This window comes from Aulonocara sp. 'chitande type north' Nkhata Bay, linkage group LG11 (genome assembly GCF_057382095.1).
Source record: "Aulonocara sp. 'chitande type north' Nkhata Bay isolate Kocher_YH1m ecotype deep benthic linkage group LG11, A_spYH_male_GT1.1, whole genome shotgun sequence".
In the NCBI taxonomy this organism is placed as follows: domain Eukaryota; kingdom Metazoa; phylum Chordata; class Actinopteri; order Cichliformes; family Cichlidae; genus Aulonocara; species Aulonocara sp. 'chitande type north' Nkhata Bay.
In genome coordinates, this window is record NC_141354.1 from 16,335,017 (window position 1) to 16,407,105 (window position 72,089).

General features: G+C 39.9%; 1 protein-coding gene across 1 annotated transcript; it reads right to left on the reverse strand.

Annotated features, from left to right (window-relative positions):
• Positions 1-277: 277 nt before the first annotated feature.
• On the reverse strand, positions 278-53,463 carry adamts16 (ADAM metallopeptidase with thrombospondin type 1 motif, 16). The gene is made up of 24 exons (XM_086309912.1): positions 53,377-53,463; positions 53,178-53,268; positions 49,815-50,173; positions 39,445-39,802; positions 36,656-36,858; positions 35,155-35,238; positions 34,340-34,499; positions 28,423-28,528; positions 28,090-28,227; positions 24,142-24,295; positions 21,777-21,872; positions 19,212-19,360; positions 17,588-17,760; positions 17,354-17,484; positions 16,892-17,015; positions 16,428-16,672; positions 16,190-16,331; positions 14,966-15,092; positions 4,438-4,642; positions 3,298-3,492; positions 3,141-3,197; positions 2,725-2,931; positions 2,464-2,611; positions 278-2,381 (listed from the first exon to the last, which is right to left on the reverse strand). The coding sequence occupies exons 1-24, from the start codon at positions 53,461-53,463 to the stop codon at positions 2,266-2,268; spliced, it is 3,855 nt and encodes a 1,284-aa protein (XP_086166038.1). The 3' UTR covers positions 278-2,265.
• Positions 53,464-72,089: the final 18,626 nt, after the last annotated feature.

Consider the following 72,089-nt stretch of genomic DNA (forward strand, 5'->3'; position numbering starts at 1 on the left):
ACACATTACCTGCATGTTTTTCCTCACTCACAACACAGATGAAACCATCTCTTCTTTTAAGCGTCTCAGTGCAAACCTTTGTGGTTTCTATCTCTTCCACAGCTGTTCCGTCAAGTTATTATCTCCAAAAAACACTTGAGTTGTGTTTTGTATTATTTGAGTTTTTTTGTTTTGTTTTTCTTACTTGTTTTATTCAACTTCCATTGGGTATTGCGAGCTCTTACAGCATTTTTATATTTGCTGATGTTTTCTTGAGTCACAGTGTGTTTGACTTCTCAGGGCCACCATACTTTGGGCCAGGTTTCATCTTTGCTTTGTGTTGCCGGCTTTGTGTTCATAAATAAAAACTAAAACAAAGATGACATCGGGATATGGATAAAAATTAGGATAGGAATTTGAGTCATTGTGCGGGTCTGTAGCCTAAAGTTTTTATTTCTGACTGATAATTAAGTGACAATGTGTTTCAGATCATTTTGTGGAGTAAAGCAAAAGCAATACAATTGCTTTGTCCAAAAAGTAATTTAGTAGCTTAGTGCATTGAACTGAACTAACTGTACTGAAAAGACATTCCATCAAAGTTGAGTAGGTAGGTAAAGCAGTGAACTACCATGTAATCTTACTTATGTTGGAAGGAAAATAATAAATAGAAGCAAAGACTGGAGTTAAGATGTTTAAATGTACATATATACATTACAGCTGTTACAAGTAAAAGTTATAAATCTGTATTTTGAAGCCAGAGAAATGCAAAAGACGTACTAGCCCCCGCTATGGCAGAGTGGAACAATGATGACAGTGATGTCAGTGATTTGGTACAATCCTAATCCTCTGTAAAGGCATGATGACAGCGCCATGCCCAGTTGAAGACTGTAGCCAAAGTTGTATGAGTCAAGCGATCAAGTTTCCATCCTGAATATTTGTTTTTCTGCTTTTCTCCAGGAGTCCTTTTAGAGTTTCAAGTTTATCCCCCCCTGAAAGATACTCTGTCCAACTTAAAGCTAAAAATGATGAAATCGGGGCTCATGTTCCTGTAGTTACACATTTTGTTTATCTTATTTCATTACCACCGTAAAAAAAATCATATTGTAATAGTATTACCTATCATCCATCAGTGCTTTTAAAATGTAATTGATATGTAACGCATTTTTGTGCCATATAAATGCATGCTAATGTCATGTATAATAATGTAGGACACATTAAACAACACACTGATATGGCTTGTTAGTGATTTCACTTGACAGCTGCTTTCTTTTAAAAAATAAAATAAAGGTTTTGCATAAAAAGGTGCAGTTTGACAGCATGTAATGAAAATTAATAACACATATTAAGGTAATGGGCTTAGGGTAGAGTAATACAAGGACACATTTATAATGCTTAATCATACAGTTTTCCAGAAACACTGCATTGCAAAGCCAATAAATAAAACAAATAATACTGTACACGGGTCACACAATTCATTTGTTATTTCCTGAAGCTTGAACATTTCACACTGATTTCATGAATTCAATGTGACAAAGTTGTAGCACCACTTGGAAGGAAAGCCACATCGCGCAGACTTATCCTGTCACAGAAAACATATGCATCTGATGATGCAGTTGATTTGTGCTCTGTTCTTTTTTTACTTTTACATGACAACTTCCATGGCAACTGCCCAGCTATTAAAGAAATACACATTGATTAGCATGTCATTTTTGTTCTCTTTTTTTTAATTAAAAAAAATTAAGCTCAAGGCAAAATTTATTTATACCTTTATCGTCTCTTTGAAATGTCCCTTTTCATTAAGAAACCACAGATTGTCAATTCATCAGGGTCTGCAGCGCAGACCAGGGCATATCACATGTTGCGTGGCAGCGCTTGAAGACGTCTTTCTTTGTTGGTTTGCCATCGTTGGCCTTTGGTTGACTGAGAGATGCTGAGTGTCCTGAGTACAGATCTTTTCAGCTACAGTATATAAACAAAGCTGGGATTTTTCAGTTTCTTTTAGACATGTCCATCCTATTTGCTTTAATCACGATTACTATTTTGTTAGTTCCTCCACATAATTCTTGTCTTTATTTGTTTTTTCCCGATCACATTCCTGTGTAGTGCTGTCAACATCAAGTTCTTGTATCCAGATGTCCGGCATCGCAGAGAGAAAATGAAGAGCACTTCCAAAGAAAAGGCTTTGTATTTCAGTGCTCGCCACATGCTTAAAACCACAACCATGTTTTGCAGTCTTTTGACTAACTACCTATCTGCCTGTACAGCGGACTGAGTCACGTCCTAGGATTATAGGTTTGAATTTGAACATGACTGGCAGCACTGCTTGCCATAGAACTTGTGGTTGCAGACTCCATGTTGGGGCACCAGGTAACACCAGCTGAAGTAATCCTTACATGCAAGTTCTGTGTAAAAAGAAGAGAAAAAAAAAAGTGAAATTCTTTTTCTTTTTTGGGAGATCTTTTGAGAGAATAAGAGCACTGGTACCTTTCTTCTCAGGTTGTGGACAGAAGTTGGTATTGCAGGCCTGGGACACTGCAGGTTTGAGATGGACGGCACAGCCGGTGGAAGGTTTCTCTTCCGCCAGACACTGGACCGCCCTGGCCTGCACTCCTCCTCCACATGTCACCGTGCACTGCGGAGAGCGAAGCAACAAGGAACGGATTATAGATACTGTGAATCTCCTTTGTGCGACACATTCGCTCCCTCCTCTTGTTTATATTACCAAAGTGGAAATTCTGCTGATACCTGAGACCAAGGAGACGAGCGCCATTCTGGCCGAGGTGGAGGGTGGGCTGGATAGCTCCGATGATGCGTCTTCCATTGGTAGTGCACTGATTGTGTTGTGCGGACAGGGCATTCAGCCAGGATGCAGGGCTTCTGAAGCTCTACTATGGGTTTGGGAACATGGTGGCACTTCTTGGGAGCAAGCTCTCTGTATTTTCCTGCAGTGTCCTTTATTATGAAATAGAGAAATTCACTAAAGCTATAGATGCCATTATATAATAAAGAACCTCCAAAAAATCAATTTAGAAACACAAAAGCAAATAATTAAAATAATATTAACAAATTGGAATTTAAAGAGAATTTAAATGCAGCGAATTATTATGACACTGAAAAATGACCTTTTGCTGTGTCTGATCAAACACACACACAATACACACCTTCTCTGCACACTTGATGAAGCGTGCCTGATAGCCACGACCACATGTTACTGAACACTGGATGTGGAACAGAGCAGAGACAGAGAGCTTATTCACATTAGCTAAAAATACATTTAAATACTGCATAAGTGCTGTTTTATTCATTTTAATTTCATACCTCTTGCCATGTGGAGACAAACCACTGGACCTTGCGTTGTTTCTGGCAGCGTCTGATGAAGCAGGAATCCTGACCAGCAGGTTTTGGCAGGCCTGCGCACTTGCTGTTGGGCAGCGTGTGTGCCTGGGCACCCGGGTTAGAGCTCACACACAGCACAGTCCTCTTCTTCAAACCATTGCCACACTTACGCGAACACTGCCAAATAAAAACAAACATGATATCTGATTGCATTTAGGTATTGGAGCAAAGCTTTCTCTTAATTAATGGCTGATCAGTTGGTTTAAATGCTACAGTATTAACAATCTTTGTTATCATAGTTAGGTCCAAACTGTCATGTTATATTCCAGCATTGTCAAAGCCTTGTTATGTGTTACACACATTTTTATCATCCATTAACAAAGACATAAAAATGTAGACTAAACTGTTTTTTTGAGAATTTCTTTCCATTTTTTCCCCACCTTCTTTCAAGCAGAAGGAACAAATTTATCAAAATTAATTGAGGGTTTGACATATTTAATTTAGCTATTACCTGGCTGGAAATGTCACATGCTAAACATCTTAACAGGCCAGCTATGCACAAATAGCATTTCAGAAAAGCTGCTATACAGCATAGTCACCACACAATGGATTACTGTGCTTTACTGCCTTAATAATTCCTTTGAGGTACTCCAGCAATTCCCTCAATATCCTTTTTTTATTCTAGAAACAGCTAATGGGACAATCTAAATCTTGAAGTGATTCACTACAGCCAATAAACACGGGGCTGTGACGCACTACACTGTGCCACAAGCTACCAGGGGGAGAGCGAACTGGACACCACTTGTGCCATGTCGTTGACGATATTTGGTGTAAAACGGCAGTTAAAATGTTACACTGAGACAAGTCACCACACAGAATGTATAGGATTTGGACAGAGAACAAAACACTGGAGGTCTCAGCGGGCACATTCATAGTTTAAAGCCACTGAGATCACTGTCATAAAATGTGGTGAAGCCATTAAAGCCAGGGCGAACTTCACAACACAATGTGCAGAGCTCTTTAGGGCTTACTGGGCGAGCGTAAGGGGTTTTTCAAGCTGTGTTCTTCAGCAGCAACGTGCCAGCAGCGTAAACAAACAGCATTAAAGTTTCACACTCTCACCTGCGACCACGACCCAGTTGTCCAAACCGGTGGACAGCTGTGTGTGTTGCAGGTCTGCTTCCTGACCGGGGACGGCTGGGCACAACGAGAGTCAGCCAGGGTGTCCACGTCAGTCTGGCTGGTTCTCTGGACACACTGGACCTGCCGAGTCTGCTCCCCTCCTCCACAGCTTCGGCTGCACACCCCCCACTCTCCTACAGACCAGCTGGGACAACACAACGCAAACCCATAGAGTCAATACGCACAGTTTCTCGATCAGTTAGACAAGTGTACAGGAATTAATGATAATTATTGTTATTGTGGTATTGTTATTGTGATAATCACTGGTGTATTATGGAATCCATCTATGTTACCAGTATACAATCTGTGTGTTTGCCAGCAAAAAAGCAGTTGGGCAAAAAAACACAAGAACAGGCTCAGGAACAGGAACAGATTTACCCTTGAGTGGTGATTTCCACCACCCTAATTTCCACCATAGTCCACACTAGAGTGTAAACACGGCACAGAAATATTCACGCGTTTCAACACAAACACATACATATGGCAGGGAGGACATTTTAATTAGCTAACGATACTGAAACTGGCTAAATTGTGTATAATGCTGCTGTTTTCCTGCTCTGTCAGTGCTAAGTGTATTTTTATCTTTAATAACTTACCATTTTTTTTTATTATTTTATTTTTAAAATAATTTTTAGCTTAAGAGAAAGCCACACAGAATTTCACTGTGCTATGTATAATGACAATAAAGATCATCCATTCATATAATAGCATCTGCAGAAGATTGTCGAATCTAAGACATTGCAGACATGCAATGTTTCAAAATAAATCTAAACTAAATTTAAACTAAATCTGATATAAATTTTATATTGTGCACGTCATTATGGTTAATATGGCTTATTTGTCAATATTCTAAATATCATGTACAACCAGAACGGCCGGGGGCTTTAAGCTGTAAGTTAAACCTCTGCAATATTTTAACCCCCCTCGCCTGGCTAAGCTGAATCATGACTAAAACTAAACATCACCACCTATTTCTTTTGTACATAACACAGTTCAGTTTATACTATTTTAGTGCATTTTTCTTCCAAGACTGCGCCTCAGTAAAATGTGTTAAGTTGCCTAATCCTCAAGCCTTCGCACTTTCTTAAAGTTTTGTTGCATCGCTTCCAAATGACCCCAAACTAAGGGCACAGGCAGCTCAATCGCTCAACACACACTCTGTTATCCTTTCTCTAACTTCGCCCCAGTATACCCACCCAGCCTCCTACGATTTACCCCAAACAACCCAAAACATTGCTGTCAGCACACTGAGCTGTGTATATTAACAGTCTAAACTTTATTTGCAGTAATTTGGTGCATCACTTGCTTGGAATGCTGCAGAAGGTCAGTGAGAAAAGCTCCAGAGGGCATCATATGTGCACTATCAAATGTAAATAAAGGCAGAAGTAGAAAATCTATCTGGTGTTTTGACATGTCATGAGGAAGATACACACTGCGGTAATAGCAAATGGTGGTTCAGGGGGAGCGAAAGCGGCATGTAGAGATGAAAGTTTCAATTCGCTTGTTTATTTTAAAAAACCGACCAAGTAATCAACACATATATGTAATACATTTAACATGTTGACATAATATTTATTAACCTTTGGCAAAGAAATGTGAGCTGAACTTTGATGGCGTCATTAAACACATAAATAAATGCAAGCGGAACGCCAACCGAAGCCTAAGTGCAACACACCCTTCAAGAGCAGGGACTTTTTTGGGGTTTGTTTCATTTTTATTTTTAGTTTCACAAGGTACAAAATTCAGAATATTGTATTTTTTATAAATATATTTCCATAAATACTTCAATTCCTAATATGCACAAGATTCCTATGTCACAGCATGCTAATTTGTAGTATAGTAGCTGATGTCACTCATTTAACATTTAAGAAAAGTTATGATGACATAAAATCACTTATTATGACATATTATCTTGGCTCTCTTACCCCTTCTTAGATATCCCTTCCTGCACAGGAAAGTAAAATATAGCCATCTGGCATACAGTTGGCAAAATATTTGAATGTATATATATGATAAAGTGCAAATTAAAACTTTATTTCATACTCCAGGGTATTTACTTTTACCATGTAAATATCAACACAATCACTTCACAGGAACGGCCATCGAAATAATATACTGTTTAATGCTGGATCAAGTTATAGAACACCTTGTGATCTTTGCCTCGGCTGGTATGAGTAACTGTGGTTGAAGGATGAGTAAGCATCATGCTCCCTGGACAGAAGCACAAGAGCTCAGGTGTCCTGTGGTGTGTCAGATAGCCTTTGAGGTCTAAATGACGCTGTCTAAATACACACTAGTGCATTAAATAACCTCTGACCAGTGTTTATAGCTTTGCCACTGTGCGTGTCTGCTTGGACTTTTACATGTATATATCACTGTGTGGGTTTTTTTTTTCAGTGTACACCAGCAGTGTGAGACAGAGTGATATCATGCTCTAAATGTGAGTGGGCATCGGAAACCTTTTTCCATGATGTAATGCTTGTTCGGTCCAAATCACTGGTTGCAGACACAGCAAAATTAAATAACTGCACGGCCTTAGAATAGGATGACATGTAGAGATAGACTGGTGACCACAGCCTGCTGGTCTACACTTGCATCCAAGTTGTGCGTGTTTCGGTCGGTCCAGCATGTGTTCTGCTTCAGATTCAGTTCATGCATGGCGAGGGCCCACAAACTGTAAAAGACTCATGCACTTTGATAACTTGAATAAAAGAAGCACACGCACATTTACAATTTTTAACAAAAATGCTTAATACTAGACTGGATATTTGACAAAAGTATAACTGAAACTAGTTTAGCTTGAATAAAGCATGAAACAGAACTTTGATAAAGTACAACACATTAATCAGGCAACTATATCCTATACATGTTATGGATGTTTAACAGGAAATCTGAGCATTGTATGGACGGCAATGGCATAAGAAGGTCTATGGAGGATGTAAATGCACAGGAATGCAGAGCAGGTTACACCGTAACCAACAGGAAAAATACTGTAAAGCCTATCTAATCTTATTAAGTTGAAAATATTTTGCAGCCACAAGAGAGCTCTCATTTTTAGAGTCCTTATTGTTATCTGAAGTCGTTTATACATCAAGAAATGTTGGGTTTTGCTCAGAACACTGAAAATCTGTCAGATGTTGCTGTATGTGTCTTACCAACACATGGTTCCCATGCACACACATATAAACACGCATACACATGCAGACCAGAAGCTCCAGCTTTAGATAATGAACGAGATAATCCTAAGAGACGGGTGTAAACTGTTGTGAGATTACTTTACAGCCTTTATTATCACTGCTTCCTCAGCTCAGTGTACACAGGCAGGTCCATTAGTGGCTAAACAGTACAAAGCAAGCAAAGGAGAAATAGATTATGTCAGAGGAGCATGCACATCTACCACGAGTGAGTAAAGAAGTGCGAGAGAGAGAGGGCAAATGTGAATCTGAACATATTTATAAACGACTTTTAAAAGATACAGACGGCAGAGAGACAGAGGAGCAGACAGACAGCGTGGAGAGTGGTTGTCATGCAGTCACAGTCTCACAAATCCCCGTTGAGAGATTGGAAGTGCTGTGGCCTGAGCACAACTTTGACTGAATGACAGCTATCCTTGGCTGACTGCTTGGTTGTACCAGTGTGGGGTTATTTTTTTTTTTTTTTGGTGTGTATGTGTGGGCGATTGCTCGGATAGGATGGGAAAGGTGATGGAGAAAGGGAAAAAAGGTATCCATATTAACGTATCCAACCTATTAGCTTTACGGTTATGGCCAAGCCTGAAGAAACATAAGTGATGGACACTGCAGACAGCGTCTTAAAGCAGTCTTTGTATGTGGATGCATTAGAAGTGGAAGAGAGGTCTCAAAAGGGATTTATTTCCCCCTCTTTCCAGAAACATCTAGTTTCGTGATGCCATTATGACCTATTTACCAAGAGAAATATAATTAGATTTTCCACTTTAAGTATGGTATAGAAACATAATACCCTACCTGGATTTCCATCATGTCTATACAGTTATCAGAAATACTTCATTTCAGTTGTGTTATTTCTGTGCAAAGGGAATACAGGAAATCATTGGGGAACGTAATTTAGACCACTCAGTGATTATTGTATCAATATAAACTAGAAATAAATGAATTAGTCAAGCTTGGCATAACATTGTTATAGCAAATATTCCATATATTCATCAATTTCTACAGTCCCCAAAGTTTTACATAGATTGTTGCCATTTCACAGTGGATTCCACATATGTTGTGCTTTGGGTTGTAAATTGATTGTATATTTATCAAACCAACACGTCCACTTTGATTGAAATTTTTGTATTGAAAAAGAGGCATGTTTCTTTTTAGCACGTTTGTTATTGGTTTCAGTTGTGTGTACTAAATATAAACCTAACAAATTAATGTTGAAGTACTTTTTGTTTCCTTTTTCCTTTAAAAAAAACTGCTTAAAGTACTGTTTGAAAGCTTGCTGTAGTGTTGTGTGTCTGCATTCTGATATACAATGAGCTCGCAGACACAGCGGGATGCATTTGGAAAGGTGACCCAGAACAACTTGCAAGGTCTTATGTTTAAGCTACTTCACAAAAAGGAGTCGTTTCCATGACTGATAGTGTTCCTTTGTGTGTTTCTGTGCAGGTATCATTTTTGACAATGTGTGATCATTGTTATGCTGAAAAATGAAGCTGTTGCCAACGAGACGCTTTCCAGATGGTATCGCATGCTGATACCTATCATTTTCACATCCAAATTTCAAAGTTTGGATTAATACTCTGCAAGACATGTTGCCACTGATTTTCAGTCCAGTTCTTGTGTAATTTGGCATATCTCAGCCTTTTCTCCCTGTTTCCCTTCCCTAAAAATGGCTTCTTGACAGCCATCCCTCCACTGAGACCATTTCTTATGAGGCTTCAGTAAACAGCAATGGATCATCTGAAGCGCAAGATGCATCGCTCTTTTCTTTGATGGATTTTCCCCCCCCGTTTCTTAAAGACATAACTTTGAGATGCTGTTCATCTGGTGTAGATGCTTTTTAGACCTGATACTTCCTTCTTTTGTCCTCTACTTGTCCAGTTTCCTCAGATTTTATGAGGACACACTGCTCACCATGCTGAGATATGCCAGTTGTTGGCTGATTGCTCTTTGGGAATCGCCTTGTTGGTGCAAGAACTACCTTATTCCTGTCAATCTGTGTTATCTTTGACATTTTCTAATAGAATCAACTAAATGATTATGTGTTTTTGTGACAGGCTGCTACTAACCAAGTATCTAAAGATACAATTTAAAATTGTTCTTTGCTATGTTGTCTGTTATGTGTAGATACAACACCACTTTATCCTTTGAGTTAGGGGCCTTTTTTATGCTTGAGTCGTTCACAGGTCAGTGTTAAGTGGCTTGAGGCCTGCAAGAAAAATAAGTGAAAAAGCAGCTAAAAAAATGTGAAAGACCAACAAAATCAGGGAGAACTATGGCTCAAGACTACTTTAAAAAATTACAACAATGTTTGGCTCCTTGGAAGAATAATCAAAAGAAATGATTGGTGGCACATGGCTTTCAGATACTAGTGTCGGTGCTAAACAATGACAAATCTAAGAGATGAAGGATGTTGAAGGCTCTGGCAGACAGCAATGAGGTGACAAGATCAAAGAGTCAAAGCCGTGTAGCATAGGAAAGTGGCTTTAGACATTACTATGGTCCCACGTGGATTCAAACCCTCCACGAACAGTAAAGCCATGAATGCACTTCACAGACCTTTCTTTCCGAGCAGACATGAGCTGGAGCTGAGGAACATTAATAATGGCTTCAACCTACTATGTAATGCAATTCAATGCAGCATTAAAAATGTTATTGGTTCCACCTAACTGAGAGGTCATCGTGTCTGTTGTCAGCTAGGCCTGTTCAATGCATATGAAGTGAATCATTTATAAACAGCGCAAAAGCATAAAGACAGTTTTGGTACCGCCATCTGTGTTGCATTTAAATTGTCAAGCATGTCACAGTTTTAAGATTTTGACTGCTTTCACACAACAACGAATAAACCATCCCCACGAAAATGTGGCTCTCCCTCTTTAACGGAGGCCGTAAGATGTGGTTAAATGCTTTAAAGACTAACCAAGCTTGACCTCGTTGAGACTGTTTTTCTTACCATGCTGAGCTTAAAATGCACATAATTAAATAACAAAAACACATTTGTCAGGCATTAAAAAAATACTCGGTAACAGTAATGACAGAAAACTCCAGGTGGAGTACAGAGGTGGCCCTCCTATCTTAAATTTTGGTAAACCTTTATTTAAAACGCCCCGCGTGTCTATGAGTAAAGACATTTTTTATCCTGGCTGGGAATCGTCTGCACAGCTGGCAGCGGTGTGCTGTCATCATAGCACCATTTTTTCCCCTGAATAGTGAAAACAAAGTAAAAATGACTAAATAAAATACAGCACATTACTACACATGATGATACAATAAACCACAAAGATACTAAAAAAGGCTGAAATAACAAAGCTCTGGGGGGACATGTGTTCCTTTTCTGAAGACTTATACATATTGTCAGCGCCATCACTGCTTTATGCGAGTGAATACGAGACAGTTTTGTGGTCATCTTGTAGCATTTTCCCAGGTTACCTGTTCCAAAATGGAGACAAATACAAGCTGAGCGAGAGGAAAATATTCAGGCAATGACAGAGCTATGCAGAGGAAAAATCCCCTTTTGAACAGCTGCTGGTTACTATAAAACACGAGATAAACGCTAACATAATTGGGATTCCATGATTTCAGAGTGGATTACATAATATCGATGCGCTGTTTAATACTGTATCCACATTTTCTTCTGCCTTGATAATTTTTTAAGCATACTTGGTAAACGCCCGTGAAAATGCAGAATGAGAGTGATGACTTCACAAGCAAGACGGGTTCCAGTGAAAAGCACTGAGAAGACGGGAGATGGGGCTAGTAGAAAGAATATGAGCTAACAGACTGCTGCAGTTTAAGACTGCTGGCGGCTCTGATTTTGAGGTGGGGTTGGAGTAGGGACACTGAAATTTGTCTTAATGAGAGGGTGAGAAAGTGTGGGTGGAAAAGAGCTTCAGAAGTAACTGAAGTCACCACCTTCTGCTGCCCTGCCATGTCTTCTGTGCAAGCAAGCCAGGCAGCAGCTGATGGCCACTCATTCTGCTTTTGGCAAAAACAACAACAGCATCATGCAGCATGATTGCATGCAAGATGTTGCTGTATATGTTGCATCACATTTTAGGCACACAAGCGCAGACACACCGCCCCTTGAGAAACACATTGCAGGCAATGCATTAGCGGCAGCACCACGACAATTTTGTTGACTTTGCTTTTAAAACTTTCTATGAAATGTATTAACTTTGAGGCTCCTGTCACATTATATTACATTTCATAGAAATACTAAATATTATTACAGAAAGCAAGCATGACTGCAACAAGGCCTTATTGTGCCCAACTGACCTTCTAGTTCTTCTAGTTCAAGAACTTTATGGAGAGTTCTCGTAAGGTTTTTTTTGATGGTTTGGTTTGGCTACTGCATGACATTTTTATAAATGTGGCGGACAAAGTCACAATTGCACATACAACAAGAGAATTTTGCTGCACGTGCACATGCAACCCTGACCAAGATGAGGTCAGTGTCCCAGCTAAATCCCTCTCTGCTCATGAATCAATGCACAGCTTGTCAGCAGCGTCCCCTTCGTTTGCAAGAACTTGGCTGATATTTCAAGAGCTAAGAGTGTTCATGGAAATGCTCACAATAGGGGCACAGAGAAATGGATGCCTCAGCAAAAGCCTAACAAAGCCTCTAGGTAAATTCTTTCGGTATTGATTTTAAGACAGACATGCTTTTATCTCTGCTAGCTAAAATGATCTTTTCATTCACAAAAGGTTTGAGTGCCAGTTTTCAGTTTGCATGATACAGTGTAACAAAGTTCAGCATTCTGCCTTAATAGAAACAACATTTAGGCACGGAAAGCCTGTCTGCTTTTAATCGAAAATAAAGTTTTTACTATCTTATTTATTTATTTTTTGCAGACCTCATTAAAGTCTGACAATGCTTTTCACAATGAGCACTGGAAATAATATAATCAGTTGGTCCCTGCAGTTTTAGTGACATTTGGTGATATTTAGTGATATTTAAATGCTTTGCCCCACCCTGTATGTAAATATCCAGTCTTAAAAAACATATCTATATATTCGAAACCATTTTAAACCATCAACGCAATCGCAAATTCTCCTGTTATTTGAAACCACTGCTGTTCTAAGAATGCCTTACACTCACACATCTTCTGGCCAGGACTTTACACAACATGACACTGACCAGAGCAGTGCAGACAAGGGAGGGACATTTCCCCTGTGTGTGTTCATATATATCTTGCCTGTCAACGGGTGAACCACTTCCGATGATGTCCACAGCAGGCCATGTTGACTGATCTTTGTTCCTCTTTGTTGGCTCTTAGCATCAGGGATACAGACAGTGACCAAACCACCTAAACGTAGCCAAGATCCTACAGAACTACACCCTAAAACCACAAAATCAGGAGTGGGTCTCACTCCCACTTTCCCTCAATATGTTTGTGCCACTCAAGGTGACCCCGCTGACATTTTACAACAACTGGGAAAGCCTGCTTAACCACAGCAATCTGGAAGTGCATCTCAGCTTATGATAACATTTCCTACTTCCCAATTAGTCTTGGGCCAGCATCCTGGTATAGCCTTGTGGGAAAAATATGCTCTGATCAGCAGAGTTTGGAAGTGAACCAGCATGTCCCACCAAAGAAACTGGCAGTGCATTTTGCATACCCCAATGCGCTGGACATCTAAAAGAAAAAAAGTTCTAGGTAGATCCTGATATGGCCAAAGAGCTTAGGTCCCAAAGTGATGATCCATGTGAATAGGTTTACAAGTTCTTGGCCTGCTGCATTAAACAAACACAGAAGCTAACCATTCCTGACAGTTGGTGGGGTTTTCATGCTGAACTGGATAAAGACATGAACAGAATATCCAGTGGAACTTCTCCTTCTTCCCTGTATCTCACACGCATGTTCTGGCCAAAATGTAAGTTATTTTTCATTTTGAAGTGAGGATAATGTCATCATCACAAAGCAGGTGCTTTAACGGGTTGGAAAAGGGTAAAACATATAGTCAGTCCTGCCTGACACTCTTCATTGGCTTTACTATGAGGAGATAGTGTGGGAACTTTGGAAGAAATTACTCAAGTAATAAACAGCTCTTCTGACAGAAATTGCAGAACAGATGTGTAGGTGTTGCAGACCAGCAACACGTGGCAGTGAGAAAGAGTGAAGGAGAGAGAAGGTGAAAAGGAGAGAAGCTAGGAAGATAGCAGGATGGGAGAGAGTAAGAACACCAGAACAAAGTAGACAGAATACTATTCGCTGCCATGTTTTTACCTTCAATAACTAGATGTGAGTATACTTGGCTGGAGGCCCTAAAGCTGATCCTCTAGCTACCTAAGGTGCAAACATGAATTGCACGCATGTAGAAAATGTTCACCATTTACAACTGAACACATTTTGTCCCGTAGCCAGAAGTAGACGCTGGCCCTTCCAGGATATGTCAACTGAACAACTGAATAATTGACAAAGCCTGAAGTCTTGAAGGGCCAAACATTGTGCTGTTTTCCATCCAAAATATGTATCTGGAAAATATGAGGAAAGGTCTGCACAATTCAAATACCATTTTTAATAATGTCCAGACTGAGAGCCATCTAAAACCAGAGCGCCGATATATTGATGAGGTCATTCACAATTTTTTTTAAAAGTCACAAATTATTTCGTTTGACTTGCATGAGTTGTGATGTTGTAACTACATAAAGTCATCTTAACAACAGAAGTCTGCATATGACCATAGTTTTGTCTCAATCTAATGGTGGTGCCAGATGGAAAGTTAGGAAAATAAGAAAGCGACTGCATTTAAACATGAATGTCTGTAACCCATTTAATGACAATCAGAAGTCACTGGGATTTATTTCCTGGATGCAGTGACTGCCTGTACAGAGTTGCATGGCTACCTGTGATATATGGGTGAACATGAAATCAGAAAGGAGATGAACCAAGCTGATTTCTACGAGATATGAGCTAAAACAGAGAAAAAAAAACGGTCAATCACACTCACACTTATGTCCAATTTAGAATATTTTGCCAGTTAACTTAAAATTTATGCCCCAGTCACACCAGTACAACCACACCCTTCTTGCTGTGACATGACAGTGACGACCAATGGACCATTTAACCGCCCCATCCAGTCGTAACACAGATTTTTTATTTTAGATGAAAACGTTGGACCGGTAGACCAACAGATATGCAGTTAGCCAAACGAGAAAAAAAAAACTATACATGTTAGAAAACCTACTCAAATTAATTAACACAATTTATAATACATGATGACTAGTGGGGATGATCAGCAAACATAACAAATACACATGAAAATGCTGAGGGTCTGACCTGGGAGGACACGGTTGGGTGTTGCAGGGCATCAATCCAGTAGCTGGTCTTGATCTGGGATTGCAGTACGACACATTCACCTGCACTTTCAAGTCTTTGTAGCATGCTGACTTGGTGTTCATTTGGCCTGCATAGGGTATAGATCAGTAAACATAGAAATGTTTAAAGAATACAGTTGTCATTTTGCGTCAATCTGCTATTTAACTACTATAAAATCAACAAAACTGCATGATGGGAGATGGAACCACACGTTCACCACTTCTACATATGTTATTCAAATAAATGTTTTTGTCTCACATGTGTGCAAAAAACTTAATTTGATTCAATTAACTTTACTAGTTTATCACCAGATTGTCCTTTCATCTTTAATAAACTTAAACTAATATTCATGTTTGACTGAAGTGGCTTTAGCATCAGTGACTTCTTGCACAATTGCATATTGTGTTGATTAATCTAAGTAAACCTTAAATCAGGTTCTAAGACTACTTTGATTATTATTTTAACTTAGGCAGAGTCAGTCAGTACATCTGAGCTAATATAGGTCACTTAGTCAGTCATACTCTTTAATAAAGCAAAAGACTCTCAACTCATCACAACCTGCAATCAGTATTCATTGAGGTGGAGGTGGCTAGGGGGTACTGCAGCAGACCGGGGTGGACAACTTTAACCTCAAGGGTCAATCAATAGGAATTCTACACTAAGAGCTTTGTTCACAGTGATGACGCTAAGCAAGCGCACATGCACAAATATAGCCATGCCTACACAATGCACCCTTGTTCCTCAACCTCTGGCCACAAATTACCTGCCCAGGGGACAAAGGCCACTGGTCGCAGGCAGGCATGTGTGTGCTTGCAATGTGTGTGTGTGTTTGTAATAGCAAGTCTCCAGCTGAATAAGGAGAGGTCCCACCAGTTTGAACCAAGAGCCTCTAATGTCCCCTCAGTAATGATGGGAACACGCTCGTCTCCATTTAACCTGGAGCTAAAAGACTGATTAAAGGTCAGAGAGGCAAGAACTAAGCTTTAGGCTTAGTCTACTGATCTACAAATTGTCCTCCTCATTTACGGTTTTAGATCAAGATTAGAGGTGATGCGTGCTTTTTCATCAGTGCAACAGATTTTAAATTGCTTCTTAAAAAGTTGCATCTATGAAAAAACAAACATAAATCCAAAAAAATAAAAATTAAAAACAAAGACATTGCATTTTTTAAATGTTTGCTCGTACCTCCAGCACAAGTGGCTGAGCACTGGGAGCGTATGATAGCCCATGTATAATTGTGCTTGATGCGGTTCTTCATCAGTTTCTCATCAGCTTTCTTTAGAGTATATTCCCAATGCACACCAGGATTCCAGCCCTGCAACAGCACCTAAAGGAAAAAGTAATAAACAGGCAAGTAAGTCACAAAGAAAAAGGAGAAGGAAAGTAGGTCTTAATCATTTTACTGAGACCAATGACCTACTACCTCTATTACTAGAGTCTCATTGGTGGGACCGGCTGATATGAGACTCTCTGGTCTGTTATATGGTCTTTTGTACTCGAAAATTGCTCCAGCAACGGGGTGTCGGCCAGGCCAGTCCACGGTCCAGTGGCCATTAAGGTAGTAGCGTCTATGTGTGTCCCTGACAGCCAAGTAGGAGGTGGAGGAATTCAGTTCAATCACACGGATGCTCCGAGCTCCAGCTGGGACGGTTATCACTGCATAGTACTCTGAGAAATATTAGAAGATCTTAAATAAGCATTAAAAGTGACATAAAACTCCAGCAAACAAAACAAAATGTTAATAATATGATATTAGGCTACACAGATTTTATGGTGAGGACTGCACCATACAAAGTTTGTGGGACATGAAAACAAATATTAGGTTTTAAAGCATTTCCAATAAAATCGCTAAAAACCAATGAAGTGAATAATTCATTTGTGACGTACGGTTAGTAAAATGCTGTTTTGTGTACTGTCCTTTGTAAATCTTGCAGGTGGAGTTGTCTCCTTTACACACCCCACAAGCATCGGGCACAGCTGTGGAGCCTAAAACACGGTCACAGCCAACTCTCTGTGGAAGAAAACCATCAGCGCTTTTGATGACAGTGTAGCTCACACACATAAAAACACAAGACTGCGTCACAGTACGCATTCGATTACAACATTTACAAAATTCCAACATTTATTATGTACGTGGTGACAGGTCAATATTTTACTATTCATTACATCTAAAGTAGCAGACAGCAGGAGAAATAAAAGAGTCTATTGATGTTCTTTACTGCTTACATCCATTGTCAAACTTCATGAAGCCACTTTGAAAGACCTCACACGCCATATACATAAATGTAGCACTTTGACATCAATGTTTGGTCACATCATGTTACTTTCCAACTTAACATTTAACATTACCTCACACAGTCCATCAATGCAGACATTAGAGCTGTCTGGTGAGCAGAGTGTCCCATCCTTAACTTTGCTGGCCAAGGCAAAAAAGAAATCATAACCTTCAGCAAAGCAGTAGAGCTTGCATAGATCTTGATCTGGAAGAAAAAGAAAATGGCCATAAAAAAGGCCTCTTTTATCATTTCAAATAATCTTTAGTTACGAGTTTTTTTTTTAAATTTAAGAGGAAAGCTTTCTCACCATCCACTCTAGTGTATGGTCTCCAAGTGTAGTACCAGCCTCTGAACTGTTTGCCGTTGAACTCAGCACACTGTTGTGCTCTATAGTCAATGGTGTTCCTGGGACAGTCTTCAGTATTGCAAAGTTTGTATGACCTGGAGGAACCCTCGCAGAACTTCCCTCCGTATGCCGGTCTAAAGAGATGGATTTAAACGTGTAGAATTCAAGGTTTTTCTGCACGAAACACATAATAACATGCTTCCAGTATTTTATGGATCTTCTTTCTTCATCTTCTATCTGTGACTGTATGTTCGTGTTGAAACCCCAAACATGGGTGACAGTAGAGTGCAAAGTATTGAAATAATGTTAATGGTAATAAAACATTTAAGATAGTTTTTATCTGTAGAGTCTGTGAAATTCTGATTGTGTTGATCCATGAGCATGTTTCACTCCATATGTGTGTATAAGTGTGCCTTTGTGAAGGCTTGTGAAATCACAGGTGTATATCCTCGGGTTATGTTCCTAAAAATCTCTTGGATGGGACAAAAACAGCTGCAAACTCTCCAACCACTCTCTCTGTGTTGTGTTCTTTCGTTTGATATCTCTGCATTTCATCTTTCACCTTTTTAATCCCTTTTCTGTCATCCCCCCCTCCTCCTCCCACTTTATTCCACTTGCCTGTCTTTGTCCTTCTAACCCTTCACCACCAGCTTTCCTTTCCTTGTCTTTCTTTCTCCTCCTCACTCTCTGTCTAATTTAGCCCACCACTTGTCAGGATCTTGGCATGACATGATAAAAAGGAAGTCCCAGCATTTGGAATAGGGGCCCCTGACTGACTGACAGTGGCAATAATCATGAGTGACTGATGAGTTGGGGGCTAAATTAGCAGATAAGTGACAGACTTGTGTGACTTAATCACAATTCTTAATATACTGTTGGCCCTTAGTCAAACAATCAGAGGTACCACAGGCCATCCAAGTCTTCTGCATGTTATAGTAAGAAATTATACAACTAGAAAACTATACTTTGACAGATGATGACTTTTAGTAGACTTTTAACACCATTTAGTAGAACTGTTCGTAGTGTATTCAGTAGTAGTTCAAAGTAACACTTGCTGTGAGGACATGTGTTAGTGTGGTATTATCTGGCAGCAGTATGATAGTTAGCATATAGCTTAGCATAAAGACTGGATACGAGGATTAACAGCTAACAAGGTTTGTCCTGAGTCGGTCTAGAAACACATCTAAAGCTCAATAATCATTCAGTATATCATTATTCTTAATTCTTATCTTAATTGTTTAATTAGAACACAAACACTTATTTGTGATACTTAAAACAATATCAATGATAAGACTCCCATTCCAGGACGCTCCTAAGTTAATTTAAAATCCAAAAATTATTTTAGTCTGGCTTAAAAATCATTAAAAGTTTTTAAAAGGATACTAAGGACAAGTGGATGTGAGGACTTTTAAATATAGAGAAAACTAGGTGCCGCTTCAGTTTTTGTGTTAACTGTCAGCTAGCAATACAGACAGAAGAGGTTTTGAGTAAAGTTTGTAGTCACTTGTACATTTATGTTTTTCTAATGCTACGTAAGATTCTATGTAAATATAATGTCAGAGGCCATTGCTTTGTCTTTCCCTACCTGGGGTTGTTGCATTGCCTCTCACGATATGTAACGCCGCTCTCACAGCTTCTAGAGCATGTAGACCAGGTGGACCACTCTGACCAGTGGCCATGCTGAGGCCTTGGACCCTCATCACCCTGTTTCACACACTGGCCCCGACGACACCACTGAAGGGAACAAAAGAGCATTGATATATGGGAAAGAGAAAGATGCAGCAGAATGGGGGTTCAAATAGAAACTGTCAAAACTAGACCCGTTTTTATCTTAATCACGAGTGAACTCACACACAATCAGACTGCAGCATCGTCCATCTTTACCGTTTCTCATATGTAGCATGTGGCATGCATTTCTCATTATGGGGAACGCTCTGTTCTAGGTAGAGTGTGCTGTGGTCATTAATAGGATCACTGAACATGCTGGCTGCAAACTCACTGGCAAGTGCTATTCTAACATCCGTGCAAGTCTGTGGGACTGGACTTAACAGAGATTTTGTAGAGAAGAGCAGTGAGGTTAAAATCTGTTTAATACTTGATTTGATTGCACTGCAAATGTGCCTTATTATGTTCACCTCTGCCACGTCAAGACATGACTTACTGTGCTTACTGTACTGTTTTGTTTTGTGTTTTTTTTTAACTGTGGCCCAGTCCTGGTTACATGTTCACAGTCTACCAGTAAAACCTTTTCAAGGTCATCTCATGCTCTTTCAATTTTCAAAGACCAATTTCTCTTTCATTCTGATCTCTGGTGGACTGAAAAGCCATGTGCATATAGTGTTACTAGCTGCTTCTGACCAAGCAGCTTTCGAGCAGTGAACACTGCCAAATGTGTCCCTTAAGGCAGCAGGCAAAACCGAAGATTACACGATCGTGGATAAAAAAAAATAAAAATCTTTAAATATGTTTCTGCACTTCTTTGGACTGCATGCAATGATGGTTATCGTACAGGGAAAACTCAAAGCCACAATCGAGTACATACATCAAAGGCCGAATCATTAATCAGCTTCAGTGTACTTCTTCTCCCAGAATTCCACACACACTGGTATTGCATAAGCTGTGCTATGTCCATACATCGAACATATGCAGCTGTTCTTGTTCTCACTATGTGAACAATAACTACACAAGAGAGCACAGACCCACACGCCAGCATATGCAGACTCATGCACACCTTACCAACTAATCTCATGGTCCTTGACTAAGAACTAGAACAGCTGATTTCCCCTCAGTTTTCCCCCTGCGGCTGAGTGCCGCAGATTCCTATGTGAGGCAGTCAGTGTTTGTGCTCGGTTAATTTTCCCGTGGAGGGGGAGCGCGAGATTAAACCATCAAGTTTAATATATTGAGATGCAAACGTTGATGAGAAGCTGTCAGGGGAGTGAGGGTAAGAGAAAGAGCAAGCCTCGGGGGGGAATCATCTTGAAAAGAAGAATGAAAAAGAAAACAAAGAATAAATAAAGAGCGCAGATTGCTTTTTGGATCCAAGCCAATTGCATATTTCTGCCACATCAGCAACAAACGAACTGCAGCTGCTCCCTGAGGTAAAAGAAGGAAGGACAGAGTGGTACCTAGAGCAAAAGAAAAAAAAGGAGTTTTCATTTACACTACCCTCAAATGTACTAAATCAAAGTAAAGTTGCTGATTTGGCTTGAAAATAACTTAAATAGTCTGTGCTGGGATATGAGGCCATTGCTATGTAAGCAAAAAGCAGTTAAAAGAAGTGTAGTATCACTCAGTTCAAGCCATTTGCTTTCAAATAGCTGGACTTAACACTACATAACAATAAAACACTCAATAAATGTTACTTTTATAAGGCTATGCACATCATTGTTGCCTTTTCAGTGTATTCATAGCTATGGCTTATTGTCCTTTGCAGCTTACTGACTTAAAGGTCTGTGGTATCCCTAAGTCAAAGAATGTGTTTCCCATTTTTACAAGCTTTCCCCCGCTTATACTTTTACACGCTTGGTAATGTAAAGAAGCACACTGCCAAAACACTGCTAGGGCAACTGATATGCAGGAAGGAGAATTTGCCCTGAGAGTGAAGTCATTTTTCAATAGACGTGTTTAAATCCACTTTTCTTAAGTTAGCACACATAACAGAGTAAAACTCTCTTACTGAGTTGTGTTACTCTGTTGGATGGTATTTTTCTCACCAAAACTGAGAGGAAATGTGTGTGGGGCTCTTGTTTAGGCTGTCCTAAAGAATAAAGGCAATGTTTGCTAAATGCCATATCAATTGGAGGAACATTTTGGCTCCTTTGGCTATCAAGAAACAAAGGTTATCTTATTGGTGATATGACTAAAAGCTAACTCTATGCCCTGAATAGATTGTGGACTTTTTTTCCAGTGTACAAATGACATTTTGAAGAAGGTATCTTCATTTTCCTGCTAGCGGTTGGAACTGTCTTCCGCTTCAAATGCCTCTAAGGAAATGGATAAAAGATTCCAGTAGAAGTCAGCGGCTCCCATGCCACTCATGTGATGCCACTCTTGAGGTAAAAAAGCCTGTGAGTGTCAACCCCTTTAACCAAACACATCGCCATACCCACACATGCGCACACACGCACTACATCATGTGTTAAGTCACCATATCGGGGCCGCAAGCAGAGCCCTCAGCAGCTGGCATGAATTTGGTCTCACACTTCCTCCCAACACGGTGGCACCACAGAGCCTTGCAGATATCCTGGAACAACATAAGAGAGAGAAACATGGAAACCTTAACTTACTTCTTGCTCCAGATTCCAGAAACTGGATCATCACGATCCTCCTCACAATAGCTGTAAACAAAGCTTGCAGTGGGGAAAAATGATCACTTGTAATAGCATTTTGATTTTGCCTCTTGAGAGCTAATAAAACATGTTGAAGGAATCTTGCTGAATCTGCAACTGTCTGAATAATTATTTTCTGGAGAGCTTCCCGTGTGCAGCAAATGTGAATCTCCAAAATATTTATGCTTCAGTAGCTACGGTAAAGACATCAGCATCGATACATAAAATCTGGTCTAAGTGGTTCCAACATCATCTCTGTTGCGGATCGACGTAGCGATCTTCAGCTTTGAGGAAGTGAAACACCAAAGTGAAGAAGTAACACAGAACATGAAGATTAGGACAAAGTATTAACAGGGCACAACTGTTTTACCAAACTTACATGATGTAATGGCTGTGTTACTCAGTCATTAAAGATTCAGCTGGGAGCACCGGCCTGTTTCCCTGCTCGCATTGCCTGAGAAACACAGCCTGCTGCTTTTTAACATGTCTACTCTGTTGCTATTTGAATGACTATATCAGATTTTGACAACTTAGTGCAGATGCTGACAGACACCTCAGCCTCAGCTTGCTGCTGCCAAAAGCCACCATGGAATTCATCCCAAGGACTATTTGTCCATCTGTTTCGCTTGCTCGGGCCGTTTGTAGCAGTAAAATAATGGCAGAGAGCGGTTAGCGATGGGAGGAGAGACAGAGAGAAATGATGGATAGTGTGTCAGAGGCTGAGAAAGAAAGAAAAACGCCCATTAACATTATTCAATTTTTCCTATAGAATAGCCCATCCCTATCTAACCGCAGAGAGTATCATTTGTTCCCTCCAGTGGTACCTTATCTTGACAACAGCTGCCAAAAAGTTTAGTGAAAAAAGAATTCATTACACCATGAACTGCGCCGCTGAGGCCGATTCTTGTGGGCTGTTTTATTTTTTATGAGTAACAAGTGCTCAGAAAGACAGTGAGTGTAATGGCTGCTTGGAGATTTATCAGTCCAGAGCACCTTGCTGCTACCAGGTGCACAAGCGTATGTTATAAATGTAATAATCCACGGATATTCAGACGTTTATATAAGCACACAAAGAAGGACAGCATGTGCAGAAGACCTAGGATTCAAAGCCAGCTACTACTGGCACTGGCATTTCTTAGAGCATAAATTAAAAAAGTCACTTGCTTCAAGTCCCATACTGCAGACATAACATATTTGATACATACTGCAGTAACTTTATTACAAAGCATTAAATATCCATCTTGCTTTATCGTTGATCATTTTTGGTAATGATATCTTCCAGATGAAGAAAATTTGCTACACAGAAAATGATAAAGGAACAAGACAGGTTAAAATAAAATGTTAAAATAAATGAATACAAAGCACAAAATTGCAGTACATATATTATCAGATTTTTATACTGGTCCACTTGACTGCAACAAATAGAAACCTTTATCCTGTGTGTGACTAAATGCTATGGTGCTGCAAATATGTGCGCCATTGTAGTATACAAAAAAGGTCACAATAATCTGTTAGAGGGTCTGTGACAAAAATGAACTATTGGCTGCTAAGGGTCTGTGGGGTAGATGGATGGTTTAACCTTGTTTGTTTCTTCAGAGAGCTTTGTATTTCATCTAAACACTGAGAACATCCTTGCCTGAATGGTTCAAACAATACAGGTGCAGCTTTGGCTCAACTGAGGTTCAGGTGGGATACTATATTTTAAGACTGATTACATTTAACAAGTATTTAAAGCCCTATTCGGATTATCTGGGAGAGTATTTCTAACAGTAAGATCAGCAGCAATGAGACAATGGGAGAGCAACGAGCAGAGATTCCCACTGGCAATGCTCCAGTATATATTTAGTCATCTATCCCAGTGAGTACAGTATATCATGGGCAGTCTTCGAGTCTCAGTCTTTGTGTGTGGATGCATATGTGTGTACATGCACAAGGGCATGTAACCCGGATCAGTTTCTCTTTTCCTTCCTCTTTTTATTTGATTTTTCCTCTACCTCATTCATCCCATCCCACTCTTGCATTCTTTGACTTTTTTCCCCCTAACTAGCAACACATGATTGTTAAAAAAACGTATCAAATGCTCACGTTCCAGTAGATGTGGTGATAAAATCCCTGACTGGGATTATAAACCTGTTTTTAAATTAGCATTAGATGGCATAAGAGAGTCCAAATCAGTTTTATTACCTTCTTAAAATCAAGGGTGCAGAGTTTGGCCTTCTCCCCAAACTGCCATTTGCATTGTGTGTCTGCATCGTACAGCTCGCCAGGCAGCTTCTCAGGGTATTGATACTCTGTGATTGCTCTTGGTTCATCTGATAGGCACAAAGCCTGGGCAGAACTGGGGAATTTGATAGGGAGATAGCAAAGGAAAAGCACAAAAAAGAGTTAAGTAGCTGGCATATGAGACTGCCTGCTGTGCACATAGAAATTCCAAAAGCGAGCATCACTCCACGTGTTCCATTGTTCCCAGCACAGTGACAACTGTAAAGTGTAGCTATGGTAACATAACAAGTTGGCAAACTCAAAACCTGTGGGTAATGTTTTAATGCATCAGACACTCAATTATGACAGACATAAAAAGTCCTTGCCCATATCGCTCATATCCTAACACCAGCAGGGGGTTTCCAATGTTAACTGATATCACTGGTTACTATACAGCGATGTTTTACAGCTTAAACGCTGCAGTCGGGGAATATAATACAAGAATATGGTGGAAAGAGCATGAAAAGGCAAAATATGCTGGAATGGTTCATTGTGTTAGTGAGTGGTCCTGATTGCTTTAGCAGAGTGTATGAGTGTCTGTGTGTGTATATGTGAGATCTTCCATTGCTTTATGGGCCCTGTGTGTCTAAAGAGAACAATGTCTGTTCTACAAGTGCAATATTCTGGTATTCTACATTATTCACATAATATGGTTTCTGAAAAATACATTACATTTACAGTACTGTGTAATCACACATATCAGCAAGGACTCAAGTAAAGATTGGGAGGACTTAATGTAATTCACAAGTAAAATTACAAAATGATTTGTAGGATCTCTTGAGGGCAAGAGGCTTAAGACAAAATTTACCCCCTCCCTAAAAAATGTACACAAGATTCTCATCAGCTAAAGATAAAAAAAGCATCCTTTCTTTTCTATGATTCCCTCAGGATCTACAGGCTCACCCCATCCAGACCGAGGGCTATTTATATCTATCTATTTTTTTGTTGGCACATAAAACACAGACAGCAAACTGCTGAAAAAAAAATCATAAAAGGTTTAGATAAGACTGGTCACAAGCAGACTCATAGCTGAAGAACATTTATCTGCAAGACTTTTTGATTAACATTGCTGAGTGTCAACCAAACATATCAAACAAACCAGCGTCCAACAAACATACTGTAAACACATTTTATGTTTACAGTATGTTCGCTGCTTGCAAACTTCCTATTAGCTTAATTTTAAATTAAGTCCGTAAGTAACAAAGTCTCACTAACTGCATTTCTAAAACGGAAACATTTTGCATGCTGTTTGTCATTTGATTATTATGACTGACAAGATATAATGTAGTATATCTGTTTTACAGATGGAAATGATTGGTTTTATTACTTTAGCATAGCCGGCCAAGCAGTTTCCCTGTCCTAGTTTTTAGGCTGAGATATGCTATGCTAAATTAAGATAAGCTAACTAGAAATGGTCACAATCTGCAAACCATGTAGAGACTTTTTCTGCAACTCTGATGGAGCTTCTTCTTCATTCAGCTGCTCCCATTAGGGGTTGCTGCAGTGGCTTGCATCTCACCCTATCTTTAGTATCCTCCTCTGTCCTCTGTCTCCTCTGCATGTCCTCTCTTTGTCCAGAAATCTTTCCTGTGCTCTTCCTCTTTCCCTCCTGCATGGCAAGTCCATATTCAGCTCCCCCTGTTTAATGTACCAAGTTTCTCTTCTTTGCACATGCCCAAACCATTTCAGCCTTCCACTCTAAAACTTTCTTTCCAAACTGCAAATCCTGAGCAGTCCATCTAATATACTCATTTCTAATCTGGTCCATCCTCGTCACTCCTAGTGAAAATATTAGCATGTTCAACTCTACCACTTCTGGTTGGCTTCTCGTCTTTTTTTGTGCTACTGTCTCCAAACCAGACATCATAGCAGGTCTCACTACCGTCTTATAAACTTGTCCTTACACTTTTGCTATTATCCTTCTGTCGAAAATCACCCCTGATACTCCAGCCACTACACCCTGCCTGCACTCTATTCTTCACCTCTCTTGTGCACTGTCCGATGCTTTAGATGGCTGACTCGTCCACCTTCAGTACATGTCCTGCATCACCCTCACATACTTCACTGCTACTCCCAACATCCTCGTATAATACCACAACTCCTCTCTTGGCATTGTATCATATGGTTTCTCTAGATCTACAAAGACAGTGCAACTCAACTTTTCCATCAACACTCTCAAAGCAAACATCACATCTGTAGTGCACTTCTCTGCCATGCTGCTGCTCACTAATCATCACCTCTCTTCTCAGCCTAGCTTCAACAACTCTTTCCTAGAGCTTCATGGTATGCCTTATCAGCTTTATCCCACTGGACCTACTACAGCTTTGCACATCACCCTTGTTCCTGCAAACTGGCACAGTACACTTCTTCTCGATTCCTTACACATCCTCTCACTCCCCAGGCTTGTGCTAAACAATGTGGTTAAAAACTCCAAAGCCCTTTCTCCTAAACATCTCTATACCTCAACAGGTATGCCATTTGGACTACCTCTCCTTGTGCTCTTCATCCTCTTCATAGCTTCCCTCACTTAGTCCCTACTGCACTTCACTACCTGTGCTCCATCCATCCATTCCTGCCCTCTCATTTTCTTCACTCCTCAGCTCCTCAAAGTACTCTTTAGACCTGCTACACATCCTTTCCAGCTTGATTTCTCTGCCTAATCAGTTGCTACAAATGCTTCACTCCTTCCTTAAACTCTCAGCAAGGAGCTAAATAAGCACATTTCTCAGAGGAGTCTGAGAGAGAAGGGGATCTTGAAGCTTTCTGGTTGGTTTCACCAGCTTCAACAACAAAAACAACTTCAACTGGCTTTTAAGGAATTTGCTTTCACTGACGTGAAGATTATCCATCCATGTTAGGCATGGAGGGATAAAGCATCTGACCATGCGTACAGTCCGGCCTGTCTGTCATGGCTGACTGAAGAGAAGTAGATCTAGAGTGAGTGTAATATAAACTCTGCTGGCTGACATAACGCTTCTCTCCATAGCAGATGAAGGAGACACTGTGGAGTCTCATGATTGCAGCTAGGAAAACATACAACATTTCAGCAATAATATCATTCAGTAATAATGCAAGATGACGACTCCTTGATGGTTTAATGTTTCAGCGCTCTCCTCCATGTGACCTCAAGAGGTGATGGGAGTTTAATATAAAACTGACAGCTCTAACGAGGTTGAGGTCATCCCAGCTCTAATAACTCAGCGAGGAAATACACTGTCTGTCTCCGCCACTCTGAGAGGGGAGACCTGACAGTTCAGCTAACACACGGGTAAATTTAGTGGTGGGCACTGACTCTGAGCTATCTAGTTTCAAGTATACACGCACACAGACACACACACCTACATCCACAGACAAATAGAAACATGTCCAGACACATGGGCGCGTTGTCTGTGATGGCTGTTTTCCCGCTTGGGAGAGCAGGCTATAAGCAGAACAGTGCACAAACCAACTGCCATGCAAACTTACGGCTTTTACAAGCATGCATCTTGATGCACAATAAAAGTGCATTTTGTAAAAGAGCACTAAGAGAAATGTAGGACCATATTTCACTTAAATTAGCTGCTATGGTAACTACATTCTTTACTTAATTGCATGTAGCCTCTTGTTCATTCAAAGCTTTAAAATTGCTTTTGAAATATAAAATCTTTTACAGGTTTTATATAGGTAAAAGTACAATTTTTCACTTGACACATTAAAAATAAAAAACACAATGAATGCATGAATTAATTAAGTGGCCAGTTTGAAAAATGTAGTTGTTGTGTTTGTTGTGTGAACTCTAACAAAAAGGCAGACATGAAAATTCTTAAAAACACTAGTTTAATTTCTTTTAGTCAACACAATGAAAGTAAAAAAAAAACCCCAATTGCTTACTTGAGGAAGCGGCTGAGGTACTGACGGCTGCAAGCAGACCAGGAGAAGACACCGTTGTGACCAGCTAATGTGGGAGACATGATGTTGCCTTCTGACTTTTTACAAACATTCCCTTCACCATCATGGACCATTCCAAAACTGGAGAGTTAAAAAAAGAGATTTTTATCTACAAATTCAGGTGACATAATCATCTACTTCACATGTAACAAATGCAGAAGTTGTCATTCTAATAGATTATTTATTTTTACATGAATTAAAACAAATTTTGGTACATTTTTCATTTCATTGTCGAACAAGGTTGAACGAGGCTGAATGTACTTTGGAAACCCTTACTTGTGTCCTGATTCATGGGCGATGGTGAATGCCAAACCCAGGCCAGTGTCCTCATTAATGGTACAGCTGCGGTATTTGCTACACATCCCGCTAATTGGCGCAAACCCTGCAAAAGCAGTGATAGATTTTTGTTTTTGCAATCTTTAATACAAGTTTTATTCTTTATTAGTTTAAAAAAGCCATTCCAAAAATAACTGTAATTGGTTAGTTAAAATAACTGCTGTCAAGTTGCTTCTTCTCAGCTTTTTAACTCTACATTGCAAGAGAAATTTCTCAAACGATACGCACTGGTGTGAATTTGTGGAGGGCACATGTCGGAAATATCAAACAACATCAGTGAATTCAAATCCTTCCATATGATAACATATGGTGCTCTATATAGTCACATATGCTACCTTTTACTTCACTTTAAAACATTCTTTCCCTATCTTCACATATTTCTCATATCTCTCATTCTCAGTTAAACTCTTTTATAGTATTCAGCTCCCTTTATGCCTCTCTCTGTCCTCTCTCCTCCTGTCTCTCACATTTACAGCAACCTCTGGCTCTGAATCAAAAAGGCTAATCCACACGAGAGCCTCCCTTAACGTTTTTTCCTTAGAGTTTCATGGCGAATTTGGCCTTAAATGTTGTTTGATTTACATCTCTAAGTCTTTGCCACAGAGTGGCTCATGTATATAACTAATGTGAGCAATGATATTAAATATAACAAGGGAGATTAACTGTGAGAACTACCATTTATTTCTTTTTTGTGTTAGGAAAGAGGTAGGTCATTGATATTATATGACAGTTTTGAAATATGAATAAAAACATTGAAGAATAGGGCTCTAATAGTAATCCAAATAAACAGTGAATGGTTGTGCTAATGCCTATTTTACATCGTACTTCTGGGAATTAGAAAGCACTGATTCTTATTTTGACTAGACAGACACACAAACACACACACACACACACACACACACACACACACACACACACACACACACACACACACACACACACACACACACACACACACACACCTTTTATCTAAGCTTGCACAGCTGTATGGATGAGGTTAGTGCCTGTTTCGACACTTTATTGTAAAATCTTAGGTCTGGGGAAGTTACACTCTTGTGTTTTTCTGGTGCAAAAAAGGGGAGTTTTTTTCTCACAGTGTGGAAGATAAGAATGTGTTTGCACGGTCATTACCCCAAATAAGCTTCTGTTATTGTGCTAGGTGATGCACACTCACAGAGACAGCGTGTGTCTGAATGCTCAAGCCAGCTTAGTCTATGTAGAAAAACACTAAGCACTCTAAACTAAATGAAAACCTGATAATGTGTCCACTTTCTGAATTTCTATCTGGTTTTTCTCTTATCTCTGTTACAGTTTTTGCCCGTTGCTTGAACACTATAAACCCATGCTCAGACTAAAGTAACACAACGTGAAGCTTTTGTTACCATACCTCAAACACATGTACCCATACCTTAAACAAAAGCGCTGCTTTGCACCCCAGTACCAATTATGCAACACTCCTACTCCTTTATGCAACACACCTACCCCTTTATGCAACACACATGGTCCTGCATGCTACACTCTATTTCATACATAAGACACTTCGCTCACAAAATGAAATCTCAGGGTGCCATTCGGAAAACACATGTATCCAAAATACAAAACACATCGGATAATTGCAACCACTCAAATACACACCTGAAGGCACGTACTTGCAAAACCGAACACCAATTAGCCAACTACAAAAAGCCCTCAGCGTAGCCATTTCAAGAACTTTGCAAGCATGGATGGAGGGAGAGCAAGAGGAAGAGGAAGAGGTAGAGGAGGAGGAGGAAGAGGAGGAGAAGGCCGAAGAGGCCATGAACGGACCCATATTTCTGATGAAATACAGTTTTTTCTGAATGCTTAAACCCTAACTGTGATTCCTGTAGCACAATCTCTAAAACTATTCAGACTTATAGCAAAACCACTCACTGAGTTTGCAAAACTAAAAGCACAAAAACTGCTTTGCACTCAGTTTGCAATTTTGTAACACACACTTTGCAAAACTGTAGGCACAATTCACTGCACAACACTCAATTACCAAATTTCCAACACACTCCTAGCAAAAGTATACACATGTATGGCTATCATTAACACTAATTTGCCAACTGTCTGGCACACTTTCACATGTGAAAACTTTTTTAGATAATTAGTTCACTTTGCAATCAGCCTAAGCACTATAATACAGGTAAGCTGTGTGTGCGGAGTACAATGGAGGGAGCAGAAAGAGTGAGAAGTAGAGGAGGCCGAGGAAGAGGACGTGGAGGTGAAGAAGTAGGATGAAGAGGACGACAAGGACAAGGAGGAGCAAGAGGAAGACGAGGAGGGGGGAGAGGAAGATGAGGAGGGGGGAGAGGAAGGGTAGGAAGAGTAAGAAATAGAATTGCTGATGACATCAGAGCTACAATAGTGGACCATGTAATCAACCGTGGAATGACCCTGAGGGTAGCTGGCCAACGGGTCCAGCCTAACTCGAGCCGCTACACTGGAGCAAGTACCATAAGGACATCTTGAAATGAGAATCGGTTAGTACAGTCACTTCGCACAAAGATTTGTAGCACTGCCATATGCCAATGAGAAACACACCAATACCATTGATGTAAAAATACTGCAATTGTACTTTACAGAATTGCTAGATGACCAGATGCTGGGGGCAGAGGAAGCATGTTCACTGCAGACCAAGTAACCCATATAGTCATTATAGCGATTGCAAATAATCCTATACTTGGAAATAAACACTTGTGTTTGTTTTGATGTGTTTGAATAAACACCAGTACTTGAAGTTTGGATCCCTCTATGCTTATGGATCTATGACAGCAGTATGAGCTCAAACTGACATAGCCTACCTTGTGCACAGAGAAAGCAAAAGCCAGATGTGTTTTGTATTCATACCATCAGTGTGCAGTTGGCGCATTGTGTGCTTAGTAGATGATGGCTTGTGTGTACTGTTTGATACGGAAACACCATTTTTACGAAGGTGTGAAGAGTTAATCCAGCTGTGTTTGCTTTTGCAAGAGAACTACAATGTTTTGATTATTGGGTGACAGGTTTTCTTATTTGTGTGAAGAGTTTTGCAAAATTAGCCAATAGTTACAAAAAATGTGCTTAAGCAATCAGAAAAAACTGTAAGAGCAACTTTGGTGGACCATGTCATCAACCATGGCCTGACTATGAGGGAAGCTGGGCAGAGAGTCCACCCACATCTAAGCCGCTTCACAGTGGCATCTGTAATACGAACATTCTGACTAGAAAACAGGTATGTCTTCACCTCCATACCTTCTGCTCTACTCAGATGGTTTCATAGCACTGTTCTACAGTATATCACATTACCATATCAAGTGTACGGGGTGCTAATGCTCCTTTTGCAGCCAAAGTGGCTGATTCCTTATATTGAAGTACAGTGTTGTACAGTGGATGACACAGTACATACAGTAAAGTACTGTAAGAAAAATAAGCAAACCGATGACAATATGTGGTTGTATTCCTCCAGAATGACCCGAAGACCTTCTGGGGGAGGACGGCAACGCCTGTTCACACAACAGCAGGAACTTGCCGTTGTGGACCTAGTGAGGGCAGACAATGCCATCCGTCTCCACCAGCTACGACGGAAAATACTTGCAGACAGGCGAGTGTTCAGCAACATAAACCATGTGAGCATCACCACCATCAGACGCATCTTGGGTAAACTCAGCATCACCATGAAGCAGCTCTACAGAGTCCCATTCGAGAGGAACAGTGACAGGGTTTCGACATGCAAGAGGATATTTTCCCCGGTGCCCAGCGGGAGAGGACACTGCTTGCGATGTTGATGAGGTCCTGTGGCCAGACCCCAACAGACGGCGGGATCCATGAGCCCACTTATGCACAATTGTCATGGTTTTTTGTGTTTACAGTATAGTGTTTTTTCTATTGCAGTATTATTGTGTTGTGGTTTTTTTTTTTTTTTTGCTTTATCTGAATTCATGGTACTGCGATGTACACTATTGAGTAGGTCTATTTGCGTTTTTGGTTGTTTGGAAATGTGTCTCCTGTAAATGTGCCTTCTGAATACACAATGGAAATCAAGGACTGCAGTGTTTTATGTAAAGAAGACTAGTGTGTTCCCCCTGATCTGTAAGTGTTTGCATATGATGCAAGTATGTGTCATTTTGTCAACAGAGTTACATTTTGACAGAGGAATGTTAGGTTTTGACAGCAGAGTTTAGGTTTTGGGAGTGGAGTTTCATTTTGGCACAGATGTGTATGGTATATTTCCCAGTGTTGTGTCGTGTTTACTTGTGTTTAGAGTTTTGGCACAATGAGCGACGTTTTGCCAAATGTGTTCAAGCAACGGGCAAAAACTGTAAATACGGTTGGCAAAAAAAAAAAAAGTAAAAAAAAATTGCATCAGATGAACTGCGGCATGATATAGCACTGATATCAACAGTGTTATCTTTGTTTCACCTAGCTAACACACAACTTCACACAACATGCTGAAGGCATGTTGCTGCTTTACTAGCAGCTGAATATGGCGTTATTTTTGTGCCACTATTCTGAGTGCACGTAAAAAAAAATGCAGGTGCAAGTGTTGCATTTTGAGGAGAAATTTATTTTGAGCGAAGAAAAGCTAAATTTGAGTGAACAAAATTTGTTGCTGCGTGCAAAAAATGTATTTCAGTGTTTGTTATTATCCATACACACACACACACACACACACACACACAATAGCAGCCCCTCTCGCTCAGTTTTTGCATTTGCGCTTGCACGCAATGTGTTGCTGCGCTCTCAACATTTCTACCCGTGCGCGCTCAACTCTTTCTCTACACCGTTATATTTGTGCCACAAAACCAGCCAATCACAGACTTGGATGCAAAAAAATCTGACTGGCTGTTTTGGTCTCCAATCAGCTCGAAATGACGAAATGCAATATCCCAGAATCCATTTCGTCCAGAACTCAAACGAGGCAGTGGCGGAGGAACACAGAGTGGCGGAGTTTGAAATATTACTCTGGGTCACAAAATAAACTTTTAAGATATTTTCATGCGAGAATGGTGCTGTGTGAACTTCAAATATCTGCTCGATTTATCAAGACATCACATATTTGCATGAATTTTGTTCACTCAAATTTAGCTTTTCTTCGCTCAAAATAAATTTCTCCTCAAAATGCAACACTTGCACCTGCACCTGCGCTCAGAATAGTGGCACAAAAATAGCGCCACAGCAGTGAACAACACTTTATGAACAATTTCAAGAGGTGAGTAAAGCCCCCTTTTTCAACAATAATTAAGCTCTAAACAGGTAGCACAAATGTCAGCCTGGCCAGCACACACATTTAACTTATAGCCGCATTAGCTGTCTCTTAATGATCATTAAGGTAGCAGCTAGCAGCTATGGCTATTATTGGAGCTAGGCGGCAAAATCACTTGTGCCTGTATAACAGTGTTTATTTATTAATTTATGAGGATTTCGCAATTATTTGTTTCTTGTAAAGTCCCTAATTAAAGCTGTGAGAAGTCTAAAAGTAGACAGAAACAATGGCAGCGTACCTTACCAACAATATTTGATCAGTAATGAAAACATGGTACCAAATCACCAGAAATACAAAGTACCCCAAACAGCCTAAAATTGTTGTTATTGTTTTTTGATCGGATACTGATAACTGGTAATACATTTATAATAAATCTGGATTCAACATAAAGTTAAAAACTAAACATAAAAATAAAGAAGATGATAGATTTTTCTTTCCAGGTTAAGGTACGCTGAGCAAATATGATGGATCGGTGTATTGACAGGATTGTTTATTGCCTCAAATGAGGCCTTCTGGCATTTGGTTGTTGCAGAATCTGCTCTTTTGTGATTTACAAGCAATAGAGCAACAAAGAGGTTTTTAAAGTCATACCAAGAGTATCACAGGGTTCATTCTTCCAAGAGCAGATGTCGAGTCCCGTGAGGAGGATGGCGTGGTCATGGTGCCGGCCCTCTCTACCTCCCAGGGTGGACTGCCAGTGGCAAAAGCTGTTCAGTGTGTGGTCTGCATGGTGGTTGATTACTAAGCCATTCTGTGACATAAAACACATAAAAAGATATGATGACAGTATTAACTTCATTGAGGTAAAGCATTATTATCCATATATTTACTGCCAACTTACAGATTCTTTCTGGGTCTTTATAATCAATAACCAAGATCCCTTAGACATATAGCATGCATGTTGATAACAACATAAAGGCTTACAGATTTTCTTTTGTGTACAAAGGAAAACGTCTGTGAACATTTTTGTATTTTCACCATTCCTCCTGCTTATAAATACTTAATTTTAAAATCTATGAAGTGGCTGGCAAGTCTAAGCCATTGTTCTCAAGCTGCTTTACTTTTCCCAACTGTACCCCAACAGTTTGTCTCTCTCTGTCTGTGTCGCTCATTTACTCCTAGACTCCATGAGAATTTCCCCTGTGGCACAGATCCAGGGAAATACATGCTCTATTTAAACTGTAAAAGCCCCTAGTTGTTACAACAGCCCCAGGAAGACTTTGGAAGGACCAAAAAGATCTGGAACCTCAGGCAAAACAAACAAATAAACATACAAATGATCCTTTTTTGCATTTTTTTTTTGCACCTTGGTATGTACAGCTAAAGAACATGGTAACATATTGTTAGTGTATAGGGTTGAGTTGTCTGGGTGAATGATGATTCTGACTAAAAACTGACACGCTCACCTGTTCTTCATCCAGGAGGACGAGACCCACAATCACTATGTTGATATTTCCCCCTATTGTGCCATCTTTGAACAGACTTGAGACCTAAAAGGCAAACAGACAATCATTATGACGTATTACTAGAGCATCTGGCATTTGTCTAATCCATCTCAAGTAATGTTTCAAACTCATGTAATTTGAGACATAAACTACATGTGCATGAGTAATTTTACAAAGTTTAAAGTGGCTTGAACGTGACCATCAAAGTGACATCTGAAGTACTCGCCTGTTTATACAAATGCAGGATCTGTCATTAAAAACTGTTACTGGTACTCGAAGAGGATCTGATTAGTACAATCTAGGCTGATGTGTTAAAATGTCCTTAACTTATATTTATGCACCACTCCCATAATATGACTATGAGGGTTCGCTGTATGCCTTTCTCTAAGACCTCGCGAATACATCTTTAGGAAAACTCATTCATTTCCCTCTTTTCGTCCTGCTTTGCGCTGACTCACAGGAAGACACATGGCCGTGGTTTGTTGCAGAAAGGTCAGGGAGGTCATCAAAGAGCTCACTTAAACTAAGCTATGCTGAAAGCTGAGTGTTTGGCAGGCTGTCAGATTTCTGAATTGATTAGAGCAATGAATCCCTATATGTTTTTACATATAGGAATAATGTATCACACCTGTTTCCACAGATCTGTAGTGTTTTGTGATGCATAGTGCACTGCATGTTTTTTTAAATAAGTAACTATGATTTTTTTTGTCTTTCCACTGTCACTGTGAAAGCATAATTCTATACAAAGCTAAAGAGCTTATTAGATTTCCTTTCCAACAAATATTAAATGACTTTTGTAAGCCCCATGAGGGCTGGCAGGTGGTGTGAAGCGTTGGGTATTTTCTGTGAAACCCCATATAGTATTTAGGTGACTCCTATGAGGCCGGTGACTGCTCTGACTTTGTTTTTACTACAGGGAACTATGTTTTCAAAATAGATGGATTATCTTTGGATTTGTCAGTCAGTCATTAAGTAGCAAAACAAGTGTGACGGTATTCGCTTACAGATAAGCTGAGAGGAATGGAGGGGGACACTGCAAGCGTTGTGGAGATGATCTCACCCAGATATCAGTTTCCTGTTTTAAGATCTCTGATAAGTTAGTCTAGCAGACAGGATTGTCAAGTAACTAAATCCTTACTTCAAATAAATTGCATGGCTTCCTCTTTCATCAGCTGATGTTATGGTGTATAATAGCAAAAAAAGCACAGCATCCTAAAACTTCATTTGATGATGTGACTGCAAAGTTACACCAGGCTTTGTGGTTCTGCTGTTAAAGCCACTTGTAAAAATACAAGACAACTTTCCCATAAAGTTACAAGACATCATATTTGGTATTCTTAAAAAAACGAGTCAGCCTTAAGGTTGATTTATGTAACTCCTGTCTTGAATGTGTGCTGCGCCCATGCTAGCCTATAGGCAGAGTGCACATCAAACACAGTGGTAAAGACTAAATTTGTCTCACCATGTTAAGCACAGTAAGAACATATGTAGTTATGTTCTCATGGCCATGGTTGTCCATCATCTTTCTGTCCACTACCACAAGTGTCTCCACATTGAGTCCCTGGTTGGCCTTGTTCTTCATCAGCACTGCCCTTTTATTCCTGGGGATAAACTTGTATTCATCTGGAAGGATAAAAATATCCTCTTCTGGAGGTTTCGGCATGTCTGTGAAAACAGATGGAAAAAGATATAGAGTAAGAATTCATTAAGTAATAAACTGGTCTGAAGCAAAATGATGTAGTAACAGCTGAACAACCTGAATGGAGCATTACTCAGTGATCTATGGCTGCACAGTTAACATGATGAACTACTGTATGGAAGCTTCCGAGTGACTGATGAAAGCCCAAACAATAGCGTATATAATAGCGCCTTAATTGCAGCCATAATGTCCATGACAAATGCAAGCCTTCCTTTCCATTGCTGATTACATTTGCAAGTGATTTGAAATACATTTGTAGCCACTGGCCAAATGTTTACCTTTGCTTATGTGTGCTAACCAGCGATTCTGGCAAATAGCTGGCAACAGCTCTGGATGATTAACCGTGCTCTTACTTTTGTGACCTGATGTCATGGATAAACTGCCAACTGTGCTTTTTTTTTTTTTTTTTTTACTGTTGTTGACTCTGGCAGTCTCAATGTTATGCTACCATTAAGTGTGAAATCCTAGTATGTTTTCTGCCTTGCAGTAGCTACAGTTACATAAAGTAACAATATTTAAAACAATCAACTATATGAAATATTTACATGTTGAAAGCACACACATTCATCTGAAATGTATGTGCTTCCAGAGCTGTTTCATATTCTATAGACATGTAACATAAATATAGTGTATTTTTGTCCCAAAATGATGTTTTTTTTGTTTATTTGTTTATTTAGTACTAATGAAAGGCTGTATTATGAAAAAGATTTTGTAACTTTTGATGAATTGAAGCTTGCTATGTGAATCTGGGAGTAAAAGCACCTTCGAACATTCAGATTTGAACTATGACATAAAGTAGAACACCTGTTAGTGCAAAAGCACAGCATGCAACCATAGTATCTTGTAACGTTATCTTCTTAAGTCTTATTTTCAGTGTTTTGATAGGTTATCAAAATTTTGACCTGCTCATCGCTGGCTTAGATAATCTATAAAGGCTAGAAAGTTTGCTTATACAGGCGGAAAGCAGGTGAATGACCAAAGTGCCCTTCGACGAACACACAACGCAGGTGTTCGGTGATATCATCTTATAAAAATGCAAACATCATTGTGTTTTCATAGGGACATACAGCTGCTCTCGTTTGAAAGACCCCCGTGATGCAAGCAATGTTAACGGATCTTGTGGTAATTTCTTGAGAGCAAACATTTGTCATAGTGCAAAGTAAACAGAAATTATAAGAATTAACCTTTACTTATAAAATCAACCACAAATGTCTAAATAAATACATGAAAATGATGATTGTTCGAGGAATCAGCTAATCATGAATGAGTGTTATTGTGTTTAAAGATTTTCAGTCTAAGACAATCTGCTTTACAACATTTACAATCCCCATGTTGTGTAAGTGACAACACACTGCTGATTGTCTCCTTTACATAAAAAGGAGCTAATGTCTTAACAATATGTGAAACCCAAGTCAACATAGAATGTGTTGTCTTTAATCTTGTGTTACAATTTAAAATGAGACACAGCTGCTGTCCAATTTTCACAAGTATTTGTGAATGTTTGCTGCACAAATATGATGATATTACCATCATTAAATAGCAATTTGATGCTTCCACCAGCCACCCTCGTGAAGCTGTTACAAACAGAGTAAACCACAAATGTAAACACATGTAATATTATCGAAGGATAAGAAGGTTATTTAGTAAGTGTTAAGTGTTTTCATATGAAAATCTGAAAAGGGCAAAAATGACTTCATGGCTTTTTTTTTTATAATTAAATTAGTAAAAAGTGATCCAATATCAAATCCACCCTAAATCGGAGAATATGTGAGTAAGGCTGACCTCAAAATAAAATAACATTGTTTGGTTCTTAAACACTTAGGATGTCACCAATCCAGAAAAATTTTGTATATTATTTTTTCCCATTTTACTAATCTAAATGTTCTTTGCATTCTTCGTTATTTAATACTGCTTTTAAAGCAATTACCAAGATTGATAATTGCTTTAAAAGCAGAATCTTGAATTACCAATTCAAATTCTTGATATTTCCAGTCCAAATTCTTCTTCTTGCCAAAAAACTAAGACAAAGCAACAAAGGAGAGTTAAAAATAACCCGAACCAAACAAAAAACCCCTTCAGTAGTTTGTTTGGTACAGCTGTTACTCTATCTATTACAATCTAGCAGTGCCTAGCCATCCATGAAGAAGAGGATTTATGAGGCTGACTTTGGCAATAAGAGCCACCTCGTTGTTAAAAACTTTACCTAGCCGGCCAGATTAAGCACTTAAAATGAAAGTTTAGTGGTGCTGTTACTTTCTGTTTGACCGTGAAAACCCAAATACCAGTGAGATTTGGCTAGTTGACACATAATGATCTATGACCCCTATAGTCAAGAGACATTGTTAGGTTAGCAGTGCTTGCAAATTCTTTTGCAAGTTTCCGGGTTAAGGTGAAATTGATTTTAATAAACACTATGTAAACCAAATTATTAGAGGTTTAAAAGTATTATAACAAGCAAATAGGAAGGTGCAGGAATCAATAATGTATGTAAATCTTAAGAGGAATACTACAATGTTACATTAGCATTAGAAGGAGAAATTGCCCTTACATACATTTCTTCCTTCTCCCACAGAAGTGTTGCTTCTGCTTCTCCCCATGTCTGTAGTCGCTGTCATGGCGATGGTCATTGTGCTGTTGGCCACTTCCATGATGTTTTATCAGGTCAGCTTGAGTGTTGCTGTTATTGTTGTCATGCTGTTTTTGCAGTCCCTTGTATTGATGTTCAAACACTGTGTTGTCAGCGGATCTCTTTTGAAGCACATGTTGCCGCTGTGTTTGGGAGTCCCTTTCTCTCTTATAGAGGATGTGTGGCTGATGACCGAAGGGCGCTGTGAAGTTCTCCATCTGCGCCAAGCCGTGTGACACGGGTCTCAAGAAATATTCTGCATCCTGTGTTTGGATCAAACCTGACTAGAGGCAAAACAGAGAGTTTGATTAGCTTTACAGCACAACCTGTTACCTAGGCTGCACTAATCTACTGTTGCACCCATGTTGTCTACACTCAAGCCATGTGGAAAACCCTCAAAAAAATCTTTCTCAGGCCAAACAATCTTGAAAAAAGAGGGTCTCTTCCCAACTTTTTTGTGAAAAAATATTTAAACGTGACCCAATAATGAAATATTGTTTGCTAAAACCTCAAAAGTTCACAAATTCTTTTCCACTGAAAAAGGCCCAAAGGGCTGCAGTCATATATTTTAATGATAACGTTACGATAATTACTCTCGCCAGCTTTTCATTTAGCTACCCAGTCTGCCTCTTTTAGCAATTAGTCAAGGTTTGACCCTTAGTCGCTCTGAACCCGCCTCCCTTAAACCTCTTTAGGTCACTGGCCACGTTTCATCATGTTTAACATCTGTTTTACTGTTCAGGGTCAACCGTTATCTCACCTAAATTTAAACCAAACTTGGTCAGACAGAATGATTTTAAACCCAATGGGCTGGTGGCATAAACATGATATATGCTGTATAGCAGCGGTGCCCAATCCCGGTCCTCGAGAGTTACCGTCCTGCAGCTTTTAGATGCATCCTTGTTCCCACACACCTGAATCACATGAATGGCTTGTTATCAGGCCTTTGCCAAACATGATGGCATGCTGAAGAGATCAAACCATTTGATTCAGCTGTGTCAGAGTAGGGATGAATCAAGGTGTTGCAGTTGTACAGTTAAAGTCCAGACCCCAACAAGGTTTTAAATCCTTTGGCAGGACCTTAAGAAAGCTGCGGATAAATGAATGCCCATAAAGTTGTAAAGAAGAGGGCCAAATTTCCTCCACAAAAGTCTTAAAGAATTACTTCAGGTTAACGCTGCCAAAGGTCATTATGCACGCTACTTAATAATGGGGTGTACTTAGTTCTTCAAGAATTGCATAGAATCTTGTGAAATGCTTATTTTTCACATGACTGTCAATATATCTGCACATATTTAAGGACACAGCAATTTTCATTTATAAATGTTCTAACTGGGTCAGTCTGAATTGTAGCAGTGGCATGTTGTTATTAATCTCAGTGGATAAACTGAGTCAAAAGCCTTTTTGAATCTCTACATTTTACAGTGACAATTATTCACAATATTTTTTTAAGCTGACGTTATTCTCGCTTTATTTTTCCCTCTATCCCTGTCTGTGTCAAAGAGACATTTCAGCTTTCATATTCAGCTTTTCAATAAACTTCTATCAACACAACAGATTCAGACAGTTGGAGATGGTTTCCCTTGCTCTCTTCTTCTCTTTTTCACTCTCAGTCTCTCTAAACATGCACCACATTTGTGATGACAGTCAATTGGCATGTAGTGTTTGTACTTTAACTGCACTTGGCAGTTACAACCATTTCCCTAAAATATGTTTAAATGACTACAGTCGCCACTGCTTTTTTTCTTTCATTTTGTTTCACTGTGAGTGGAGTATGAGGCCCTTCATCCCTGCAGTCAGATGCTGGCTAACAGAGACACAGTGACACAGTTGCAGTGGTGAGGTAGTGAGTGTGTATTAATGTGTCTTTGTGTGTGTATGTGCATAAGTCAGTCCTTACACAGTACAAAGTGGAAGTTTGTGTGTGAGACAAAACAGTGGGAGAGACAGCTGGAAAATCAGGGCTCATAAATGTGAAACTCAAAAGTCTGCATGTGTAGATGTCTGCAGATGTTTCCATATCTCTAAGTAGGGGAATCTCTGGTAGCAATAAGTTAGACTCGCAGGAGCAAATTTCAAACAGTGATGTCTTTCATGCTGACAAGGTCTTCAGAACCAATTTTTTCATCATCACTCATCAACCTGGGCCGTTTACCCTTCATACAGGTCAGAGAACTAGCGAAGCAGAGTCTATGGAAAGTACCGCGTTGAGCTTTGCATGTGAAAACTATGAGGTCGATACAGATGTGTCAGCTATGACCACAATGACCATGCAGTTTACAGCTTTAATCACATACTGTAGTAAAAAAAGTTATTGTCAGTACTGTGCATTTATGAAGTAATTAGCATGATTGGTTCTACAGCTGTCAGAATGGCATATTCCTTGCAATATTATCAAATTATGAATATTAACACAGGTAAATGAAAGAATTATATATCCAACTGACCACATGATTCCTAGAGTGTGACATTAATGGTAAAATGGGGTAGAGGGGCAGGCTGCTGGGGTACTTTTCAAATCCTACTGTCAAGTTGTATGCTCAAGCCAGAGGAGAGCAGTTGTTATTTACAGATGTCCCATATTCAGATAATGATCATTTCCCACTATACAGTAACTGGTGTTTCACAGATGAAAGCTACCTACAAACAGCAACACTATATGGACACAAATGTAGGCCTAGACTGCTTAGTCTTTGAATTCAGCTGTTTTCAGTCCCATTGCCACGAGTGTAAAAGTCAAGCACTTAACCATGCAATCTTCTTTTACAAAAAAAATTGTGGCTCGTTTTAAAGAGCTCACTGAATTCGAGCATGGTACTATAATAGGAAGCCACCATTGCAAGAAGTCAGTCTGTAAAACGTCTTCCTTTCTAGATATTCCACAATCAACTTTAAGTGGTATTTTTGCAAAGTGGAAGCGTTTAGGAACCACAGCAACAGCCGCAAAGAGCCAGACCACGTAAAGTTGTTGAATGCTGAAGCGGAAAATGCGCAACAGTCGCCAACGCTCTGGTGACTCAATAACTGCAAAGTTGCAAACCTTCTCTGGCATTAACATCAGCAAAACATTCCATGCCAGAAAGATGAGGGTGCGTGATCAGTTATTGAGGGAAAGAAAGAAGTGAGAAAGAGGCTTACTAAAACGTTACCACCTTCCACCATTGCTGGCCCGCCAACGGTCAAGAAATACCCCAGCCAGGATTGTTGCTTATATCACATGTGACAACCGGTGCGTGATTCCACATGGCACCCGCCCCGGCGCTGTGTAATCACAGACAATTGTCAACAATTGGTTCCAAGTCACGATGAGGCCTCTGACCTGAACTGTGCTGCCGCCAACCATCAGAACTTCACATGCTAAGTATTTATTTTTTCTGTGTGGGTGGTTCAGGGATTGAACACTGGGGCATTAGTGTGGTGATATGGTAAAGCAGCTCTACAGGGGAAAGACTGCCAAGAACATTAAAAAAAAATCCCTTTTCATCATTTTTTTTGTTGTTGTATGTGGTTATTTTTAGTCAATCCATTGCAATGAACAAGACAGTCAAGAAAGGAAACCTATTGAGTGAGAGAACATCAACCATAGGATTTAAACCTGCAGCATGTGTACTGACTGTTTAGCTTGCGGTTGTTATAGAAACAGACATCTTTTGATAGCTAATAGCAGTAGTTTAGACAGCGCAGGGAAATCTGGCTGACATTCAGTCTCAAAAAGAACTGTATCTACAGAGAAGATATTTTCAGAGCTGCACTATTTAAATTTGACTTATTTGCAGCTGTATGTTGCCAACTTTATAAGTCATGTGGTTAGAAAAAACCTTTAATTTCCACTTTTGTTTACATTTGCATATGATACTTCGCTGTAACAGCATTTACAATACAATACATGAAGCAAACAGTTCAAGAGCAAGTGGTTCGCCATTTCAACCGAAGCCAAAGGCTTTCCACTGGAGACATGTCAGCAAGCATGAACAACAAGATAGCTATGGCCACATTTCAAAGTGACAGTGTTCACTCTTTTACTCTTTTACTAAAGTATCTTACAGTTTGTGTATACTGGCTGCTTTGTCTTTTCAGCATTGCTGTAACACAGCAGTTCCCAGATATCTGTCTACACATATACGAAGTGATTTTTGGAGCTGACCATGGTAGCTTACTGCCATGTCATGGCATTTCAATATTTTGTCTATGCAACTTCACTTTTTTCCCTGGGTCAAATCATCAGTGTCGCTTTAATATTTTAAATGAGCGCATGAAAAGCTCTTTCAAAAGCATCGCAAAGCCAAGTTAGGGATGAGCAGCTAATATGCTTGTGTCTGGAGCTCCATCATAAAAAGGACCATGAGTCACTCCTCCACATATTATCCTGTTTCCTCTCATCTGCATTTTGTCACATAGACTGAAAGGACTGTTTCTCTGGAAGGATAGATCAATGCATCTAATTGTTTTACAAATGCTGTCAATGTATTTTGTCCTGTGCTTCAGATATCCAATCCAGATGTTGATACCACAGTATTTAACTGTTGGCTGTGAGCTCTTCTAAAATATGCTGATTTCATTTTAAGTGTTCTATTACTGAATACATCAAGTTTCAGTGACAGAAAACTAGACACGCAGAGGTGTTGTACTGTGTGTGCAATGAATTTAAACAAAGCTAAAGGATGTCATTACAGACAAAAACAGATTATCTTTTTTATGCAGTTTTTGAGTTGAACACAAACAACATACATGCACTTTCTTTAATTTAATACGTACGTGAGCGTGTGTGTGCAGGCTGCTATGTTAAGAGATTAGGTCACACTGGTCCCTTTCCTAAATAGCCAAAGTCATCGGATTACACAGTACGCAGTATGAAGTGCAAATAGCAGTCATAAAATGCTGAAATACTACTTGGGAGGGCGCAGACAGCTGGACTCTGTGTCAGACTCATCCAGACAAGCAGCAACAAGAACGGGGGGGGGGGGGGGGGGGGGGGGGAGGGAGAGTAGGCGGGCAAGAAACAGAAGGAAAACGGAAATGAGGCAGGGAAGCGCTCAGTGCATTACAAGATGCACCTGACTGTAGGCTGTATATGTTTCTGTCGTTATTTATCTCTACCCCTCCTCGCTGTCCTCGACAAAAATACGTGGCAACTTTGGCATCTCAAACACAAGGCTTCACATTTCCAAACAATCCGTCTTTTGACAGAACAAAGTGCTTCAAGAGATGATGCTGCAATGCTTTATTTGTCATCCACACTGATTCCACGATGGCTACACTTCCAGCAGCCGAAGACAAGGATTCAGATTGTGAGCTTTGCGTTGACAGAGTTAACTGAACAACTGTGAATTGCTCTCTCGGGTCATATTTTAGTTTAATGCGCATTTCTTTACGAATTAGAGATTCCCACTGTATCCAAAATATCCAGCACGGATTACACAAACTGGAGGTCCTCATTACTTAATCTCCGTGGTATGGTGGAGGAAACCATGAATGATGAAGCCTTGATAAAACTGTTCTCACATCATTGGGTGCACAGTATCTACTGAGAAATGGTGATAGCAACCTGCCAAGACCACACTATGTGCTTTTCAAAGCTTCACTAACATCAGTAGACCCATCCCTCATATTCGCTTGGAAATCCCAGAGGTGGAAGAAATGTGCAGCATTCTATTATTACCATGATTGCGTGCCCCGAGGCAAGAAACACACCCATCCTTTTACAAGTGGAAAACACATACCTTCCAAGTGATTTGTAGTGGCAGGACATTAAGAATTTCCCTTTGATACAAAAGGAAGGTGTGCTTTACAAGTCTGAGTAAAATTAGCCAAACTGATACAGATGTAGGTGAAGCACAGGGTTAAAGTACAGATGTGAAAAAAGGACATACTGTATAGAGAGTAAGCAGTTGCTTATTAGTAGTTACTAGTTGAAAAAAGGTTATTATGCATACCTTTGTGTAATGTTCATGGATGCAAATTAGCAGGAGATTAAATAGCATACAAAAAGGCACAATAAGACCAAATTGTTACTTTGGTAGTACAGTGCTGCTGCTATGCTGCATACAGAAAAATATTTGAGAAAATGAATCATAATAACTCAATAATTTAAGCTAGCAGGTTCCAGCATGGGGTTTGCAGACAGCCAAGTCTCAAAGTTAACATATTTACAGATAAAAATCATGCTTGCAGCTCTGTGAGGCTTACAACATTCTTTTACGTTTTGCCACCATGCTGGTGAGTTCACAATGTCAACTAGCTGCTGTTAGGTAGGCTGGATGACAATAACGATGTTCAACATATTAGTTCGGCATGCTAAACATCTTGTGTCTGAGTAGGTTTTTCAACAAAGCTTGAAAAAGAAGGCAACTGGAGTTCTTTAGGTGTATGAAGATGTTTCACCTCTTATCCAGGATGCTTTTACAGGTCTAAAATGGCTATTTACCCCTAGTAAGGGGTTGTCCCCTTTGGAAGTGGTCTTGAGGTCACTGACCTACTATTGATCATGTGAGTTATCTCAAGGTGTGAAATAAGGCATGGGTCATTACCATCACCTGTGGGTTAAGGATGAAATCCCTGTGAAACCTTGGATGAGAGGTAAAATGTCATCACAAACCTAAAGAACTCCAGTTGTCTTCTGTTTCAAGATCTCAGGAATAACATCTTTTTTCCCCTTTGTTTGGACCAAAAATTGCACAAGATGCCATATGTAGGCATAGGGATGAAAAGAAAGTTACCAGATTGGAACAATTTCTGCATATCACTCCTCAATAGCCTCATATCCATAAAAGCAGGACTAAAGCATATCATGCTGCAGCATAAAGTCGACACAGAGAAGGAACTGTTTTATGATGGGCTCTTCCATGTGTGTGCTGGTGTAAGAAACCCTTTGGCAGGTGATCAGTGGGATTGGCCTGAAACTTTTATTCCATCAATTCATTGCTTGTAAGTCAGAGATTTTTACGGCTGATCACCCTCCTGTCATCAACTGCATGGGCTGCCAGAAGATGAGAGTTGAAAAGGCAAATTATAAATAGGCTTTAACAATGTTACACTGCCTGCAAGAAGAATTTTAGCACTTCAAACTTCCAGGGAGGGAGCAACGACCCTTATATTCTTCGTCAATGTCACTCCTTTTCACTCTGATCTTTCATTATCCTTCTGTTGGCGTCGATTAGCCAGCGTGAGAAACCCTAACCCTGCAGCTTACTCTAAACACAGATGGATGGTGTTAATTTTATTTTATTTTTTAAGAATGACAGCGCAAACAAATGTGATGAAAGAGTCTAATCTAAGTTGTATCACTGCGCATTTGGAGTCCAGGTGCAGTGCTGCTCCGGTCAATATTTACCAGTTCCTTGCTAAAGCAAACTGGCCAAAGTGCAAGGTCTCCCATATGCTTTCAAGTACAGTGAACTCTGTTATGAGGTTTTGACCAGTTGTATGCAACATCTGTAGCACGCACACACACTTAGATTAACTGGCTGGACTTGAACACTTGTCCAAGAACTTTGAACCTTAACCAAAGCTTATATTAACGTTAAATCAATCTAAACATCTTCATTTTAAAATCCGTTGAGGTATCATGTACGTTGACACCACAACGTAACAATGTAAATGGCTTAAGTCCCTAAAAGACTGGCACTATGCACAGCCAGTTTAACCCTATAGGTATGTAGGTCTTTAGTGCAAAAACTCATCTTATGTATCAACACTGACTGTGTGACAGTGGTGAAGTTAAATATTAAAACGTATGCAGAAAAATTCTTATATGCAGTTTAGCGCTTAATAAAATGCATTCTTCCCTTTTTTTGAAAATCAGTAACCAGCTTGATCTTTTCCCTAGAATCTAAATACTTTTGCCTGCTGATATTGCTTTGCACTTCCCAACTTCACATCAGAAAAAGCTAAATTCCCAATGATGCCCTGACCCAGTCTGTCCTAGCCCGCCTCAGCCGTGAGAACAACATTTACAGTCTCTGCAACCCTGGACCTTTTGGCTGGATCTTTTATTGGGATCTGCTCTGAAATGTAGACACACACACACACACACACACACACACACACACACACACACACACACACACACACACACACACACACACACACACACACACAGAAGAAGAGAAGCATCCCTGGAAATGTGCCATTCTCTGCCTGTAGTTTTAGAGGGCAATTCTCAGACACAGCAGTGGTCCCTTACAATGAAATATAAACAGTAAACCAACATGGAATTTATTTTAGCCTAATTAAAAACACTAAAAGCCATGCTTAAGTGAAATGTGGTCAAACTGGTTTTTAGGGGAATTTGCTTTTGGTAAAACTGTGAAAAGAAACAAGGTCAAACAATATTTCTTTTTCAGATGAAAGCTTATATCCCACTGGCCTGAATGCATTCACTAACGGATGTCAACTGACAAATGAAGCATTCCACTGATGTTGAAGAACAAAATGAGGAACACTTGAGAACTTCTCTTCTTTTTACCAAGCTTCAGCTGTACAACAGAAAAAGAGTAGAATGTATAATGAAATTAAGTGGCATAATAGCAAATAAAAAGAAACAATAAGACCAAACAAATCAATAAAATTCTCAACAGAAAGTCTGGTTGAACAAAAAAGGTTTGAGTCAACTAAACATAGCTGTAGTGGTAGACCGTTCCAATGCCTTGTGCCACAAGTGCCACAGGCTGAAAGGCTCTGTCTCCACTAGTCTACAGTCAAATGTGTGAAACAACTAACACATGCTGAGCCTGTGAACGAAGACTGCAAGCAGCAGTCTATTTTGTAAGAAATAATCTCGAGCCTGGTGATTTAGTGCTCTGTGTGTGTACATACGGTCATTTTAAACTCTACTGGCAGCCAGCGTAAAGAACATGCTGACTTCAAAACGAAAAAGTGTGTAGGTAAGTTTTTGTATTAATTAAGTCCTTTGTTCTCTAGTCCAGACTGCTAAGAGGGTTAATATAACACTTGGGGTCTTAGCGTGGCACTACCTCACTTGAGCTTATTACAGTAATTTCTTCTTTATGTTCATGCAGCACAGGAGGACCACCAAGGCGAGAACTGGAATTTAGCCAGTAAATCTAAACAGAATGTAAACTAGTCCAGAGGATTTAATTCAGATTGATTCAGTCAGCATTTTTAGCCCAAACTGCATAATAATGACTTTTATGCCTAAAAAAGATGGACTTATTATACATTAACGAGTAGAAAGAAAAATAAAATTGCTTCCAAACACTGCTAGAGCAGATACCGAGCTTCACTCTGACCAAACACACAAATACAGCTGATCATTTAAACACCAATAAATCTGCTCAGGTTCGCATGTGGATATCCGCTTACTGTCTGTGTAGCTTTTAGAGTGCTCAGAGTTTAATTTCACCTGGATTGGATTTGCACCCATTTCAATCCTCTTTAAGCAGTGACAGCTGCAAATGTTGCGGCCTTCAAGATGATGCAAAGGTGCTTCTCGTTGTTGGAGGAATATTCAAAATATTTTTATATCCGTGTAGTAAACGCCATGTGCTAAACGTAAAGATAAAATACCATCAAAACATTGTCATGGCATATTTGGCCCATGTGTATTTTTAGAATTTTCCTGGCTTGTAGCAAACATGATGTGAACATGAAGCTTAGCTTTTCCATCCATTAGTTATTCATTAGCCGACTTACAACTAATAATGCATGACACGCTGGAACGAGAACCTCCTGTGTATGTTTTGCCAACTTATTCGGTGGGTTTTTAAGTCAATTTAAGTCAATTTTCTCTGCACATCAGACAGACAATGGACTGACTCAAGAACTGTGTGAAAGACAGCCATAGAAGCATACTGTCGAGAGTCATAATGTTTCATCAAAAAGTATGGCGTCTCACAATGAAAGAATTGCAATTGAATTGAATTTACTGTCTGTCTTTTGTCTCGGGGTGTTAAGTTACTATATTCCAAACTTTGTGTTGAAATCCAAAAAAGGTCAATAACCTCTCTCTTTCTGCCTCCCTGGTTTTGCCATGACAAGAACTCTGACACTCAGTGTTTATAGTATCAGCGGTCCCAGGATGAGCCAAATTTCTTTGGCTCCCAAGCTCGTTTTTTTTTCTCGGTCATTGAGTGCAATTAGAGAACTCACTGCTAAACCTACATGCTGCCAAAACTTAAGCAATATAAAAATGTCCCTGAGATGCACTTTTATGATGAATTTACCGTGAAGTCTTTTTGACTGATACAGATGCACACACACCCTTTATCTGAACTATTTACTGACTTTCCTTTCTTATCTTCAGAACCCATCCTGCAGCCCATCTTTGTTTTGACTCACCATCCCCATGCATGTGGATAGTGCCACAGAGGAGTTGACCCTTGACCTCAGTGACCCTTGGTAAAAGCAGAGGTCATCCTGATGGTAGGCCCTCAGGCTCTTGGTGCCATTCTTTCCCAGGACCTGGATGGTGAAGCCAGGTGCAATCAGGCTTTCCGAGGCGTCCCTCAGCTCCATGTGGAAGTCCTGCCCCAAGCCTCTGAGTCGGAAGTGGACTGTTTCGCTGATGCTTTCAGCGACAGATGAGTCTGCGTCTGAAGCGAGGGATCTGCGCCGCCTTTTGCGCTGGTGGTGGGCAATTTCATGAGAGACGTAAGCGCCTTGGTGGTCGACCTCATATGGAGATACAATCTCATATTCTGGAGATAAAGGATGTTGAAGGAAGAAGAGGCAAGGAAAGGGACAGGAAATGTGAAAAGACAAATGAAACACTGAGTGAAAATTGCAATCACAACACCCACAAAAAAGGCAGCCACAAAAAGCAACTATATCTAGTCTTTTAATGTGGACATATTAAATATAAAGACATTTCTTAACTTGGAACTATGCAACTGAAAGCCTGCTGAGAGGTTTTAACTGTGATGAGAGAAGACTATATTTTTACAGATACAAAAAATAAATGTTTAGCCTCATGGTAAATCTATACTAATTTGTTGTGTCAACATAATTAATTGTGAATTGCTGCACATTGTGTCAGCTGCTGCCTTGGTTACAACACGGTCTAAAACTACAGCTTTTTGCTTTTCTTTGTTAGCTCTCCTCTGCCTGCCTCATTTACTTTTGCTGACGGGGTCAAAAGAGGATTACGAGAAAAGGAAGCTTTCTAGACAATTCCAGGCCTTTTAGTAGAGAGTGAATCATGTTTGACCAAGTACTTTATTTCTTTTATATAGCTCAAACTGGATAACAGCAAGTCATAAAGGGAGATGGTTGAATGTCATTGTCAGCCCTTGTGTTGTAGTCCAGTTAAAAGTCTAATCATGCTGTGATCATAAGAATTAACGGGCTTTCCTCAAAAGGTCAAATCAAAAGTAGCTGATTTTATACTGACTCCCTGCCTTGGTCCAAGTTTCATTTTGAGGAAAAATCATGTGACAGAGAATATTGCTTAAGGTCATCTGAGGAGTAAGAATGGCAGAACAGACTAAGGGACATCTTTTATAAGAAATGAACATATTCACTCTTGCATATACTTGAAATATATATAGAAAAGGTGCATGATGGCCAGCCATCTATCCATCCATCCATCCATCCATACAGGGTACATCCTGGACAGGTCACCACTCTGTCACAGGGCTGACACACAGAGACAGACAACCATTCACATGGATATTCACAGATATAACCAGTTAAGAAAGGACAATTAAGATTACTTTTGGATTGTGGCAGGAAGTTGAACTTACGGGAACCTACGCAGACACGAGGAGAACATGCAAACTCCACACACACTGGATTCAAACAGAGGACTTGCTTTCTGTGAAGTGACTGCACTAACCAATGCACTGCTCTGTGTTAAATGTGCATGATTGCTCTCATTTTAAATTATTTATTTATTTATTTATTCATTTTTACCATAACTTTTGTTACTGTCCTGGGAACTTAGTTAAAAGGGACACTCGATGCTGTCGTGTTTTAAGTCACACAGCTTAAAACATTTTACAGTTGATGCTTTAAGAGTAATCTGGCAGCAAACAGACATAAGAGCATCATGGCTGATTTTGGCACAGTACTGGAATGGCCACTGTAAATGTGTTTAGCCATGCAAAAGTGATACGGTGTCACTTTTTTCAGGTTAAAGTGCACAGAAATAACAACAACATTGGACAGTCAATAAGGGCATGTCCCAGTTACCGTACAGGCTGACCTGCTTTAGCAAGACCTAACAATGAGTATATATAGCACTGAGACAGACAGGTTCTGGCAGTGGGAAAAACATGCAGGGTGGCAGACTGTGTGTCATCCCTGCCTGTGCCAATGCCTGCTTTTTGGTGCATCTTGGTCATTCAGTGTATCTACACACAGCACCCTGTCCTCAGCAGCGGGTGAATTATTTAAAGCACGTTGATTTGCTACGACTGCATAAGTTTTAGCATGGGCAGCCAAGGCAGGAAGCAAAGCCTTGACATGTCACCAGTCTTATCTATCTCAGAGTTACAGGACTGCAAAGAGCAAACACATGCCCCAAGTCTCAAGCATTTTCTATGCGGAAAGCAAAGCTCTTAAGCAAACCCAGAAAATGGTCCTCTCTGTCTTTGCCTCTGTCCACATCCCCCGAATGCATAGACACACAGTTGCTTCCAGTTAACTGCTTGTCCCACCCTCACACAAAAAACAGCTGCGGCGACCCATGTCTGACAGTATACAAACAAAGAGTCCGCGAGAACAGAGTACACATACACACACACGCACAGACACACACACATGCACACAGAAAGAGAGAGACAGACAAGGCTGAGACAAGATCCTGCAGTTGTTGGTTTGTTGGTTTAGTGGCTCCTGAGTGCCATTAGCACTGATGAAGTCTTCAGCCAGTGGGCACCTTGGCTTAAAGATGATAAAGGAATGAAAATATGAATTCTGCATATGAACTCGTTCTAACATATGAATGTTGACACATTAACAAGGAGAAGTAATTGTTGAAGCGCTGCCTATGACACTAACTCAAAACACAAGCGAGGGCTTTCCCATTCCTTTCTGTTTCAGATCATCCGCACATGTGCTCACAGAGAGTTCATTTATGCAGACATATTTATGCACTTTCATGGTAACAACAACAACAACAACAAAAGATCTGGTAGAGAACTGCAAAGAAGTTGCTGAGTCATCACACCACATGGGGTTAGATCCACAAAAACAAGAACAGATGAAAGCCTCGCTCTTAACTGCTGGCACTAATAATTGACAAAGCAGGCATCACTGCATCCTCAAGGAAGAGTTTGGTCACTGTCCCAGCTAGATTGCTCTGGGAGCCATTTTTATTGTGTGTGTGTGTTTTTTTGTTGACTTGACACGTTAATAAATAATTCCTTTCATGTAACGTGAAATAAGTGAAACGACTTTTACAGAATGAAAGAATTCCTTATTTTGCTGTAGACCACAGTTTGAGATCCTCTGCAGCATGCACCAACTAGTGACTCCGAGTCAGGGTACAGGTTGCCCCCCAGCGGTGAATGGCGGTAACGCACAACGCAGGTGAGCGCCGTTTGATGCTGCTGACCGCTTTATGGGTGAGCGAGCGAGAAGTATTTATTGTCTTAATTCAGCTGAAAAGCATAAAACAGACCAGCAACCCACAAAAACATCATTACAGTGGCAAAAACACATCAACACTTCCCCCCTCTGTTTTTCTTGTTTAAAGCCTACCTGTGTTTTGAGGTAAATTGAGAGACCGTAGCAGAATAGATGCGCCTTGATCACATTCGGCACTGTCAGCACCAGCATTCATAAGAACGCTCTGCGCGAGAAGAAGAAGTGCAAATGAACTTGTTTGAGTAATTATGCAGAAAGCACTTGCTTATTTGAGTTCCTGAAAACTTTATGAGCAGCATGCACGCAGACTTACGTTGCCCAGGGTGAGAAACCACAGCAGGTGGAAAAACGACGGTCTCCAGTTTCTGCACGCTGCGCAAGACAAACGCAAGAAATTCATGTCCGTGGATCACTTTTAACACACCTCCCAGCAGTATCGATATCTTAAATAAAACAATTCAACAGCAGCAGCAGAGGCAGCACTTCTGCTTTAGATGAATGAAGCATCAAAGAGATTCGCATGCAGGCTTCAGTTTAACCACTTTGGTCTCCATTTATTTCCATGCGGAGTTCCAATCGCGGTAAACTGCTTGAACTCCAGTCCTCTCTCCCGGCAAGTCATTTTCTTTCTTTCCACTCAGACAGCCCTACAACCTCCCCCCCCCCCCCCCCCCCCTCTCTCTCCCTCCCTCCCTCATAGCTACGCTCACTCGGCCGCTCTCTCCCCCCCTCTCTCTACCCAGTGACCACCACGGATCCTTTTGACTCCCAACGAAATTATGTGATTGTCTTAAATAGGCCGCATCTCATCTTGGCAATGGCAGACTCCTGTAAAAATCGCACAGAGTCCGAATATGTTTCTCTTGGGAGCCCGACGAGGGAGCTCTGCGCACAATACTCTGTGTGAGTGTTTTCTGGTGTAGGGGGGCTTACCCTAAGCAGGCTACAGCCTGTAGCCAATCACATTTGGCACCTGCTTTGAGAGATGTTCTACTTCTCAGCTTACATGGTCGCTATGATATTTAACAAACACACAAAAAAATGGTTTTCTTTATGTCCCCCATAAGGTCAGGTTCGAATATATGAATCCAGTCATGTGGATCTAGTGGTCCAAACGCGATTCAGAGATTACACCCCGGAGCAGGTAATCAGTAATTTGTGATGGTTTACAGTCTGAAATTTAACCACTGACCCCGTTTAATCCGCTTGCCGTTCTCCCATCTCTCCAATATTCCACAGCTGCACTGATAGGCAGCGTGCCAACATTTCTGAACTCCCTGCAGTCATTCATAGAAGTGCTCAGGAGTGTGGGAGCCAACGCATCGGGAGCACTTGTTTCATATTCTGAAGTATTTTATCATCCTAAAAGAAAAAACAGATGAGATCTCTGCTGTACGGCAGGGGAAATAAATGTGTGGTGTTTACAGAGTGATCTTTGTGGCACCGAGTCAAAAAACATCTGAATCAGAGTGAAAGTCATTAAAGGTGATCTTCAAGCCAGAGGGTTTATAGAGTCCACAGAGGATGAAATGTATTTTTGCATATGGTTTCTAATTTCTACAAAGCAGAAAGATCAGACGGTGGCATATTTTGATGACTTTATATTTAGAAGCATTTAACTACATATAGCATGGGTTTTCGTAACAGAAACACTGGCATCTAAAAGCTCATATAGATTTGATGTTCAGGTGCAGAGCACACTAGATAGAAAGTTTACTTTGGTAAATTGGTAGGAAGAGAAGAACAGAAGCTAACCCAATAGTGAACTCAGCTCTCTATGACACCAGGTCTTGTGGATTTGTTTCCCTCTGGAATGCAAAGTGTTTGATGAATCTTCCAGATGGCCTGTGTCATGTTGCATTAGTGATAGCCGTCATGTATGACAGATTAATTTGTTCTGAACGTCAGAACGTTAATCAGTGAGTTAGAAATCAGTGACCAACAACTAACTTTCTCCTGAACCATAGTCCCCTACAGATAGGAAGCAGGATAAGCAAATGCAAGAACATTTTCATTCTGAGAGTAATATGTTATAAGCCTATAAAACCGATACATATACAGTACCCACTTCCAGATTTCTGCCTCTGTTTGCCAATCCTGGGTTTAATCAGTGATAAAATGCCGTCATGAATACAATTCTTACCATATGTTTGGAGGTTCAGGAAATCTGTGCTTTACAACAGCAGCTGACACTGCAAGCACCCCTCCTCGTCCTCCTCCTCCCCCTTCTACATTATTACACAGACCCCTTGCTCAGACACATGTGTGCACTCGCAGCAATCCAATACTCACTCTGCATCTGTGTGTCTGGCATCATGTGAATGTATGGAAAATGTGCTGCTCTTATACATCTGTGTGAGCAAATGATTGATATTTGTTCAGCAAGTGCAGATCTTCACAGCTGACTGGAAAGTTGCCACACCTTTGGCCCCCGAAGGCGTCTGACAGCCTTTTGTTGGGATGTACGGCAGGATGCTTCACTGTGGGATGCGCGGGTGGGCAGATCAAACTGGCAGACTGAGAAATAATTGTTTGTTGTTTGTATTGTTTGAAGGAACTGAAAAAAGAAAGCTCCTGTACATACACCAAGTGCTGTGAGTGTTTTGACCCCCGAACCTGTGAGCTCCTGTAGGCCTCTCAGTCTGCCTGCACGTCTGAGTGCTTGTTCTTCTGTCTTCCTGTCTCAATCAGCTTGGCTTAAAGCCCTACTGTCTGTCTTCAATAACATCTGTGGATGTACAAAGGCAGAGAACTGACACATAAAGGGAACTCACTCCAGCACATAGTCTAAAATATACAGTGCAGTGAAAAACAAGAACATCAATCATGGTTATTGTTGGAAATTAACATTTTGCACATTATTGAAGTAAAGAAAAACAGGTTAATCACAGGTTAAATATAAGAATACTTTCACATACATACAATGCCTTCAAATCCACGATTTAATCCAGATTAAATGCCAGTGATTAAAGCTTCAGTCTAGCAGTAGGTGGCTTAGAACCCACAAGAAGTCTCCAGACTCCCCCACCCCAAATTTCATTACAGGATTTTTAACAATCTTACAAGTGTTAGCATCAAAGTGCATGCATGTACAGTTAGAAAAAGATTTTAAAAATTTGACCCGTGTGGGATGTTTGCCAGGAAAAAGTCTTTGCTGTCCAAAAGAGAAAATTAGAGGAAATCTAAAGTTTGCCTGTAGCAAAAACCCGGCCATTTGAAATACCTTGGCCTTCGACAGATGATCTAAATTGTGATCAAAGTTGTTCAGTGAGACCAAAGGCAACCTTTTTTTTATGTCGTGCTTATGTTGTGACACGTAATTTTAGTATCTGAGGTCTAGTCACACTTGTTTACCTGTGTAAGTGCATCTAGATACAAAGAGGAAAAATATTTGAATTGCAAGATGGACAAACTTTCTCCAAAGTTTTCTGAACTTGGTGAGGCTGAATACAGAAGAAAGTCAAATTGCAGAAAGATGCTGATCAAACAACAGCCGCATTCCAGATGCACAGCTTGTTTTAGACTTCTTTGAAGGTTATATGTGAACAAGGGACACCGAAAGAGCCCGAAAAGAAGACATTAACTGCCTAAAATATGTACGAAAATTAATTTTTAACAATCCCAAAGAGCATCTTTACTGCTTCAGCAACACAGAATGAATAGAATTTCCAGAAGATGTCTGAGACCACTGAGCATCAGCCATCAGTTCCTCTCATTTGTTTGTCTACTTCCTACTTGGAAAAAATATCACTGGCAGACAATCATGCCAGGTAGGATTAGCACATCATCAAAAGTAAACCAAAAACACCCCAAAATAACTAAACACCTACTCTCCTCCTAAGGATCGATCATTTCAACAGCTAAAGCAGATAGCAGCTGTCATCAAGGTCTGCGTGCGTGTCTGGTGAGAGCAGACTACGCTTGTGGTAAGCATATGTGATTTTGTGTGCATGCTCTCGTGTGATTTATGTGCATATGTGTCTTTGTACGTTAGTGTGAGTCTGTTCACGCATGTATGGATGTACTTATGTGTTTGGGTCTTTGTGTGTTTGCGTGCACAATAAGCTGACAGCAGCTGTAGAATTCCTCTCAGCGCATCACAGAGGGGTAGACTGATGGCAACTGACACGGAGCAAGAGTAAAGGGAGGTGGGAAACGGAGATGAAGGTGGAGCGGAGCAATGGGAGACGGTGGTTGCCAGGCAGTGTAGATGATTGAAGGGTTAGTCAGAATTTGCAAAAACTCTGCACCGCTGTCGAAGAATACCGACGTCTTTACTGCTATTGTCCTGACATTGTCTAGTACAATCCAAACACCTTGGATGTATCACCTCAGTGTGAAACACTGTTTCCCCTAAATATTTGCAGATGGATACTACAGCCTGTTTTTGGTTTTGGATTCACTGCTGAACCTCACCGATCTTCTTTTTGTATATTTTAAAAGCAAAAATAGTTCTTTTTTTTAAACTACACCTTTTATAAGAAGTGAGAATAATATACACTGCTTAAAAACATAAAGCAACACTACAAAACCCATCAGATTTCACCTAGAAAAACAGTCATTCTCAATATCAATGCATGAAATTCAACAAGTTAATTTATTGTTGTTGAGATGACGTGATACAATCTAGCATGAGTGGTTAGTTGCTTCGACTCACAAAACAAGATCACACAAGACTTCAACTGACAGGAAAATCACTGGGGTCATAAAAGCATACACACACCACATGTATGCTATTGCTATTTGTTGTGGTTCAACCCATCAAGGGCAAAAATACAAAGAAAATTCTGTATCGAGCCTGGTAATCATAGGTTTGCTACTTTTTTTGTTCTGGACTAACAGCTCGGCAGCACAGTCCTGAGTTTGACTCCCCCGTCAGGCTGGGGGCTTTCTGTGTGTTCTTCCTGTGCTTGCGTGGGTTCTTTCTGGGTACCCTAGCTTCCTCCCAAAGACATGCAGTTAGAGGGCTAAGGTAAATTGGTGATTCTAAATTACACATGAGTGTAAATGTGAGTGCAAAAGGTTGTCTAAATGCTGACTAGCCCCTAGAGGTCTGGTGCCCCTCTATAGATATGCCTCTTCAGACCATCACTGATTCACCAATGTTGGTGGTAGATCAGTGAATGATGTTACAGGCAACATACACTATTATATATTGTACATATATTTATTAGTTTCAGGTTGGCCATTCTTGTATTTTGCTCGTTTGTGTTGTTGTGTTTGCACATCTCTGTTGCTTGTGGGGCTCGCACACAAGAATTTCACTCGCATGTGCTGTGCCAGTGTGCCTGCACATGTGATGTGACAATAAAAGTGATTTGATTTGATTTGATTTGATAACGTTCTCCACAGCTTCTCCAGACCCTTTCCTGTTTGTCACTCGGGGTGAACGTACCATCCTCTGTGAAAAACACAGGGCGCCCGTGGTGGGCCTGCCAATTCTGGAAAATGCCACCCGGGCTCCACGGTGCCGGGCAGTGAGCACTTGGCTCACTAGAGGATGCCGACTCCTCAGGCCACCCTTATGAAGTCTCTTTCTGATTGCTTGGTCAGAGACACTCACACCAGTGGCCTGCTGGACGTTATTTTGTAGATCTGGCAGTGTTTTTCCTGTTCCTGCTTGCAAAAAGGAGCAGATGCTGGTACTGCTGATGGATTAAGGAACTTCTATGACCCTGTCTAGCTCTCCTAGAGTAACTGCCACCTCTCTGATTCTCCTCCATGCTTAAGAGAGACCAAACACAGCAAACCTTCCGGCAATGGCACGTATTGATGTACTGTCCTGGAAGAGTTGGAGTACCTTTGTAACCTCTTGAGAGTCCAGGTATGTGCTAGTAGTGTCACTCACCCTACCCAAATGCAAACCTAGTGAAAAAACAGTCAGAAAAGATGAGGTTGGGGAAAAAATGTCAGTGGCCTCCACCTGTAAAACCATTCCTGTTTCTCATTGTTGCCCCTCTAGTGCTCCTGTTGTTAATTTCATGAACACCAAAACAGCTGAAGTAGATTGAACCCCCCTCTGCTACTTAACTGACCAGATAATATCTGAGAAGTTTAACTAACTAGATGCTGTACTCTGATTGAAAAATGTTCCCCTAATTTTTTTGAGGAGTTCAATTAAGACGAAATGCCAGTTTGGCTACGTTGTGCAGACATGTGAGGTACATTTTCATGCCACAGTTTTGTCTTACGGTTGTTTCAGTCATACTGAATCTTACAAGTTCTTTAAATAATGCTGTGCAATGTAATTTATCAACACATTAGATTCCAACATTCAGCTGCAATGATAGCCCCATATGCTTTCTCTTGAATTTAACTACTTATAAACCGTTTAAAACCGTTTAAAAATCATACCATGATAAAATATCTGTTTTCACATCAGCGGCAGTATACAGTGTGTGCCGTCCTCTGCACTATTTTAGGAAAGCAACATGTTTTGCCATACTTCTTTACAACAGTCTTACTCACTATAAAAAATAGACTAAAAACAGTCCATGCACATTTCTCCATATTTTATGTTTGCAACAGCAGCATTCGTTTAAAGTGCCGTGCAGCACTATTAGACTCAGCAGCACTCCGGTGGAAAGTTGCACTTGGGATATGTTAATGTACTTTTCCAACCTCTTACCCTCTTCAAAAGCTTCCACTGAACTAGATAATGTATGGGACATGGCTGAGTGACTCAGGAATTAGTCTTCATAATAACCACTGATTAGTGTAGTTATTGTGCTGTCATTGCTTTACATCAGTTGGCCCTAGAAGTTTTGCAGCATGGGAGGTCCTGCTCTGACCATGTTTGATCATGTGAGCAGCTACAGTTCACGCCGGATCATGATCCTGGACGGAGCTGACATGTTCTTGATTAATCAGATTTATAGTAGCAATCATCATGTTGATCTATTGCTATCAAGGAGTAGCGTAGGTTATTAATCCAATCAGCTGCACATTTTCATCTGCAACAAGTGTCCTATTAAAATAATGGTTATGCTCTGAGCACTTTAATTACACCACTAGCAGAGTTAATGGTTGGAGTCACAGTTTCCCACTCTAGTATGTAAGTAATGAAGACAACTGCTGGGCATAAACAAGATAAACATCTGAGGTGCACAGCAGCAACTTACAGCATGCACAGACCTTTTTTTAAAGACCTCAACTCTTTTTAAAAGGTGCTTCTTGAGCTATATTACCTCTTGCTGATATTTTTTTAGTTCATATTTTCAAAAAAAAAAAAGGGAAACTTCATGTCGGTCACCTACATCCTCCTGTTTCTCTCACTGGTATTAAGAGTCCAAGATAAAAATGAAGGGCCAATGAATTGCACTAATTATTGGTAGTATGCTGTATGTGATCAGTGGGGCAGAAAGAGCATCTCTGGAAGGGTGAAACATAAAAACAAAGTAGCCAGTCTTATGACACTCTGCAGGGGTGAGAGCCTGCTAAGGTTCATCACCTCTGTGTTGTGTAAGCACCCCTGCTCTATGAAACTGCTTTCATGCTGGGATGAAAAAAAGATTTCTACACTTACTATCAGCAATGGCAGATGAAAGCTAGCCTGTTTGCAGGGCTCTATCAGAGGTGATGCTATGCATGTGTACAAAAGGAGTAATATACTAGCCTTAGCCATTTCCATTGAAAGCCATTATTCTCTGAATTGCTCGATTCTTGCATAAAATGCAAAATAAATGCGATGCCTGTTTCAGGAGCACACAGTGAGTCTCACCTTCGGCACTGCACTACAGTAGCTCCATTTTACAGTGCCAGACCAAAAGGAAAGTGTCTCTCTCACTCAAACATTTGCATGTCTGCAAACTAGTGGCGGGGTTTCATCCTGTGGGAACTGATGTCTGGGCAAGAGTTTCTGTGCCACACAACCTCGCCAGTGTCCAGAGTGGTGTGGAACTTGACCTGCTGGCAAGAAGATGAGAAAAAGAACAAATGTCTTCATTTAGCTCAAACTTCATGTGTGTGAAATGCTTACAGAGTGGAGCAGAATTCACAAAACCTGCCAATATAGCTGTTTTTATGTTGTAGATCATGCAATGAAGAGGTCCAGCGTTTCTATTTTAATGGGTATAACATAGACTTTCAGATAAGTATTCTTACTGTCTTGACAGACACGACTACTTCACTCTTCATTTTTACAGAGCGTGCTAAATATCTTGCTCCTACCGAGATACAGCCTGTGTCAGCTTATTTAGTTGCTACCATAGCACCATTCATTAAACCTCAGGAGTTTCCAGGTACCAGTGTAAGTCAACCAAACTGAAGTTTTTAACTGAATTAGATGAAATAGCTTAGTCAGGATAATGTTTGGAATGATGCTCTTTTTTGAGACACAAAATTAGTTTGAAAGACTCCAAAAGAAAATACTTAGCCTTTTTTATTAGTTGGAGTAAGTGTAGCTGCTCGGATCTTGCAGATGTTAGTTTACTGATACTAGTTCTGAATTTGATGAGTCAGTTACATTTAAAATGTTAAATGGATCATTGCATGCAGACCTGTTAGTCACATGCTTTCAATTAAAGTGCTTTTGCACCATAAATTCAAACAAATCAGTTACACCAAAGTGCTAGTCAAACCCACATTGTGTGAATTAGATGGTATGGATTAGAAGTTCCCTTGTTGGCACAAAGTGCCAGCAAATTCCAATTCACTACCAGTCACCAAACCAAAGCCCAACACTCCCACCCCCGATGATAACCAAACTGTGGAAAGTTCAGACCACCCAGGAATACCAGTGCATGTGTGCTGTTCAGAAGTCACTGAAGTTTTTTTTCCCACAAAGTCCTGTGAAATTTGCAAAAGCTCAACGCTGAAATATCATCTCACTATTACTAAGATGCACTGTGTAGGTAAAAACGTTTTGCCAGGTGGCACAGTAGCGTAACTTAACAAAGAAATTACTCTCCACCTGGATAATAACACTTGTATCTTTGAACTCTCCTGCCATGACTCCCATCCACAACAGATTTCACTCATGGTGAATAGAACATCGTGTGCGGTTGCAGAAACCCTTTACCTTCCACTATGAAGGCCTGCTTTGTTCCATTAGTATTAGCTTAATATGTTGAAAGTGCAGACAAGCTAAAAAGATGTATCATACTAATGGCCATTCGAGTTATGGTTTACTCAGAGAGAAGAACTAATACATCCATGAATACATGGCCATGAAAAAAGAAATTTTGAGGATCTTTTGTTTTGTTTTGGTGCTTGACAAGTCTATTATTATTGCTACAAGTGCTAGTAATGATGATACTACTACTAATAAATAACAGTAATAATAATCATCTTCCCTGAAATTACAAATATACACATCTAAATAAGATGCACTCCTCTCCAAGGAACAGACAGTCAGGTCATCACTTTCGTTAGCATGTGTCCCACATCATCAGTTAGGTGAACAGATGACCGTCCATAGCAGAAATAAAGCACTGTGTTGGTGTTTATGTTCAAAGGTCCTTAGATGTAAGCTCAAGCTGTCATGGCTGACTTAGTAGCTACTTCAGTGAACCTGAAAATGTCTGTTTTTAGAAACATCAAACACTGATAGAGACCCATGGCCGTAAAAATGTGTGAAACAATGGAAGCACCTGAATCATTTACACTTGATCTCAGTCTTTGACACCACATTCTACATTGATTCGACAGTTCATCATATGCATGTTTCTATCTCTTTAAGACGAATAACAAAAAATCCCCCTCCAATTCCTTCTCCAAGTGTTTGATTTGCTGGGTTTTGTGACAATGGCTGATAAAACCATCGTCCATAAACTGTCTAATTCTGCTGTCACTGTTGTGACTTTCAAAAAAGGGCCTCCTTTGGAATGTGGTGTGCCCCCTGACCCCATAGTGGAGGGAGTTTACATATCCATGTCTTTGCTAGTGAAAACCACATTCCTACCTTTGATCTGGGTCAAAGATGAAAGACGTCAGAGGTTTGATGCTGGCAAGCGAGACTGACATTTAGAGAATTTTTTTGTTCTTGTGTTTTGGAAGGCTGAGACAAAAATACAAATAAGTAAAATAAAATTACAATAAAATGTAACCAGACATGATCGCATACAGATGTCAAGTAAGCTATCACACTGACTTATGATCTGTTCCTACTTAATCTGGCCCTTTGTAATTATTAGGGGCAGAAAGAGCATCTCTGGAAGGGTTTGTATTATTAGAACTTTTTGTCAATTTTAATCATCAAACATTCTTTTCATTTCCCAACAGTCTCTGCGTGGAACACCCAAACACATTGATAAAGATGGCTGTTGATTTCATTGAGTGATAACAGTTATCATTTGCATACATGGCTTTCTTAGTCTGTCAATGTAAATCTGATCGCACTAAGAACAATCTGCTGTGGCTGTTTGCAAAATTAAGAGCCTCGCCTTTTTAAAATATGTATTGTGTAAAAAAAACAAGACAAAACAAAACTCATTTCTGTTTTAGCTTTACATTTGGCTAGGCTCAGTGTCAGCAAGAGAGAGCATGAGGCAAAAACCCGGATCCTTCAGAGGTTGCACAGGCAAATCAATACATAACTTTGGCAGAAGGTTCACTGTGCTTCCTAGTACAGTCTCAAGAGCATGGAGGAGATTAAAGGAGACAAGCAGTGGCACTAGAAGAGTTGGAAACTGTTTTAACCTGTGTTGTTAACTACAGCTGTGCCGTCTTTTTTAAAATAACACCATCAAATCCTCATGTGGAGTGAAGCCACTGAAACTGATGAAAATTAAGGTAAGAATCTGTCACCAACTATTTTAGGCACACTAAAATCCACAGATTAAAGATGACAACACTTACATATACAAAATTTCCTTTTTTGTTTAAAACAATACGATCATAATGCTAATATTCAATGGCAGGGAATCTTTTATAAATATATTCCATATATATATGTATATGGGGCAACAGAGTGGTGCAGTGGTTAGCACTGCTGCCTCACAGCAAGAAAGTTCTGAGTCCGACTTCACCATCTGGCTGGGCCCTTTTTTGTGTGGTTTGCGTGTTCTCCTTGTTTTTGTGTGGGTTCTCTCCGGGTACTCAGGCTTCCTCCCCCATGAACTTAGTAGGTTAGGTTAATTGGTGAATCTAAATTACCTATGGGTGTGAATGGGAGGGCTAGTGGTTGTTGGTCTCTTTGTGTTAGCACTGCGACAGATTGGCGATCTGTCTACTGGATGGGGTCCAGATTGAGTGGGAGAAAATGGATGTATAGTATATATGTTTACGATTGTATACGATTTTATACAAGTGGAACATTTCATATGGTTTCCACAATGTTGCTGTTTGTCAACAGCATAATTAGCCAATGTTGAAATTTTTATAGGCATTTAAAACAGTACAATATTTGTATAACTCTCTACAGACAGTTAGGTTCATTATTTGTCGGACAAAGACATGATTGCACCTACTTCTGTATATTACCACGCTGGATTTTAAAACAAACAGTCTGCAAGAATTCAGCCCTGGTGTGACTTTTGGATCACTCCGTGGTTTTCACTCACACTGTGCATCCTACATTTTCACATTGGACCTTGTGCAGAAAACAGAAGTTTGATTAGATTAGGTTTCGACTTTGATTAGATTTTTCTCTTTAACATAAATCGGGTTAAGTTTAAATTAAGGCTCCTATCCAAGGTGAGATAATTTTTATCCTTTAAAAACTTGGAACGAGTAATCCATGCATTCGTCTTAACTCAACTGGATTACTGTAATTCACTATACGTTGGTGTCAGCCAGTCCAGCTTGGCACGGCTCCAACTTGTACAGAATGCTGCAGCCCGCCTTTTGACTCGTGTGACGAGACACCAACATATTACTCCGGTGCTTGCTTCCCTTCATTGGCTTCCAATGCGTTTTAGAATTAAATTTAAAATCTTACTTATATAATAATATAAGTATAATTTCCTTCGGGATTAGTATTGTGATATTCTGATTACTTTTGACTTATAAAGTGCTAAATGGCCAGGCACCAGACTATTTGTCTGACCTTTTGCAGCTTTATAAGCCCTCTAGAGCCCTTTGATCAAGTGATCATTTACTCCTTACCTTACACAAGTCTAGGACGGTTCATAGAGGGGATCGGGCGTTTGTGGTTGTGGCGCCGGAAATGTGGAACGATCTACCTCTCCACATTAGAAAGGCCCCAACTGTCACTCTTTTTAAATCCCATCTTAAAACATATTTTTTTTGGCTTTCAATACTGCATGAGAGTTTTATCCTAAATTTTTTTTTAATTTTCTTACCTGTTGTTGATTTTAATGTCATTGTTCAATTATTACTTTGTACAGCACTTTGGTCAACTCTCTGTTGTTATTAAATGTGCTTTATAAATAAATAAATGAATAAAATACTGTGACATCCTAAACCATCTAAGAGAAAAGTCAGGGAAGCCATCTGAACTATGGTCCATGGAAGTGTTCTATTGGAGCTACCAGAACACAGTCTTTGCTCACTATTTGCTCCACTTATTAGATTTGCCTCCATACCAATTTGTCCATTCAAGCTGAAGGATTTCCTTTGACACATAGAAGCTGATTCAGTGCAAATGTATATATTAAATGAAACAGAAAGGGACGTTGACCGAGAGATCTAAAAATAGCAGTCATGCTAAAAAATAATGCAGAATTACTGTAGAGGTAGTGCCTGAAAAAATGAAACTGTATACATATAGATGACAAAATGCTTCCTGGTGGCCTTCTAGGTGAGTTGGTTTGTACATGTCCAACTGGAAAAAGACCTCAGGGTAGACCCAGGACACGATGTAAAGATTATGTTTCTTAAGTGCTTTAGGAAAGCCTTGGCCACCTCTGTCACAAGAGTTGGTAGCAGGGAAGAAGGAGATCTTAGTGTCTCTGCTTAGAATGGTGCCTCCAAGACCTGGACCAAGAACTGAACTATGCTCGATACACATCACCTCTACAGGAGCTGCTCAGCCATGGAAACCAGCCATGAAGCTTCCTCTGCACAGTTTTTCTGCTGATGTTAATACCAGAGAAGATGTGGGCCATCAGTTGTTGGGTCAGGAGAGCAACTTTTATGCACTACGTGACACACGACTTCATGACCCCACTTTGTAACTTTGTGTGGTCTTTCTGTTTTTGTAGTTCCTTATTGCTACCAGTTTGTAGTAATATTACTTACAGTTGATCATGGATTATGTAGAAGGAAAGAAATTCCCCAAACTGACTTATTATAATGGTGGTATGTCAGTGGAGTCCCACCAGAGTAAGCAAGGCAAGCACTGCTTGTTCAGTGAAATCTGAAAATAGACATCAAATAAAACCAAAGTGAAAACAATTTATACATCTCAAATGGCCTTCTGTCTCATAGACTTCTCTCATTGCCTGTTTGCACCATCATTCAAACGTTCTGCCATCTTGTGGCTGCTCTGGGAACAGGTTTAATTCTAATTGCCCCAGAATCCACTCAAATCTATGACATCTCCAGTTTTGATGGGCTTGTCTGTGTCCTGTTTAAAAAGGCTTCAGCTTGTCAAGCTGTGACGCCATCAGCTTCTGCTGGTTATTTGTTAATGTGCATTTTGGATAAGCTACTGGTCTTGGATGGGATGAAGATGGGAGATAAGCATGTCAGACAAGCTGCAACTGGCTGTGTTTCAGGGCTTTCAGAACATCTGCGCTTTTTGTGGAAACGGAGGTAAAATTAGCAAGTAAATGAACTTTTTTGAATTATTATCTTAGCATAAGTTTTCTATTACTAACCACTTGGCCAACGTATGTGATGTAAGACGTCTTTTTTTAATCAACTAAGTTTAACAAGCTGTTTTCACTGATTTCTTTAATCTTTCTGTTCAAGCCCTTAATTCAGTTGTGGGGTCTTTTTTGTTATGCTTTAACAAAAACAAAAACATTCTTCTTCTTCTTAATAGTATTATTATCATTTTTACTCTTGTCAAGCCTTGTATGAACAACAGTCTTCATCATTTCATCAAGATTCAAAAATCAGGCCTGTGCTCAGTAGATTACTGCTGCTACAATCTATTTATAACACAGTAACACAGAGTAAATATCAATAACAGTAATTAAAGCGACAACACAGAGAGAACCAGTCATTTTAACCACTTTTAATCCCTTTGCTCTTCCACAAAACTGTCCTTGTGTGAAAAGCAATGTATTTTTTGTGTGGGCATTCCCACATTGTCACTTTCTCCATATTACAGAGAAAACTAAAAGCCCTTTATCTGTAATGGCAGACCATTAGTCTCCTGGCAAAAGCCTTTCACCACAGATCCTGTGAAAAGGAAGTATGCAGATTCAGAACGGGGGAAAATGAGACCTTTAACATCGTTCATAAAAAGAGCTCTTTGGGAGGGGAAATAAGACCCTGAGAATAAATGTGTCTTGTCTTTAAATCGGAAAAATGGCAAAATTCTCGAGTGCACTGTGGAATCTATAGGCGCATTGTTCATTTAAATGACTGGTTGCTGCAATTTTATCACATAATATCTCAGAATTTAGCCACAGTGAATGATTTTGAATGAATAACTGAACAAAAACTGTTAATTCACACTGGACACTACAACACTTTTCTGTAGTGAGGGAAAAAAATCCAAGTGTTATTGAATGCTGCCTCATGGAAAACTGTGCTCTTGTTTCATGGTACCAGCGTGCGTGATGTTATGAGTATCTGCATTTTTATGTGTGCGTATGTCATTTTGCTTTCATGTCTCTCATTCTTTTGAATTACAGCTGGCTTTTACTAACCTCTCTTAGAAACTAGCCTTCTCTGGTAACAGCTGCCGATGGAATGTCACCTCTCTGGTGGGGAATGAGCCTGAGCTGGTGTGTAAGGCCCAGAGATGTGGGTTAGATGTAGTTGAGCTTGCCTCAATGCACAGCTTGGCTTCTGGAACCAGTCTCCTGGAGGGAGGCTGGACTGTATTTCATTCTAGATATGCCCTCAGTGAGAGACGGGTGGCTGGGGTGGGAATATTTATATACAACAAGGTTGGTGCCTGAATGTTGGGGTATTTCCCAGTTGACAAGATGGCTGTTACTCCATACCTCCAGGTGAGGAGGCATGGAGTGGTAGTTCAGAGTATCCGTCGTTCCTTCTGGCTTGTTGTGGCATGCTTTATGGTATAACTGTAGCAATAGCTTGGTTCATGTTGCCAGCAACGGACAGAATGTCTAGGTGCAGCCATGTAGTGGACAGTGTTGGCGTGATTGGTCGTAGGATTTTATCTCAGATTTTTTGCAGATGATGGGGTTTTGTTGGTTTCATCAGCCTTCAGCTTACACTGGAACAGTTTGTAGGTTTCCAGCTGTGTGTGAAGCAGATGGGATCTGGACTGGGGCAGACGGGCAATAATTTTCCCTGACATTTTGGGTCCAGGTGGCTCACCAGGATCAGTCAAAACAGCACTGATGGTCTAGTTAAACATGTGCAGATACTGTATTTGTGCACTTCCCCAAAGCAATTGTAAAGCTGAGTAGTGCATGCAAAATAATTAGTCACATAGTTACTCTCTGTTAAAAACATGCATTATTAGGAATAGTTTCACTAATTGTAATAGTTGTTATTGGTACTATTGTCGATAGTGCAGCAGCAGCCCCGATAGCTAGCTTGTTGGTTCACTTAAACATTTTGCTGCATCTAATCCTAGTTTCTTCTTCCCTCTTAGCTTTTTAGCTCCACATTTATCAACCCCTTCTTCCAGGCTAATGTCTATTCAACAAGGTGTATGATCACACAGGGCAGGTAGGGTAAGGGCCAGTGGCGTTAAGCGATTTGATTGTGTCAGTAAATAAAATGAACAAATGGGCTGCTGTCAGTGCGTGTATTTCCAGTCTGCAGGTCCCTTTAAGCTGGCCCGTAGCCTGTATAATTATATCAACAAAGAAAAAAAAAAGGGCCAAAAGTGCATTGCCCAGTGGTCAGATGCCTAGTATGCCAGATTACCAGTTCAGTCCTAGATGGGATGAAAGCCAACACATCTAAGTCCTGGTAGTGTGCTCACTCTCAGATTTAGGTTCCTTTATTGAAACGTGTGTGTCACTTATCACAAAAACACATAGGTAACGTGTTACTGTAATCACATTACATTTTTTAAGTGACACAATAATGTAACATCTTACTGCTCTAAACTCAGTAATCACATTAAAGTTACACGCAGGCTCTTGAATTACCTGCAAGCCAAATGAATAGAAAGGAAAAATAAATATAAAACATTTCTACCTGTACATTCTCTGTAGTAGAATCACTGTGTTGATAGTTTTGGACTGTTTTTCATCTTTGCTTTGTGTTGCCGGTTTTGTGTTTATACTTAAACACTTATATTATAGTGTGTCCTCATTAGGATTGTAATGTCTGTCATGTGTGAGGCTGTAGCCTGAAGTTTATATTATTATCTAGCAATTATGTGACAGTGTATTTTAGTTCATGCTATAGAATAATGCAAATGTAATGTAACGAGAAGAGAGTAATGTAACGAGTAGTGTAACAAATTACTTTCTCCCTGTCTTGCTCCCTTTAGTCCTCCTGTGCTGGCTAATAATTTTTTATCTTTCTTGTCCTCTAGTTAATTCTCTCTCCCTCTCTTATCTGTTGATGTGTGTGCGGGTGTAAGTTAACCTCAGTTCTTATGTTTCAGGGGCGGGACCTTTCCAGGTCTGTGCACCTGGAGATTATGAGCTCACTCGTCTGCAGTCATTCGTCACCATTTGCTATTTTAGATTAAGGAATTCCTCTGGTTAATGCCTGATCGCTGAACTAACCACCTTAGTTTTCATGCACTTTGTGTGCTCTGTGTGTGCCTGCTTACTTTGTACTCACCTTTTTTTTGTTCTGTGCAAAAGTCGTGGGGTGGAAAACCTGTAGAGATAGCTGGGAAAGAATTCTGTGGACAGGAAATTCTATGGAATTACCTGTTCGCTTGGCTTTGGACCTCACAAAGCCAACCTTTTGTTCTGTACCTGCAAACACATCTGTTGTAAATGAACCTGGCAACCTTTATTTACAGTCCTGCATTTGGGTCCACCTTTGTTGCTAGGATATGCCATGTGGATATGAGACTGGAAGTAATGTATATATATATATATATATATATATATATATATATATATATATATATATATATATATATATATATATATATATATATGTGTATATATATATATATATATATATATGTGTATGTATGTGTGTGTGTGTGTGTGTAACTGTGTGTGTGATTTGGTGTTAATGTTTGGAGTTTTGGTGTTAATAGCTCCTTTATGAGTAGAAAGGGGTGTTGTGTGAAAATTATGCATGTTTTAACTAATGCCTTATGTTGTAAAACCAAGCACGGATTGAAAAGCTGTCAGCATTGTCAGTCAGTAGCTGAGAACCCCATGAAAAGTTATTTAATGACCTAGAGGGAGAGAATGGGAATAGGGAATACATTCTGAAAACCAACTTCACTCAAACATTATTCAAAGATCTTGCCAATCAGCCTTACATTCTTCAAGAGCTACCCCCTCAGACACATCAATCAGTGACATCAAGAGCTGCTATGTCTTTAGTTGTTAGATTGAAAACATTGTTAAACTAAGCCGATTACAAATGATTAAAACGAATGTCTGAATAAAATTGAGCAAAAGTCTACTTCAGACTCAGACACTCTCCATGGTGAAATCCTTTGTCTCAATATATCCTATATTCAAGGTGTTGTCAGTATAGTTATTGCACAGTTATTGCACAGAGGAATGTCACAATGGATTACTCACAGTGGTTCAGTCAAAATTTTCTTATTTAATGAGGAAAAAAAATATTGTTCTCCTAAAAATTGATTTGTCTACAATTACATTTTCCAGCAAATCGATGCATAATCACAAACTTAGACGTAATCCATTAAAAGTTAAAGTAGCAGAAGCCAGTTTGTGGGAACCACCATTTTGCTCCATTATCTAGAATTCAATGGGCAGGTTGGACATTGCTGTAATGCATAATCGTGTGGATAATATGGATAAAATCTCATCCTCTTCATCGTCACATCAAGCCTCTGATCTGAAGTCAGATCACATGGAAAAATATAAAAATGATTCCTGATATTATGTTTAGTAGGGCGGCCCTGAGAGGCCAAACGGACAGCAACGGACACCAGCAATATGAAAAACGCTGCAAAAGCACACAAAACACAACGGAAATAGGAAAAACAAACGGAAATAGGAAAAAAGAAAACAGAAATAGGAAAAACGAAAACTGAAATAGGAAAAAACAGATTTCCAAAAGCACAAGGGAAGTGTTTCTGGGGAGACAATAACCCAACGGACCAGTTGCAGGAACCAAAAGATGCTAGGTACAGTAAGTGTGTTTTAAGGGGTGTCTGAATTCATAGGTTGCATCCTCCTCACCAGATAAAAGATTTTCTTTGGAAGGGTGGTAAACCCTGTATTAACATAAATCGACTGTCCCAACCTAAGAAAGAAGGGGGGCTAGCCCTGCTCAATATACAGTATTATAGCATCTCTTTTGAAATGGCTAGATTAGGCAAACATTGGGCAGGGAAAAACAATATAGATTGGATTTTAATAGAACAAGAGCTTGCATATCCATTTACACCAATTGATATTTTATCACAAAAAGTGAATAATCACGGTAAGACGCAAAACCCTATTTTGAAATTTTCGAAAATGGTATGGTTGGAGGTGCATAAGAAATATAAACTTGTGCCATATGTACAGAAATATTCCCCCTTTGTGGTATAATTCTAAAATTAAAATAGGTAAGCAGACAGTTTACTGGACACAATGGCTGAGAAGAGGTATCAGAACTGTTAGTGACCTATTTGAAGGGGGTGTTTTCATGTTGTATGAGGATATTAAAAATAAGTTTCGTTTAGAGGGTAACAGTCATTTCTGGAAGTATTTGCAAATAAGAAACTGTTTAAAAGGAGGACTTACAATAACACGTGAAAGTAACCCAATAGAGAATTTTATGCTACCCCCATTTTTGTGCACAGCTGCGAAATGGTATAATATTTGCCCATGGATTAAAATAATATAAATAAGAGCCTGAAAAAAGTAT

Coding starts and splice junctions, on each gene's coding strand:
- adamts16 (XM_086309912.1), bottom strand. CDS start 53,463: ATGAATTTCTTGCGTTTGTCTTGCGCAGCGTGCAGAAACTGGAGACCG. Junction 36,859..39,444: donor CTGTGGGAGAAGGAAGAAAT/GTATGTAAGGGC, acceptor CTGTTTTCACAG/ACATGCCGAAACCTCCAGAA. Junction 4,643..14,965: donor ACCCAACCGTGTCCTCCCAG/GTCAGACCCTCA, acceptor GTGTTGTCCCAG/CTGGTCTGTAGGAGAGTGGG.